Source organism: Scyliorhinus canicula, chromosome 9 (genome assembly GCF_902713615.1).
Source record: "Scyliorhinus canicula chromosome 9, sScyCan1.1, whole genome shotgun sequence".
In the NCBI taxonomy this organism is placed as follows: domain Eukaryota; kingdom Metazoa; phylum Chordata; class Chondrichthyes; order Carcharhiniformes; family Scyliorhinidae; genus Scyliorhinus; species Scyliorhinus canicula.
Genome location: NC_052154.1, coordinates 62196616 through 62268704, shown reverse-complemented (window position 1 = coordinate 62268704; position 72089 = coordinate 62196616). Strand labels below are relative to the sequence as shown.

The 72089-nt window shown below is 47.4% G+C and overlaps 2 protein-coding genes across 3 annotated transcripts; both read left to right on the top strand.

Annotated features, from left to right (window-relative positions):
* The first annotated feature begins 27957 nt into the window (after positions 1-27957).
* On the top strand, positions 27958-46195 carry LOC119971347 (leukotriene B4 receptor 1-like). Of its 2 annotated transcripts, XM_038806762.1 has the most exons (2): positions 27958-28369; positions 45279-46195. In XM_038806762.1, exons 1-2 carry the CDS (start codon positions 27963-27965, stop codon positions 45835-45837), a joined length of 966 nt encoding a protein of 321 aa, XP_038662690.1. In that variant the 5' UTR covers positions 27958-27962; the 3' UTR covers positions 45838-46195. The 2 variants fall into 2 exon arrangements, with proteins under 2 accessions (XP_038662690.1, XP_038662689.1); XM_038806761.1 differs by lacking the exon at positions 45279-46195 and having other exon boundaries at positions 27958-29285.
* An 18804-nt stretch (positions 46196-64999) lies between these two features.
* Positions 65000-66393, top strand: LOC119971346 (leukotriene B4 receptor 1-like). Its single transcript, XM_038806759.1, has one exon. The coding sequence runs from the start codon at positions 65083-65085 to the stop codon at positions 66064-66066; it is 984 nt and encodes a 327-aa protein (XP_038662687.1). The 5' UTR covers positions 65000-65082; the 3' UTR covers positions 66067-66393.
* The last annotated feature ends 5696 nt before the right edge of the window (positions 66394-72089 follow it).

Genomic DNA, 72089 nt, shown 5'->3' with positions numbered 1-72089 from the left:
TCCCAATGATGTCACCGACTGTGGAACAAACCATCAAAAAGCTCGATGAGATTTTCACCAGATTTGGGAAACCAGAACAAATTGTGAGTGATAATGATCCACAAGTCAGTGCTCAGGAGTTTGAGGACTATCTAAAGATGAGTGGTACCCAACACATAAAATCAGCACCTTAACACCCATCCACAAATGGTTCAGACAAAAGGGTTATCCAGTCCTTAAAACATGCACTGGAAGCCTCCAAGGTCCAAGGTTCATGAAATCGCTGTCTGAACAGTTTCCTGATATGGTATCACAACAGCACACACGTGACTACTCAGAGTTCCCCAACTTTACTACGACTGAAGAGGAAGCTGAGAACTACATTTGATCTACTTTTACAGCAAGAAACGTCTGCAATAACCTCCAACCATTACAACTCGACACCGTTGTCATAATATACACCAGTATATCATGGTGCAGACACACACTGATGGACATAAACTAGGACCAATCAACATGCACAAACACCGCAGCCAATCACCAGTTAGAACACACGCACTATAAAGACAGAGGGCATCACTTTTCCCGCTCATGCTGGATGCTGCCTCTCAGAAGTACAAGAGCTCATCAAGTATATTACAGACTCTCACCACGTGCTGAGTGATTCAACTGGTTCAGACAGGCACAGGTCTCTAGTTAAACTAGCATCGTGTAAACCCACAGTTATAGTATGTCTAGCATTTTATAAGTAGTTAATAAAATAGTGTTGAACCTTCTTCAGTGTTGGTGGCATATGTCTGCTTCACAAGTCCACAGTGCCCAACACTTCATGGTACCAGTAGTTGAGGGATGTTAGTAATTCTGAGACCTACCTACCAGTGATCAGCCTTCCACCAGTCTTCAGCCATCCTGCAGTATGGACAGCGCTCGCCTGCCGCCGCCTCTCCGCATTACCGGGAACCTGGGCTCCAATTGGAAGATTTTTAAACAGCGCTTCCAGCTATACTTCGAGGCCATGGGCCTGGAAGCTGCCTCGGACGCACGGAAGATTGCTCTCTTCCTCTCCACAGCCAGGTTCTATGCCCTCCACTTCTTTAACTCGTTCACCTTTGCTGACGGGGAGGATAAATCAAGGTTCAAGACGTCCTCCTAAAGTTCGACAGCCACTGCGAGGTTGAGGTAAACGAGAGCTTCAAATGATATGTATTTCAGCAGCGCCTACAGGGTAAGGACGAACCTTTCCAGTCCTTTATCACCCACCTCCGTGTCCTTGCGCAGTCCTGCAACTACAGGTCCGCCTCTGACTTCATGATACGTGACCAGATAGTTTCTGGTGCGCCAGCAGCTTCTTAAGGTCAAATAGCTCACCCTGTCCACTGCCATAGAGACCTGCGTGTTCCATGAGCATGCCTCCACGCGATATTCCCGCATCCAGGCCGCTGAAACGGCGCGGCAAGCTCCCCGCGAGGCAGAACGGGGCCAGGTTAGTAAGTCTCTCCAGGGCCTAAGTCTGGACGAAGGCGGCCATTTTGCATGCTTTTTGCAGGCTCCCGCGCTGGGACACAACGAACGTGGTGACGTCGAGGACCGTATTGCGCAGGCGCACACCTCGCTGGATCGCACTGCGCAAGCGCGTTTGCGCAACGAGCGTGCCGACGCAACGGCGTGCGGCAAATGTGGCTCCACCCACTTAAAGCGCCAATGTCCCACGAAGACCTGACGCTGTCTGCAGTGTGGCAAGCTTGGCCACTATGCTGCTTTTTGCAGGTCGACCCCGCCTGCTAGTTTCAGGAGATCCAGCCAGCCTCGCAGGGATGTCCGGGCCATTCAGCCCACAATCAATGAGCCTGTCCCAGACCTGTCCTCCAACTTTGACATCGATGATCTGCAAGCCCCCTTCCAAGTTGGCATTATAACCAAACACAGGATGTCTCCTAAGCGCAGCACCAAACCCATTCCCATACACAGCATTGATCCGGATGATGAGTGGTGTGCCACCCTTACGGTCAACCAGTCCCCAGTGAGGTTCCGCCTGGACACTGGCGCCTCCGCCAATCTCATTGCATCTTCTGACCTTCGCAGCCGCCGTGTCCAGCCTGCCATCCTGCCATCTGCATGCCACCTGCTTGACTACAACGGGAATGGCATCGCTGCCAGTAGATCCTGCCAACTCGAGGTGACACACCGTGCTCACACAGCTGTCCTATCTTTTGAGATTGTTGCCACCTCGAAAGCCTCCTTGCTTGGTGCGCAGGCATGTAAGCTGCTGAACTTGGTGCAGAGGGTTCACTCTCTCTCTCCCATCGATGTGTCTGCCTCTCCTGACACCGACTTCAGAGCGCAACTCGACTCCATCATCCAAAACTACCACAATGTCTTCGAGGGCATGGGCACGCTCCCGTATACATACAAAATTTACTTAAGCCCAACACCACGCCTGAGGTACACGCACCTCGCAGAGTCCCAGCGCCCCTTAAGGACCACCTCAAGCAACAGCTCCAGGGGTCAAATCCAGAGTCACGGAACCGACCGACTGGGTGAGTTCCATGGTCTGTGTGAAGAAACCGTCCGGTGAGCTAAGGATCTGCATAGATCCTAAAGATCTTAATAGGAATATCATGCGGGAGCACTACCCGATTCCCAAACGTGAGGAATTCACGTGTGAAATGGCTCACGCCAAGCTCTTCACAAAACTCGATGCCTCAAAAGGCTTCTGGCAAATCCAGTTCGATGAATCAAGCAGAAAGCTGTGTACATTCAACACGCCCTTTGGCAGATACTGCTACAACTGAATGCCATTTGGCATCATCTCGACGTCCGAAGTATTCCACAGAATAATGGAACAGATGATGGAGGGAATCGACGGAGTCCGTGTCTACGTTGACGACATAATAATCTGGTCCACCACCTCGCAGGAACACATCAGCCGCCTCAAACGCGTCTTCAAGTGCATTCACGAGCATGGCCTCCGCCTCAATAGGGCCAAATGCTCTTTCGGCCAGTCGGACATTAAATTCCTGGGTGATCATATCTCCCATTTGGGTGTGCGGCCGGATGAGGACAAGATTGCTGCCATCACATCCATGAAAACACCCGAGGACAAGAAAGCAGTCCTCTGGTTCCTGGGCATCTTAAACTTCCTGGGAAAGTTTATTCCCAATCTCGCCTCACATACCGTGGCCCTCAGAAACCTGGTTCGTAAGACAATGGACTTCCAGTGGCTCCTTGCCCACGAGCTCAAGTGGAGGGAACTGAGGGCCAAGCTATCCACGGCCACATTGCTGGCCTTTTTCAATCCGAACAAGGAGACTAATATCTCTATGGACGCCAGTCAGTCTGGAATTGGAACCGTGCTTCTGCAGCGAGATGAGGCCTTGTCATGGGCCCCCCCATTGCGTATGCGTCACGGGCAATGACCTCCACGGACAAGACACCGCAGCCAATCACCAGTTAGAACACACGCACTATAAAGGCAGAGGGCATCACTTTTTCCGCTGCTTCTGGATGCTGCCTCTCAGAAGCACAAGAGCTCATCAAGTATATTACAGACTCTCACCACGTGCTGAGTGATTCAACTGGTTCGGACAGGCACAGGTCTCTAGTTAAACTAGCGTCGTGTAAACCCACAGTTATCGTATGTCTATTATTTTATAAGTAGTTAATAAAATAGTGTTGAACCTTCTTCAGTGTTGGTGGCATATGTCTGCTTCACAAGTCCACAGTGCCCAACACTTCAACCATCTGTAATCTTGCAACGGTACCGGTTCAACCCTGCTGTGCAGACTCCGGGGGAGTCAGTTACGCATTTCTTGAATCGATTCCAAAGACTGGCTGAGCATTGCAAGTTTGGCTCACCCCTTTCCAAGATGTTGAGGGATCGTCTGGAGTACGAAATGAACAACCTGGCCACACAGAGGAAGCTGATGGTGGAGCGTAGGCAGAATTTGAAGAGAGCTATTGAACTGTCGCTGCCCTGCCAAGAATGCAGAAAAAGGGGTTCAGGAACTTCAAGGTCTCATGGACTGCAGTGTCCAGTGTTGCTCGACCTTCATACTGGACTCCAACGCCACCCCAGGGCAGTGCTTGAATGGCAAGGTCACCGCCGAAATACTGACCCCAGTAACCCACGAGCAAAAAGCAGTCAGGCTACCTTTGCTAGCGGTGCAAGGACCGTGATTGGCTGCAAATTCTCTGCTTCGATTGACACCACCGCCCCAGTGTCGAGCTCCATGCTGATTGGGTGTTCATTAATTTATAAGGAGATCCAGATGGATGTCACTCTTGGTGTAACCATGCAGTGTAACTACTGGTAGGTATTCTCATTGTGTTCCACGTAGTAAGCCCTGTTACGTGGAGGGCGGTCACGCCTGGCTGGCTGGTGGGTGGGTTTATTACAATACATTTAGGGGAGTGGAGGACGCAACTCCTCTACGCTCCTCAGGATCTCCTTCCCTAGCCTCCCCCCAGGCCGGGGTTTTTATACAGCTGGGGCTATCCTTGTTAAGGGGAAGTCCTGCCCCCTTAAAGTGGAAGTTCATATTGTAGGGAGGTCATGGGAAACTGTATGGTCCTGATCCCAGGACCTCCAGTGGGGTTATAACAAAATGGTAACATTCTATTAGCTCTCCTAATTAATTGCTGCATCTGTATACTGCCCTTTTTGATTCATGCACTAGGACACACAGATCCCTTTACCCCTCAGAGCTCTGCAATCTCTCACCATTCAGATAATAAGCTTTATTTTATTCTTCCTGCCAAAATGGACAACTTCACATTTGCCCACATTATAAGCCATTCTCCAGATCTTTGCTCATTCACTTAACCTATGTATATCCATTTGTAGCCTCCTTATGTCCTCTTCACAACTTACTTTCCTACCTATTTTTGTGTTGTCAGCAAACTTAGCAATCTGCAGTCCCTTCATCCAAGTCACTTGTATATATTGTAAAATGTTGAGGTCCCAGCACTGATCCCTGTGACATACCAGCTGTCATGTCCTGCCAACCAGGATGCCAATCCTCATTGCATCCTGTCCTAATCTTGCTGCTGCTGCTCGCTCCCCCTGTGATTTGTTGTATGTGAAAAACAATTTAGCATTACTGAACATTATAATTCATGGTTTAGTTTTAAGCGGTAACTGGTGCCTCCTCAATATCAGTGCACTGCTGAGAGAATGCTGCAAAGGCTTTGAGCACATACCCAGGATTTGGGCAAGGTGAGGAACGAGGCCTCGGCCCAGCAGAGGGCTAGTACTATCCACCTCTGTTCCATTATTCGTCCCTCAGTCACTCAAGTCCTGTCGCATCCGCATACACTGAAACCACAAGAGTCAGCATTATGTGAAGCTTTTTTGCAAGCAATGTTTTAGCAGTAAGAATCTGTCCTGACAATCAATCTGAGCTGAGAAGATGCTACTGCTCCACAGTGGCAGAGAGTGGAACTGCAGGCCGTTATTTTTAATAGAAAATACCCAGTTGGGTTTTAACATTAAATGAAGTTGGTTAATACTGAACTTTGGAGAGGCTGATTATATTAGTACTAACACTTGAATGGAATGTGCTGCTCCCTGTGCTAATTTTAAAATATTGTAGAAATGCTGGACTGGATTTTAATATGATGGTGTGGTTCACAGTGTGGGTGCCGTTTTTGTTATTGAAATAAATGGCCAATTAAGGAGCCGACTCCCCTGTCACGAACCTGATAGGTATACACTTGGCTTTCTGCATCAAGAGACTGGTGACCATGATGCAGTCAGATCCAGCAGACCACTTAGTGGTAGCTGGAGATTGCACAGACCTGCAAACCATCGCCTTGGTATGTGAGCTCAACGCAGCAGTAGCAAGGCGAGTAGGGGAATGAGGGTGTCTGTGTACTCAGCCAGGTCCATGTCCTTCCCAGGGCAGCAGGGAGGTACAAATGTGCGTTGGAAAGGAGGAAGGACAGCTTTTAACTCTGGGTCTCTGCTCAGGTTGCTGCTGATGTGGGAAGCAGCTCTTCAACCCCTCTCCCATTTACTCCATCACCTCTAATAGCTGCAATGGTGGAGAAGGGTCCTGCATGTACGTGGTCCCAGGCAGCAAGATGGCCACCAGGGTTAGGCAGCCCGATCGGCTGCATGCCTCTATCTTAGCTGCAAGCACAGGAGTGGCACCTAGTAGAAGCTCCCAGAATCACCCAATTGTTACGGTGCAGAAGGAGGCCATTTGGCCCATTGTGTCTGTACTGGTCCTCCAAGTAAGCATGATTAGTGCCAATCTCCTGCCCCCCCCCCCCCCCCCCCCGCATACCCCTACATATTGCCTCTATTTAGGTAATCACCACTATGTACCGTATAATTCACCCACTGTCTATGTTTATATATTTTCTTTATGTATTCATCATATATTCTATGTTATCATGTATGGAGCGATCTGTCTGGACTGTACGCAGAACAATACTTTTCACTGTACCTCGGTACACATGACAATGGATATAAATTTAAATCTAATGCCCTTTTGAATGTCTCGATGGAACTTTCCTCCATCACACTTCCAGGCAGCGCACACCGGACCTGAATTACTTGTTGTGTGAAAATGTTTTCTCACCTCACGTTTCCTGTCAGGAAGTTAAGAAGACCTCGCAATATCATGATTTAAATGCTAAATCTTCTTTGCATTGGTGCCTCAATAGATCTTTCATTTGTGCTTCTCATTCCAATTCTAAAAGCCCTGTAAGATCAGGAGCACGATTCAGCGATTGCGTTGCGCCTGGCATGGATCAACGCGCAGCAGGTGAATAGCGGGAGAGAAAGAAATTGAAATTTGCGCCGGGTGCGACTCATTTTGCGATACCGTCAACCTGCTCCCGGTGGCGAGTTCCAGATCTGGTGAGAATGTCATGAAGCCTAATTTGCATTCATTTCAATCTCATTAGCCAGACTGAAGTCGAATGCAGCGGCCTCCCGGAAATTACTCGACTCCCCAGCGGGAGGTGACACAGGCGTTGTTTCGTACTCCTTTTCAAAAATGGGAAGCTGGAGCAATGGCTCCACGGAGGAGAAGTGAAGAGGTGAGTATCACTTTCCATTTTCCGGCTTGCAGCTCAAGAGCACTGGAACTGCTGGCCTAGTGCTTGGGGGGGAGGGGGGGGGGGGGCGGAATGGGGAGGGGGGCGGAGAGAAAGAGAGAGAGGGGGTGGCATTAGGAGGGTTTGGGGTTGGGCTTGTTCAGGGGGCTGGAATGTTACAGGTTGGGGGTCCCCATAACAAGAGCAACCACTGCTGCAGCCTGCCTGTCCTACCAAACTCAGCCCTGCTGCAGCTTCTCTCCCGAAAGTCACGCTCACCCACTTTGACAGTGAGCAGCCTCTAGCTTCACAGCTGTAGACCATTTCAAATAACGAATCGTCCTTGTTAGTTGTGCGAGCACTTCATAGCTTCAGGTTGTGTTGCTACTTGCTCCTTCTGGTGGCTGCAGCTGTCTGGAGGCTGCTGTTGCTGTTTCCTTCCTTTTCTGCAGCTGGAAATAAGGATAATTATTTTCTAAGATACCTGGGTCCTGGGACACCAGGCTGAGGGGGATGTATAAGTCCAGAAGGCAATCCGATTTGGGGAAAGAAAATGCTGAGGGACCTGGTGCTCGACATTGATCCAAATGGGCCACCTGATAACGCCATTGAAGAAATGCTGTCACAGATTACTGATGGTTTTGTTGCTGTTGTGGTGAGTGCTGCATGTAACTGGCTCGTCACCGTGGGTTAAACACACTGGAAGTCAAGAATTTTCAACTGCACCTTGAGCGCCGGTGGAATATGTGGGTTTGGTTCCACTGAGATTGGGCCATGTGGGAGAGCCGGCACAGCTGTGGCTCCTAGGCGGACAATGGCACTGATAGGTGAAACAAATAACACATTGATGGACAGATCATTTCTACTACAAAGTGCTGGACATGATAACACATTCTCAGGCATATCCTCCATTTTTGTTGAGGAACCTGTGAGGGGTGATTCCGTGCGTTTGTTTTTTTGTGAAATTCGATTGCTATAGTTTTGTATTGGTACCAATATGGAACACTAATGTTTCCTTGATGTTTAATGGTTACTGTGATACGTGGAATGTTACGTAGTTGATTTTCAAATCTCTTACTGTTGACCATTTGATAAAGAAAATATTCTCAAATCTAAAATACCTCCCCAAAGGCCCAGGTGCCATGTCTCAGAGGATGATTCGCACACTGTATGTCCAGCAACCTTTCATGCCTGAACAGTGTGCCTGAACTCTAGGAGCATCAGCACCATCGAGGCAACAATCAAACACTAAAGAGCAGGGTTTCACCACTGAGGATCCTCTCACGGCCAACGGGTAAGTGTGTGGATGAGCAGAGGGCAACTGAGCATGGCAGAGGTCTGGGGTGTGAGCAGGATGAGTGAAAAGCAAGGTTTTCCAGCACAATTGGTTCATTGGATGGCCCTCTGAGAGAAGGCAGGACAGTAATGGTAAGGGTCAGGGAGGCCTGGGGAATTTGAGGGTCCCTGGATGGAAGCTGTAACTGATTGTCGGTGTCTCTCCATCTCCAATTCCTTCCAGATGAAACAATGTTTGCTGGTGTGGATCCTGCGGAGGGTGACTTCCCTGTGCTTGTGGCAGCCGAGGCGGGCAGGCGCTATGATGAGACCATCAATTCACCCGACACGTGGTTAGAAGTGAACAGTTGTTTTAATCGTCTTACAACCCAGCCTGCCTGTGACAAGATGAACTCCAGATGAACTGGCAGGCAGGCTCTCAGCATCAACCTTTATACTTCCGGTTAGGGGGAGGAGCCGTGGGTGCAGCCAAGGGTGGAGCCCAGTACAAACTCCCGTACACGCCCAGTGCATCTCCCCCTAATGGCAGAGCAGCGCAACTGCTCGTGCGCCGAGCTTACAGAGACATAGTACAACATGTGTAATAGTGTGGATTACGCTACTGTGATTCACCACACGCTATAGAAAGCAGCAAGGCCAACAGAGGCTGGAGACGGCACCACATATGCAGGGGCAGCAAGGTAGCACAAGTGATTAGCACTGTGGCTTCACAGTGCCAGGGTCCCAGATTCGATTCCCCGCTGGGTCACTGTCTGTGCGGAGTTTGCACGTTCTCCCCGTGTCTGCGTGGGTTCCCTCCGGGTGCTCCGATTTCCTCCCACAGTCCAAAGACGTGCAGGTTAGGTGGATTGGCCATGATAAATTGCCCTTAGTGACCAAAAAAGGTTAGCAGGGGTTAGAGGGTTACGGGGATAGGGTGGAAGTGAGGGCTTAAATAGGTCGGTGCAGACTCGATGGGCCAAATGGCCTCCTTCTGCACTGTATGTTCTATGTTTCTATGCAGGGGGCTGCTGCACACCCTGACGACCCGGCCGCCCATCAGGCTGAGGAGGGAGCCAGTTGGGGAGGCTACTGACGTGCCAGGGTGTTCAGGCATCGTTGGTCCTTCCATGAGCTGATGGATAGCATATGCCACAGAAGACTGTATCTCAACCGAGAGACAGTGCAGCACCTGTGCCACGTCCTCGTAGACTTGGCACCCCGTGCAGGAGGAGGACACCCTGTGAAGGTCACTGCAGCTCTAAATGTCTCTGACATTGGGTCAATCCAGGGCTTGAGTGGGGGACTGTGCAGCAGTTCGCAGCCCACAGGTGCATCTGGGAGGTGACAGATGCTCTGTATGCCCAGACATTCCAACTATTTCACCCTTGACCTGGACGAGGTCCACCAAGATGCCTGGGCTGCAGGATTTGCCGCCATCGCCGAGATACCCCAGATCCAAAAGGCAATCGATGAGTTGCCGGTCGCCTTGCGTGCATTAGGAAGTGCCTTATATTAACAAGAAGGGGTTCCACTCCCTGAATGTTCAGATCATATGTGACCAACGTCTCAGAATCGTACACGTATGTGCCCACTACCCTGGGAGCATGCATGACAGCTACAACTTGTGACACTCGGAGATCCCCATTGTCTTCGAGGACCACCCCAGTATGACGGTTTGCCATGTGGGGGGCCTTTGCGAGTTGTCAAACATGAAGGCAACCGATCTTACTGGGTCGGCATTGCCAAAGCGAGGAGCAGGTCTGCACTCTGCCATGCTTGTGTGTTGACTGGGAGTGAGTGGTGAGGGAGTGTTTAAAAGCAGTTCCCCCTTGTTAGCAGCGAGCAGGTGAATCAGACAACGAGGCAGCCAGGAGTGGCAAAATTCACGTGGGGGCTAATTTTTGGCACTAAGTGCCATTGAATACAGGCTGCGATCTCACCAACATGGCCGACGCGAAACATTCCGCCACCCAAAAGCGGCCATTAACTTTTGTCCACTGAATCGTGCCCCACAGCTACACCTTTCCTATTGTTTTTAAATGTATTCATTACAAACATATATTAAAGCAGGTTACAGCCAATAAACGCCCCGGGAAACATACTTCCCACCAATCAACTATACAGTCTGTACAGGTTTGTACCCTTTTTCACCCTCCCCCCACCCCCCCTCCCCCACCCCACAACGAACAGCTCCTCAAACATCCCCCGCCTTTTCTCAAACCCTCCTGCTGTGCCCCTTAACTTGTACTTTATCTTCTCTAATCGCAGGAAGTCGTACAGGTCACCCAACCAAGCCACAACCCTCGGTGGCAATGCCGACCGCCACCACTGCACAATTCGCCGCTGTGCAATCAGAGAGGCGAAGGCCACAACATCGGCCTTCCTCCTCTCCATGAGCTCCGGCTTCTCTGACAGCCCAAATATCACCACCAACGGGTCCGGGTCCACCTCCTCCTCCACTATCCTGGATAAGACCGCAAACACTCCCGCCCAGAATCTTCCCAATTTTTCGCAACCCCCAAAAATGTGCGCGTGATTTGCTGCTCCCCCGCCCACACCTCTCACACTCATCTGCTACTTCCTGAAAGAACCCACTCATTCTCGCCCGAGTCATATGCACCCTGTGCACCACCTTAAACTGTATCAGGCTCATCCTTGCACAAGTGGAGGCCCCATTTACCCTTCGCAGTGCCTCATTCCATACTCTCCAATTGATCTCCCTTCCCAACTCCGCTTCCCTTTTCTCCTTGATCTTCACCACCCGCTTGCTTTCCTGCTCCCCCAGCCACTTGTGTATATCCCCAATTCTTCCCTCCCCTTCCACATCCGGAAGTAGCAGTCGCTCCAGCAGGGTGTATCCCACAAACCTGGGGAATCCCCTCCAGACCTTTCGCGCAAAGCCCCTAACCTGCAGATACCTGAACTCACTACTACTCGGCAGCTCTACCCTCTCTCTTAGCTCCTCCAGACTGGCGAACCCTTCCTCCAAATACAGATCTCTCACCGTGACCAGCCACACTTCCCTCCACCTCCTGTATACACTATCCATCCCCCCCCCCGGCTCAAACCCTTGATTCTCGCACAGCAGCGTTAGCACCGACATCCTTCCTTCCTAAAATGCCTCCTCAGCTAATTCCATATCTTCACCATGGACTGCACCACTGGGCTCCCTAAATACTTACTCTGAGCCATTGCCAGTGCTGCCGTCACCATAGCCCTCAAACTAGACCCCTTACAAGATTCCTCCTTCATCCTAACCCACTCTATCCCTCCTCCTTCCCTCCACCGCCGTACCTTGTCCACATCTGCCGCCCAATAATAATGAAGTAAGTTCGACAACACCAACCCCCCCTGCTGCCTCTGTAGCAGGGTCCTCCCCACCCTCAGCACCTTCCCCGCCCATACAAAATCCGAGATGATCGTGTCCACTTTCCGAAAGAAGGCCTTTGGTATAAAGATAGAGAAAGCCTGAAAGATAAATAAGAACCTCGGCAGAATATTCATTTTCACCACTTGGACCCTCCCCGCCAACGTTAAGTGCAGTGTATCCCACAACTAAGATCCTCCCTGGCCTCCTCCATCAGCTTTATTAAGTTCCACTTATGGAGCCCTGTTCATTCATCTACACCTCCCTTAACTGCGCTAAGGACAATGTCTTAAGGCCATTCATTCAACTCCTCAGCCTTGGCATCGAGTCCTGTGCACCTGAGCACTGGGCGGTGAAGCACAAAATGAAGGGAGGCTACATGACTAATTTTAGGTGATATCATGAGAATGTCACTTTAAGAAATGTTTGTCTGCTCAAGTTACTGCACTGATGTCAGAGTGTGGGTGGAGCTGAGCTCTGGCTCTGCTTTTTTAGTTTCACTTTGAGAAAAGCTTGTGTGTGTCTGTGTTTTTTTTGGTTTTGTTTCAGTGTTGGAGCAGCCAGAGAAGGTGTAATGTTGTTCTTTCTGCCATGTAAAGACTATCTCTTGATCATTTGGTGAATTCAGAGTGATAACTGTTCTCAGTAGTGAATTTAAACCTGATGTGCTTCTGTTAAAAGTTTTTTTTAATGGCTTATGGATGTTAAAAGAAAAGCTTACGGATTACTTAGTGTTGTATTCTTTGGTGGTTGTATTTGAATTGATGGTTGCTAAGATGTTCACTGTATGTATTAAAAAGGTTAACTTGAGTTCATAGAATAAACATTGTTTAGCTTTGAAAAATACTTTTCGATTTCTGCGGTACCACAACTGTAAAGTGGGCCGTGTGCTCCCCATACCACAATCTTGTAAATGTTGTGGGTCAGGTGAACTCCATGATACACTTTGTGGTTCTCTAAACCCTGGCCCATAACAGTGAGGCTTTATTCTCTACTGGAATCTTTCTGAAAGGGCACAAAGGTCACAGGAAATGGCTGGGAACAACCAAGCCTCGTTGGAACTCCTTGCCCATATCTGCCATTCAAGAGTCCCTCATCTTATATCACCTACTCAGCTGGCTCCTCCACATCGTTGTTGTCGGGGAGATAACATCATCAGCAATATTCTCATTGATTAATACCTTCCCCTCTGTAGCGTCAGGTTGTACAGTCCACAACAGACAGCCAGGATACGCGAGACCCTCTTTGGGGCATAATGAAGGGCATTGTTTGAGGCAGTCATTTTCAAAATCAGGGTCATGACCCCTGGATGGGTCACGGGCGGGTATCAGGAGAGTTGGGGGCTATCGGCCGCGGCGTTCCCGATCACGGGATGAAGTTCCCAACACACGACCAGCTTTAAACAAATGCTGGATGGGACTGGAGTTCAGAATGCCGGCCGTCCGTAGAATGAGTGCCCCCTCAGTAATGCGCAGGCCCGAAGCCCAGTGAGGCAGAGGCAGGCTGCCTCCTCCTGATATCAGCTCGCTGACTCAGGAGCAGATTATTTCACTAAAAACCGATGGACACTTCGGGAGAGCAGGTCACCTTCCCCGTACACTGACGTCACGTGTTCTGGGCGCGAGAGAGATTCCTCAATTTTGTAGCTGCCAGCAGCGGTGGTGTGAACGCCAGGGCCTCTGGATGCAGTGAGATCTTAAATCATCAGCTGAAGTCTTTTAGAAATGTAACATTGACTGACAAAGCAGCTGAGACCATGAGGACCAAGCAGGCTCACCTCTCACATTAAAGGTAAGCGGAAATGGTGGATCATGATGTTCGGGTGATGTGGGTCGCAAAGGTCGGCCAGCATGGGTCGCGAATGTTTGTTGGCGTGGGTCCTGGAGGATGCTGATTGGTAAAAATGGGTCCGGGGGAAATGAAGTTTGCAAACCACTGGTTTAAGACACCTGAGTCACATCTTCAGAAGTTCTCAGTGATCACCTGGGTGTGCCTGGCAGGTATTGTACCTCTCCTTTGCATATGTGTGTGGAATCCTCACAGGTGTGATTAGCCATATCTTTAGTGGGTAGCCCTTGTCTCCAAGTATCCATCCCTGAAGGCCCATGGGGACGGGAAAGATGTGACACCTGGGGACGCCGGTGTTGTGGCTGCTTCCTGTGAACTCACATCAGCAGGAGTTAATTAAAGTAACAAATGTCTGGAAGGAAAAAGTAGGGAAGTTAAGCAGCGCATGACAGGGAGAGGTAGATAGAATAAAGAATGAATGGCCGGGAGATGCAGTTAGAGCGAAAAGCGCCTGGCAAGGAGAAGTCGATAGGGTAAACAACGTACACCAGCAGAACATAGCAAAGCTGCAGGAGGAGATAACAAAACTAAAAAAGGAGGTAGCAAAATCAAAAGAGAGGCAGGAGGAGGTGAAGAAATTAAAAGAGGAACAGCAGACAGAGATAAAAAGATTACAAAAGGAGCAGCTGGAGAGATTTGATCAAATGAGAGCTGAAAATGACAGGACGGTTAGTGATCTAAAATGTTCAAATCAGGCTAGCCTGGTGCATTTAGGCAGCTTTCAATCTCAATGTGAAAAAGCTTACCAAAACACCCAACCAGCTGCCGTGGGAAGAGATCAAGCCGAGCAGAAGGTCACGGGCTTCGAAGTGAAGTGGACCAATCTTCAGGCAGCATTAAAAGTGCTCCATCAGACTAGTTGGGAGCAGCGACAAGCTACCGCTGACCATCAGGAAATCATTACTCTCGGTCCAAGATGGTTTTACGTGTACCTTCGGGACAGTTGATGGAGGAGAGGAAGAGAGGGCAGATTGGGCAGAGCTTCGTGAAAGGTCATGAAGACCAAGAGTTGGGACCCTCTGCTACAACCCCCAGAAATAACCAAACCGAACGTCCCACCACTAACCACAGAGAAAGTTGTACCCGTTATACCACCGGATTCACCCCCAGTGCCGATGCACCCAGTCACCACCGAGAGGAGGGTAGGGGATAGAACAAAGAACAAAGAAAATTACAGCACAGGAACAGGCCCTTCGGCCCTCCCATCCTTCGCCGATCCAGATCCTTTATCTAAACCTGTCTCCTATTTTCCAAGATCTACTTCCCTCTGTACCCGCCCATTCATATACCTGTCTAGATGCGTCTTAAATGATGCTATCGTGCCCGCCTCTACCACCTCCGCTGGTAAAGCGTTCCAGGCACCCACCACCCTCTGCGTAAAAAACTTTCCACACACATCTCTCTTAAACTTTCCGCCTCTCACCTTGAAATCGTGACCCCTTGTTACTGACACCCCCACTCTTGGGAAAAGCTTGTTGCTATCCACCCTGTCCATACCTCTCATAATTTTGTAGACCTCAATCAGGTCCCCCCTCAACCTCTGTCTTTCCAACGAAAACAATCCTAATCTACTCAACCTTTCTTCATAGCTAGCACCCTCCATACCAGGCAACATCCTGGTGAACCTCCTCTGCACCCTCTCCAAGGCATCCACATTCTTCTGGTAATGTGGCGACCAGAACTGCACGCAGTATTCCAAATGTGGCCGAACCAAAGTCCTATACAACTGTAACATGACCTGCCAACACTTGTACACAATACCCCGTCCGATGAAGGCAAGTATGCTGTATGCCTTCTTGACCACTCTATCAACCTGCGTTGCCACCTTCAGGGTACAATGGACCTGAACTCCCAGATCTCTCTGCACATCAATTTTTCCCAAGACCCTTCCATTGACCATATAGTCCGCTCTTGAATTTGATCTTCCAAAATGCATCACCTCGCATTTGCCTGGATTGAACTCCATCTGCCATTTCTCTGCCCAACTCTCCAATCTATCTATATTTTGTTGTATTCTCTGACAGTCCTCCTCGCTACCTGCAACTCCACCAATCTTAGTATCATCTGCAAACTTGCTAATCAGACCACCTATACCTTCCTCCAGGTCATTTATGTAGATCACAAACATCAGTGGTCCGAGCACGGATCCCTGTGGAACACCACTAGTCACCTTTCTCCATTTTGAGACACTCCCTTCCACCACTACTCTCTGTCTCCTGTTGCCCAGCCAGTTCTTTATCCATCTAGCTAGTACACCCTGAACACCATACTACTTCACTTTCTCCATCAACCTGCCATGGGAAACCTTATCAAACGCCTTACTAAAGTCCATGTATACGACATCTACAGCCCTTCCCTCATCAATTAACTTTGTCACTTCCTCAAAGAATTCCGTTAGGTTTGTAAGACATGACCTTCCCTGCACAAAACCATGCTGCCTATCACTGATAAGTCTATTTTCTTCCAGATGTGAATAGATCCTATCCCTCAGTATCTTCTCCAACAGTTTGCCTACCACTGACGTCAAGCTCACAGGTCTATAATTCCCTGGATTATCCCTGCTACCCTCCTTAAACAAAGGGATAACATTAGCAATTCTCCAGTCCTCCGGGACCTCACCCGTGCTCAAGGATGCTGCAAAGATATCTGTTAAGGCCCCAGCTATTTCGACTCTCACTTCCCTCAGTAACCTGGGATAGATCCCATCCGGTCCTGGGGACTTGTCCACCTTAATGTCTTTCAGAATACCCAAAACTTCCCCCTTCCGTATGACAGCTTGACTGAGAGTATTTAAACATCCATCCCTAGTCTCAACATCCATCTTGTCCCTCTCCTTTGTGAATACCGATGCAAAGTACTCATTAAGAATCTCACCCATTTCCTTTGAGTCCACGCATAAATTCCCTCTTTTGCCTTTAAGTGGGCCAATCCTTTCCCTAGTTACCCTCTTGCTCCTTACATACGAATAAAATGCTTTGGGATTTTCCTTAACCCTGTTAGCCAAAGATATTTCATGACCCCTTTTAGCCCTCTTTATTGCGCGTTTGAGATTCGTCCTACTTTCCCGATATTCCTCCAAAGCTTCATCAGTTTTGAGTTGCCTCGATCCTATGTATGCTTCCTTTTTCATTTTAGCTAGTCTCACAATTTCACCCGTCATCCATAGTTCCCTAATCTTGCCATTTCTATCTTTCATTTTCGCAGGAACATGTCTTCCTGCACTCTAATCAATCTTTCCTTAAAAGACTTCCACATTTCAAATGTGGATTTACCCTTAAACAGCTGCTTCCAATCCACATTCCCTAGGTCCTGCTGAATTTTGTTATACTCTGCCTTTCCCCAATTTAGTACTCTTTCTTTCGGACCCCTCTTGTCCTTGTCCATGAGTATTCTAAAACTTACGGAATTGTGATCACTATTCCCAAAGTAATCACCAACTGAAACATCAACCACCTGGCCGGGATCATTCCCCAATACCAGGTCCAGTATGGCCCCTTCCCGAGTTGGACTATTTACATACTGCTCTAAAAAACTCTCCTGGATGCTCCTTACAAACTCTGCTCCATCTACGCCTCCAACACTACACGAATCCCATTCAATGTTGGGGATGTTAAAATCTCCCATCACAACCACCCTATTGTTCCTACATTTTTCTATAATCTGTCTGCATATTTGTACCTCTACTTCATGCTCGCTTTTGGGAGGCCTGTAGTAAAGTCCCAACAATGTTACTGCACCCTTCCTATTTCTCAGCTCCACCCATATTGCCTCAGTGCTCGAATCCTCCATCGTGCCCTCCTTAATCATAGCTGTGATATCATCTCTGATGAGTAATGCAACTCCTCCACCTCTTCTACCTCCCTCTCTATCCCTCCTGAAGCATCTATACCCTGGGATATTCAGTTGCCAGTCCTGCCCTTCCCTCAACCAAGTCTCAGTAATACCAATAGCATCATATTCCCAGGTGCTGATCCAAGCCCTAAGTTCATCTGCCTTACCTGCTACACTTCTCGCATTAAAAAAAATGCACCTCAGACCACCTTTGCGTTCATCATCTCTTCCCTGTCTACTCTTCCCCTTAGTCACATTGAGTTTATTGTCTCGTACCTTACTGGCTTTAGTTGCTGCTTCTTTACTGACCTCTAACTTCCTAATCTGGTTCCCATCCCCCTGCCACATTAGTTTAAAACCTCCCCAACAGTGTTAGCAAAAGCACCCCCTAGGACATTGGTTCCAGTCCTGCCCAGGTGTAGACCATCCGGTTTGTAATGGTCCCACTGCCCCCAGAACCGGTTCCAATGTCCCAAAAATCTAAACCCTCCATCCTGCACCATCTCTCAAACCACGTATTCATTCTGACCATTCTTGAATTTCTACTCTGACTGTCCCGTGGCACTGGTAGCAATCCTGAGATTACTACCTTTGAGGTCCTACTTTTTAACTTATCTCCTAACTCCCTAAATTCTGATTGTAGGACCTCATCCCTTTTTTTGTACCTATATTGTTGGTGCCTATATGCACCACGACAACTGGCTGTTCATCCTCCCCCTTCAGTATGCCCGGCAGCCGATCGGAGACATCCCTGACCCGAGCACCCGGGAGGCAACGTACCATTTGGGAGTCTCGTTTTACAATTGAATCTCCTATGACTATAGCCCTGCCAGTCTTTTTCCCACCCTTCTTTGCAGCAGAGCTAGCCACGGTGCCATGAGCCTGGCTACTACTGCCTTCCCCTGGTGAGTCATCTCCCCCAACAGTATCCAAAACGGTATACCTGTTTTGGAGGGAGATGACCGCAGGGGACACCTGCACTGCCTTCCTGCTCTTTCTCTGCCTTTTGGTCACCCATTCCCTGTCTCCGTCACCAATCCTAATCTGCGGTGTGACCAACTCACTGAACGTGCTATCCACGACCTCCTCGGCATCACGGATGCTCCAAAGTGAGTCCATCCACAGCTCCAGAGCCGTCATGTGGTCTAACAGGAGCTGCAGCTGGACACACTTCCCACACATGAAGAAGTCAGGGGCATCGGCCGTGTCCCTGAACTCCCACATTGAGCACGAGGAGCATAACACGGGTCTGGGATCTCCGGCCATTTTTACCCTTTACCTTAACTGATTACAAATATAGTATCAAATAATTATTAAGTGAAATGAATAAAGATTTTACTTACCAATCACAATACTCACCAACACACGAAGAGTTAAATTTCTCCCAGCAACTGCTAATAGGAGCACTTTCCTTGCCAGCCAATCAGGTCACTGCTTTGCTGTGATGTCACCCTTCAAGGTAAGTTTTTAAAGAGATAAACTTATCTTCCCGACAACCACGGTTGTTTTTTTTTTGGTTAGAAGAGGGGGTAGGGAGGGAAACACTGGGGATAGCGCAAGCCCGGCAATTACGTACACAACTCCGCTTACAGTGACCCAATTGAGTGATATCTGGAATAAAATCACCACTTTTGAGCCTAATGCGGACCCACACTGCTTCTTTGAAGAGATTAGACAGCAAAATATAATGTATGTGCTAGACGAAAGGGAGGAAATAAAGCTCATAGTAATGTGCCTTAGTCCGCAGGCCAGTCAGCTTTACCATCACCCCAAAACGTGGGACAAGGAACTTTAGAGGACATGAAAGAGGCGATATTAACAGCAGTAGGCTATAATAAGGGGGATCCCATAGATAGTTTAAACAAATGTAGGCAAAGGAAAGGGGAACATCCGACTGCCTTCGTGGGTCGGCTCTGCATTCACTTTAAAGGGATGTTCGGAGACTTACATTAGATAACTTTGACTTCTCCAAATTGGCACGGACATTAGTATCCTGCTCTTCCGAGGCAGACAAAAAAGGTTTTATAAATTTTGACCCCGCTACCTCACGCACAATGAAGCATGGGTTCTTCAGCGCTTATCCAGAGTTTGGGAACAGTCAGTTGAGGAACACCCACCAGCAAGTGCCGATAAGGAGGCAACTGTGCATCCTATGAGGGCTAACAAGGTCCCTCATGGAGAAATGAGGGAAGAGAATCCCAGTACCCAAGGGATCCAGTCCTGCCATACACGTCCCAGGGAAGGGATAGGGGAGTATGTTTTAATTGTGGACAATCAGGCCATTTTGCTCGTGATTGCAGGAGTCCCCCAGCATCGTACACATGACCTCCGAGACCAATTGTCCCTTTGCCTAGACCAGCCCCCAGATATGAAAGAGAACACCACCCACAGCAGCTGGAAGGTCCCAGCTGGCCCATCCACACTGTGAGCGCTTACCCGCCACTCCTCATGGCAGGGACACCTCAGCAATGCCACTTCATGTTTTTCTCTCTTTCGTCCTCTCTTCTTTGGTCATACTACACTGACTCCATATGCTATTTACACCCCAGGCCAAATGTGATTGCGGCTGACAGATATATAAAACAGGCGCCCTCATTTAAAAACAGATTGCACTCCAACAACTCTAAGCCTGAACGGCAATTGGTTGTGTTTAAAGAGACAATGAGTGCCTTGTCTCCTTTGGTTTATTAAAAGATTAAGCATGTGATAACAACAGAAACTATGCTTCATTTCCTCAGGATACCACTGGAACCAGAACCACGAGATGGATCCTTACGCCTACATCGGTCTACTTTTCATCGGATTTACTGGACTCAGCACTCAGTTTCAGTGCTTCGACGACACGATGACATCGATAAGTTCCATCCCATCATCAGACTCACCATGGACTCTCTCCAGAATTGGTTGCACTCTTGGACACACTCATCTCCATCAAGGACGGTCACCTCAGCACTTCACTTTACCGCAAGCCCATGGATAACCTCACAATGCTCCACTTCTCCAGCTTCCACCCTAAACACATTAAAGAAGCCATCCCCTATGGACAAGCCCTCCGTATACACAGAATCTGCTCAGACGAGGAGGAGCGTAATAGACATCTACAGACGCTGAAAGATGCCCTCGTCCGAACGTGATATGGCGCTCGGCGCATCGACCTCCTCAGAAGACTAACACGGGACACAACCGACAGAGTACCCTTTGTCGTCCAGTACTTCCCCAGAGCGGAGGAACTAGGCCATCTTGTTTGCAGCCTTCATAACTTAATTGATGAAGACGAACATCTTGCCAACGTCATCCCTAAACCCTCACTTCTTGCCTTCAAACAACCGCGCAACCTCAAACAGACCATTGCTTGCAGCAAACTACCCAGCCTTCAGAACAGCGACCACGACACCACACAACCCTGCCATGGCAATCTCTGCAAGATGTGCCAGATCATCGACATGGGTACCACCATTACACATGATAATACCACCCACCAGGTATGTGGTACATACTCGTGCGACTCGGCCAACGTTGTCTACCTCATACGCTGCAGGAAAGGATGTCCTGAAGCGTGGTACATTGGCAAGACCATGCAGATGCTGTGACAACGAATGAACAGACATCGCGCGACAATCGCCAGGCCAGAAATGTTTCCTTCCAGTCAGGGAACACTTCAGCAGTCAAGGGCATTCAGCCTCTGATCTTCGGGTAAGCGTTCTCCAATACAGCCTTCAAGATGCGCGACAACGGAGAATCGCCGAGCAGGAACCTATCGACAAGTTCTGCACACATGAGTACGGCCTCAACCGGGACCTTGGATTCATGTCGCATTACATTCACCCCCCACCATCTGGCCTGGGCTTTCGAAATCCTACCAACTGTTCTGGCTTGCAACAATTCAGACCTCTTTAACCTGTGATTATCCCTCTCTCCAGTTGCTCCATCTGGACCTGTAAAGACTTAATTATCTGCAAAGACTTGCATTCAAAGTATCATCTTGCATCATTGACTTTGACTATATATATGTTTGTAAACCCACCTCTTCATTCACATGAGGAAGGATCAGTGCTCTGAAAGCTAATGTTTGAAACAAACATTAAAAAAAATAAATTTAGAGTACCCAATTCATTTTTTCCAATTAAGGGGCAATTTACCATGGCCAATTCACCTACCCTGCACATCTTTGGGTTGTGGAGGCAAAACCCACACAAACACAGGGAGAATGTGCAAACTCCACACGGACAGTGACCCAGAGCCGGGATGGAACCTGGGACCTCGGCGCCGTGAGACTGCAGTGCTACCGCTGCACCATCGTGCTGTCCTTGTGTTTGAAACAAACCTGTTGGACTTTAACCTGGTGCTGTAAGACTTCTTACTGTGCTCACGCTGGCATCTCCACATCATGGCTTTTATATCCAGGTTATTTATGGTTTGCCCCACCTGACGTGGGGGAATGTGAGGATGGTGTATTATGGATACACCCCAATAAATGTATCACGTTTGGGTGTAATAATCAGAGGCTATTTTACAAAAGCCAAACGGAAGCTCAGTCGAATGCTACCTGAGCCTCACCATAAAAGGGGATTGGTGGGGTTTTTCAAATAATGGGTGTCCCGCAATTTGATGTTTCGCTAATAGAACATAGAACAGTACAGCACAGAACAGGCCCTTCGGCCCTCGATGTTGTGCCGAGCAATGATCACCCTACTCAAACCCCAAGTATCCACCCTTTACCCATAACCCAACAACCCCCCCCCCCTCTTAACCTTACCCTTTTTAGGACACTACGGGCAATTTAGCATGGCCAATCCACCTAACCCGCACATCTTTGGACTGTGGGAGGAAACCGGAGCACCCGGAGGAAACCCATGCACACACGGGGAGGACGTGCAGACTCCGCACAGACAGTGACCCAGCCGGGAACCGAACCTGGGACCCTGGAGCTGTGAAGCATTTATGCTAACCACCATGCTACCGTGCTGCCCTGAGAATAACCCTGAGAAAGGATTGGAACTTTGGCAGAGGTGCCCTGGGACATAGATAGAGGGTAATTTTGCCCAATACGAGATCAGGACCAAAGCCAAAGCCAGCACCAGAGACACCACACTCTGGTTGTCCTGAAGCCACTCCCAGACCACAAAATGGATTAGTCCTGAAACGCACAGGGAAAATCCTGTATGATAACATCCACCACAAATTGGTACCTGTGGTGGTGGACAGAGCTGGAACCCAACTGCCATAGTGGCGCTCTCCCCAACGTAAAAGACTTTGGGCGGGATTCTGCGGTAACTGGTGGGGTGGGCAACTTTGGCGCGAAGGAGTGGCGTGAACCACTTAGGCGTCGGGTCGCCCCGAAGGTGCGGAATCTTCTGCACCTTCAGGGGCTAGGCTGGCACCAGAGTGGTTTGTGCCAAGCTGGCTGGCACGGAAGGGGCTTAGCGCCATGCCAAACGGTGCCGAAGGGCCTCCGCCGTGAGTTTCCACATGCACGGGAGCACCAGCATGAGCTGGCATCATCCCAGCGCATGCGCAGGGGAGGTTCATCTCCGCGACAGCCATCACGGAGATCCACAGCAGCAGACGCGGAGGAATAAAGTGCCCCAGGACAGATATCTGCCTGCGGGTTGGTGGGCTCCAATTGAGGGCCAGACCACCGTGGGGGCAACCCCTAGGGCCAGATCCCCCCACGCCCCTCCGAGGATCCCGGACGCCGCCCGCAGAGCCAGGTCCCGCTGGTAAGTACCTGCTCTAATCTATGCCGGAGGGACTGGCAGTAAACGATGACCTCCATTGGGCTGATAATTGTGTTCCTGTACAGTAATTCTGCATAATGTGTCTACGGGGTGATTGATGTGCTTTGAGACCATCAGATGATGTGACAATGCCCCCCCCCCCCCCCCCCCGCACACCATTTGTTGATTAGGTTATCCTGTACACTGTTTGTGTGTTTCCCCTTTCTTAATTGCAACTGTCTCAATATTTTTTATCCTGTACACAATATCCTGTACACAACGGCATTTCTGAAGTGCAGTCACTGTCGCAGTGCAGGAAATGCAGCAACCCATGGCACAGCAAGCAGGGTGCCCTGTCCAAGGGCCGGTGCAGACTCGGTGGGCTGAATGGCCTCTTCAGCTCTGTAGGGATTCTATGATGATCCCACTAACACCAATAAGATAATCCACCTTGAAGGTTAATCATCAGCCGAGATGCCAGGAGAGAACTGCTTTTTTCTTCTTTGAAGTGGTGCCCTCGAGTCTTTTACATCCCCCTGAGAGGGCAGAACAGGACTTCAATTCAATACCGCAGCCAAAACGATGGCACCTCCAGCAGCGCAGCTCTCCCTCAGCACTGAGGTGCTAATGTCGGTTTTGTGCTTACTAAAATAAAACTTAAAACTGCATCCTTTTAGCCTGAGGTGAGAATGTCAACAACAAAGCCACAGAAACTTTGATGATTTCCCCCCTCAGTGCGACACGCTATGTAAATTGTTCTGGTCGACTTAACGTTGACGCACACAAACATTTTGTAAGCTACCTGTAGGGACAGAATTTCTATAATGGGCAGATCAAATGCCCATTATAGAAGCAATTTTCTTCTCATATCTTGGACCTTGGCTTGAAAATTGACCGCGTGCTGTAAATATAGAACCATGGTAAAGCACAATGTTAATAGGATTTTTATTTGAGATTATGGCCACCTTGAACAGAACCATTTCACATCTCAACAAGCAAATATGGCTCCCAGAACTTTGGAACGGAGTAGTTATCAGCTCAGGTGTTGCTCCCATCTCGACGTGACCTTGATACGCTTCTGTTGGCAGCTCATAATCCACATTTACTGAATGCTTTGGCAGTGAGCTGCAAGCACAGATGTTGTTTTGAAGGAGGCCTGCCTGACAGGCATTCCAAGAACCCACAAAGTTGTTTAAAGTGGGGGCAATGACTGCAAAAGGCTTTTTCAATACTTGCTGAGAACTGTTGAGCGTGAGGACAGATCACTGGATTCTCTGAACATCAAGATCTCCTGATGCTATCAGAAGTGAAGCATCATGGACTTTGTCCTGTTGGGTACTGCCAAAGCTGAGATGACCCTCATGTCTCGGAGATGCGGAAGTCCAAATTTTGAAGAACCTGTCGGAATCTAACAGAAAATGTTTGCATTTGACACTTACTATGACGAACAAATGGGCACGTAATATGGATTGAGTGGTATTTAATGGAGGTGACAGAGGGGTTGCCCTGGAAGAACTGCTAAATTAAATGCCAATGAGGCACTTATCTGGGCAGTGATGGGCCTTACCTGAGATCAAGTATCCTGGACACTGAAATGCTGTCCTTCTATCCCACTGGGCAGTGATGGACCTTACCTGGGATCAAGTATCCTGAACACTGAAATGCTGTCCTTCTACCCCCCTCCCCCCCCAACTCCCCGACAACTGCTGGTCAATCAGAGACTAACAGCTGTGCATTGCGCAATGCTGTATTGGGTTTTGCCGGAAATGTGTTTAACAGGGCTTGTTTTGGGGTTTAACATTTAGTCAGCATTGTTAGCGCATTTCAGAGCCCCAACTGACAGTGGGCAGAAAAGCTGAACACAATCTTCCCTGCCCAAGACTTATCGGGACAGAGATGGGAAGGGGGAGAAGTTTGTCACTTGTCATTCTCCTGCCCGATTACATATCTCTCTGCCACCAAACGCAGCATTAAATGCTGCACATTTTAGAATTTCCAACTTAAATAATAAATGATTGTTATTCATCACCATTCTCCCTGAATAGCACCGGCAACTTTTCCTGCAATGGTTAAAACCTTGGCACACTGGAATCTTAAAATCACTTCACACATGAAGGTTCCTGCTTCTCTGGCAAATGGTGCAGTTGGAGCATTTAGGGTAATGTGATTGAGGAGAGAACATTAGGAAAGGTGCATAACATCAGTGAGCAAGAGAAGATGGGAAGTGTAACGTCTTCCTTTCCAGAGGGCCAGTTGTTACCCTTCACAGCTACCTAGCACATCTCATAGGCCTGAATACAAAAGAGTGCTGTTAACTGACCTTTAAGATTTTAGACAGTTACCTGAGAGTGAGTAAAGTACCCTGCAAGGTCTGGTGATCACTGCATGAATAATTTGTTATGATTTATCTTTATAAATAATTCTATTTATTATACAATTAATCATATATGATTGCTTCAAAGAATGCAGTCTACCATTAAATGTGTGGCAACTCCAGATAACTATTAGGAGAGAGAAGCACTGCACAATGGCTGTCACCATCCAATCCCCAACATGTTAACAGTGGACAAAGCAGACTGTAGTAGAAGGAGCAACAGCCTGTGTTGGGAAGGAAGAGAGACACCCATGATACCTGGAGTCCACACAGATCACCAGGCATACGAAGCAGGAGCAGGGACATGGCTGGAGTAGGAATGGGTGAATAGGTGAAACTGCTGCCTCCCTAGTCAGGGGTGCATTTAGCTGACCCAGACAGTATGAAAATGACAAAGGATGTGCCAAAGGTTGGGCAAAGTCAGCTATTCAAATCACTCGGCAGTACCGTTGACCCAGCTTGATATAGTACAGTCACTTCAATAAAATTTCTTTGCTGATACCAAGCAGTCCAGGCACCTCACTTAGTCCTGCTACATGTAAAGAAATTACAAAGCAGCACAAGATTTTGGCACAGAGCACACAGAAGTAACAGGCTCAGATTTTCCTGTTCAATGCCCTGGTACAAGAGTGCTGAGTGCCATTTCACCTTGAGCATTGGTGGTCCACAATTGCTCATCCACTAGCTTTGATAGGTGGAAGATCATGAGCGGGAGTGGTCAAATTATTTAAAGCCAGGCATTGAAGAGAATAACCTGCCCCGTGTTACCGTTGAAATAATGGGAAGATTGAAATAAAAGCACTATACACAGCTTAACTGTGAAATACGTTTGGGTCATTATTAATTGATAATCTTTATTGGTAATCTTTATTGTCACAAGTAGGCTTACATTAACACTGTAATGAAGTTACTGTGAAAATCCCCTAGTCACCACATTCCGACGCCTGTTCAGGTGCACGGAGGGAGTATTCAGAATGTCCAAGTTACCTAACAGCATATCTTTTGGGACTGTGGGAGGAAACTGGAGAACCCGGAGGAAACCCACGCTGACACAGGGAGAACCTGCAGACTCCTCACAGACAGTGACCCAAGTCGGGAATCGAACCTGGGGCCCCGGCGCTGTGAAGAAACAGTGCCAACCACTGTGCTACTGTGCCAGGTATTACCGCTTTGTTCGGAGAGTGTCTTTCTGCAAGTGCAGAATAAGATAACAACAAATGCCTTTTTTCAACTTGTGCCATAAATTATTTCAATTGAGAATTGCTGTTTCTTTTCTCATACATACCTTGTGGTGCAAAAGGCAAACTTTCACTCATTATCATAGTGAGATTTTCCTGGAATAGGTCACTTGCAGTCACCAGGGGCACCAATCTGCATCGAGCATGACTTTCCAGGAGTCTCTCCCGCTCTTACCGCCTGCCAGCTTGGATTTAGCAACCCAATCTGTTGTCCGCATTATAAACGCTCCTTCCTTGGCCATTGTGGTGATATACATCACTGTAAATACACAAGGGGTTAATGTAGATACACTAGAATTAAATAAACACTAGAGGGAGCACCAGAGACATCATGACACACAGACATCAACCAATAGGCCAGTAAGATAGGACATGACCAACGGGCAGTCAAGACATACCCAGAGGTGACACCACCACAAGGGGGCTACCCATATAAAAGGACAGGGCACCCATGATCTTTCTCTTTCCACAGGCGACACTTGGAGCGACAGGGGCAGATCAGGAAGCATCACACACACCGCATGGATTAGAGCAGACTGTTTAGTTAGATTGAGTTTCTATAATAAGACTGGCAGGAGAGTTGAACTCAAGTAGAATTGTCAACTGTTCAATAACTGTGTTAAACCTATCTCCAAGTCTGAACCTTCCTTTGTCAGAGTGTACATCAACCTTCCTTTGTCAGAGTATACATCAACAAAGCAGCTTATGCTACATGAAGAAGCATAACAAAACAGCCATCAAGTCTCAGAGTGAAACTTGAACCCAGAGTTTCTGGCGTAGAACCAGGGACACTACCTCCATTTTAACTAATATACTACCAATGTAATTCCTGGCATTAACCAGTAATTGGGTTGTAAATGGCACTGGGTTGTCCAGCTTACAGTGAGTTGGCTTGGCAACTCTGATTGTGGTTCAAAGGTTATTATTGGCGTCATTCTTTTCTTTTTAAAGGACTCTCATGTTCTGCTGAAATCTTGGAAATATTTTAGTTTCAGGCACTGTGATACTGAAAGCAATGCTGTCTTGTGACTGAAATATTTCTGTCATGTTCTCATCCAAAAATGCCAGACAACCAAGTTGTCCAATGTCCCACTTCCCAATCCCCAGATCACTGAATCCAGCCATTGGCAGAAAAAAAGGAAGTGCATTTGGTGTGTTTAGTGCTGACATTTTATAATTGCAGGGGAAATAGCAACTCACATCTGCCACCTCCTTTAGTGACTCATTACAGAACCGAATTCACACAAAACCCCCCTGAAGTGTTGCTGGCTGGGTTCATACCAAGGATGGAATCAGCAGACAATGGGACAAGGACAGCAGTTCAGACGGTGGGCAGCTTGGTCCTGGGGTTAGCCTGCTTTGTTGGAATCCCAGGCAATTCATTTGTCATCTGGGTGATACTGTTGAGGATGAAACAGAGATCCCTCACTGTTGTCCTGATCCTCAACCTGGCGGTCGCTGACTTGCTTGCCCTGATCACGTTGCCTCTGTGGATCTATTCCATCAGCAACAGTTGGGTGTTCGGAGCAGCTTCGTGTAAGATCCTGACCTCCCTTATTTATTGCAATTTCTACGGCAGTGTGTTCTTCATCACGCTGTTGAGCATAGACCGCTACTTGGCGGTAATATACCCATTTGCTTCACTGCAGTGGCGCAGGAAAGAGTATGGTTGCAAAGCGGTAGTTATTGCCTGGTTACTGGCTTTCCTCTTCGCTGTTCCCATTCTTTTGGTCAGAGATGTGGAGATTTTCAATGGCATTCCTCACTGTTCAGGTCGTCAATATGCTTCCAAAGCCCAACAAATTGCATGCCTGGTACTGGAAACCCTGGTAGGATTTGTCGTTCCGTTTTCAGTGCTGGTTATCTGTTACGGTTGCGTGGCAAAAAGAGTGGGCCAAATGAATTTTCAGAAGAAAAACAGATCCGAGATGATAATTGCAAGCACTGTGATAGCGTTTGTAATCTGTTGGTTGCCTTACCATGTGTTTAATGTGGTGCAACTTGCTTCCCTGATGGTCGAGCCGGGCTCGGATGCAGCGGAGACTCTGGCAGACGTTTCTGGGCTGGGATCGTTCATTACTGGCACGTTAGCTTTCATCAATAGCTGCATTAACCCTGTACTTTACGCATTTGCTGGTCGGAACTTGCGGGATGCTTTCCGCTCTTCAGTCATGTCCAAGGTATTTGAGCAGATGGCTCAGTCCACGAGAGACGAGAGTCCCCCAACATCAGACAATACAACAAGAATGGAAATTGTGGACAGCCTGTAAACATTTGGTGCATTGTCAATGTCGGGTTGTGTTCACATCCTGCACGATTATCCACCGCCGAATAAAAGTTATTATGTGTAATATAAATAATGTAGAAAAAGCTTGAGCACTGATCCTGCAACACAACAGATTTCATGTTGCAAGCTACAGGAAAGTATGTTGCATTATTAATCATCTACTATATTACAATCATTTTATTCTGCATTATATTATACTCATTTCTTACTGACAAATTGTGCAGATTGACGACTGTGCGTCGTGAGAATTTAAAAACAACACCTAGATTATTAAAAATGTTTAATTCAAGCAATTATTAAAGTTCGTCATCTTAAAATATTATGAAACTTTTTTTGGCTTTGATTCCCATGTTTTCCTCAATCACCTTTCTGTCTATCCCAGGCGATTTTGGTGCCATAAAGTTCCACAGGTTTTGGTCCCCCCCCCCCCCCCCCCCCCCTTCTAAACATCGTGTGAGTGGCATTCACTGTGAACGCAAAGCGCTAATCCGCTGTCATCAGATTGAAGATGTGGTCAGAGGAATGAATGGGTCAGAGTGAGAGGGCTGCAGGGTGGCTCAGATTGCTGAGCGCCACAGCGGCAACTATTTAATGTCAGTGGGGATATTCAGTCTGTGACACTGGCAAAGGAGTCACAGCCAAACCACAACTTGCTCTCACCTGTCAGCAGCACATGTGCGTTCCAGGAGCCGTACCGAAACAGCAATTTGGCGCGTGAACATCCTCCAGCCCAACACAGACCATTAGCAACACTCCTCAGCTGAGATTGACAGCAGGTCATTCCAGACAGTTTCAGACTGGGGTGGGGTTGCTGAAGATTGCTGTTAATGTATTACACAAGAAAATTGAGGCTTTCGCATCGAAATTCAACGCAGGCAGTAGTACAAAGCAACAGGATTGGATTGGCTGTCCATTATACACCCTGCCTGATGTTAATTTCCATCACAATTCATGGAATTAAATATCAGATGCTGTTTTTAAAGGTTGGTCAATCCTGTTCTATGTTACCACCCAAGACAAGTTTCGGCACCGTGCCACTGCACCAGACACCCCGGTTTGATTCTGACTGTGTGGCGTTTGCATTTTTCCCATGTCCTGAGGATTTCCTCCGACTGTTCCGGTTTCCTCCCACAGTTCAAAGATGAGCAGGTTAGGTGAATTGACCATGCTAAAATTGCCCAAAGGTTAGGTGGGGTTTTAGGGGCCAGGGATTGAGCCTACATAGAGTGATCTCATGGAGAAAGGGCCGCTGCAGACTCGATGGGCTGAATGGCCTCCTGTACTGTAGGGATTCAATTGTTCTAGTTCTCGTGCTCTCGCTATGACGGTAAAGGAATCTAGGAGTGCCAGACTTTTCTCAACTTGGAGCTAAACTGGAGATGTAACTTCCAAAGCAAATTGCCATCAACATTCACATCAACCTTGTATTGAGGACAGGAGGGATTTAAAGAGGTTTAAACAATACTGATTTGGCCTTCCACCACTCATCCATAAACAGAAAGGAGTTTGTGATTTGTTTCCTGTTCAATATTGGTGTGATCCAATTGTCTATTAATAACTCCCCATCAAACACAAGGTACAGTGAACTCAAAGGGTTAGTTTATTTGCATCCACTCAAAATGCGGAGGACGTGGTGGCACAGTGGTGTTGTCACTGTATTGGTGATCCAGAGGACGTGGTGGCACAGTGGTGTTGTCACTGTATTGATGATCCAGAGGACATGGTGGCGCAGTGGTGTTGTCACTGTATTGGTGATCCAGAGGACGTGGTGGCGCAGTGGTGTTGTCACTGTATTGGTGATCCAGAGGACATGGTGGCGCAGTGGTGTTGTCACTGTATTGGTGATCCAGATGCTCAGGGTAATATTTTGGTGACCTGGACTTGAATCCTGCTGATGGTGGAAAGTGAATCCATTAAAATATCTGGAATTCATAGTCTGATAATGTCGTTTAGGGAAGGAATGCTACAGTTCTCATCTGACCTGGTCTACATGTGACTCCAGATCCACAGCAATGTGGTTGACTCTCAAAAGACCAGCCTAGAAAGCCACTACGTTGTATCAAACCAAAGTCAATAAAACGGAAAGAAGCCGGACGGACAACCGGGCATCAATCTAGGCTCTGGAGATGTCAATGGCAAATCCAGCTCTATCGACCCTGCTTAGTCCCCCTTATAACATCTGGGGCCTGTGCCAAATTTGGGAGAGCTGTCTCACCTAGTCAAGCAACAACCTGATATAGTCATGCTCACAGAATCATTCCTTACCAATATGTCCCAGGCACCATTATCACCATCCCTTGGAGTCTTCAACATTTTCTCCAGATCGAAGAACAAAGAACAATAGCACAGGAACAAGCCCTTCGGCCCTACAAGCCTGCACAGATCATGTGTCCTATCTAGACCAACCGCCTATATCCTTCTGTACCCCGTCTGTTCATGTGTCTATCCAGTTAAGTCTTAAAGGTCGCTAACGTATCTGCCCCAAACACATCACTTGCCAGTGCATTCCAGGCCACCACCACCCTCTGTGTAAAAAGCCTCCCCCGCATATCTCCGCTGAACCATTCCCCCCTCACCTTGAACTTGTGCCCCCTTGTAATTGTCATTTCCGCCCTGGGAAAATGCCTCGAACTGTTCACCCTATCTGTACCACATATACTTTTATAAACCTCTATCAGGTCAACCCTCAGCCTCCGGCTCTCTAGGGAGAACAATCCCAGTTTATTCAATCTCTCCTCCTAGCTAATATCCTCCATTAAAGGCAACATCCTGGTAAACCTTTTCTGTACTTTCTCCAAAGCCTCCATGTCCTTCTGGTAGTGTGGTGACCAGAATTGGACACATGTGGCCTCACCAAAGTTGTATATAATTGTAACGATAATTTTCTTGCTTTTATACTCGATACCCCACTCTATGAAGGCAAGCATGCCAGATGCTTTCTTTACCACCATTTCCACCTGTGCTGCCACTTTTAAGGATCTGTGGACCTGCATGCCCAGATCTCTCTGTGTCTCTATGCTCCTGGTGGTTCTGACATTTACATTATAGCTCCCACCTGAATTGGATCTACCAAAATGCATCACCTTGCATTTGTCCAGTTAAATTCCATCTGGCATTTCTCTGCCCAATTTTGCAGCCTATCTATATCCTGTTGTATTCTCTGACAATCCTCATCACTATCCGCAACTCCTGCAATCTTAGTATCATTTGCTAACGTGCTAATCAGACATGCTACGTTTACTGCCAAGTCATTTATATATATATTACAAAGAGCAGAGGACCCAGTACTGATCCCTGCGGAACACCATTAGTTACAGATCTCTATTCCTTCCGCTGCTTCCCTCTTTCTTCTATGGCCAAACCAGTTCTGGATCCATCCAGCAGTTCACCCCTGACCCCATGTGATCTAATATTTTGCACCAGGCTGCCATGAAAGACCTTATCAAATGCTTTACCAAAATCCATGTAGACAACATCCACAGTCCTTCCCTCTTCAATCATTTTTGTCACCTCTTCAAAAAATTCATTTAAATTAGTGAGACATGATCTCCCTAGTATAAAAGAATGCCTGTCGCTAATAAGACCATTCACTTCCAAATGTGAATAGATCCTATCTCTGAGAATCTTTTCCAACAATTTCACTATTACTGGCGTCATGCTCACAGGTCTATAATTACCTGGATTTTCCTTGCAACCCTTTTTAAATAATGGCGCAACATTGGCTATCCTCCAATCCTCTGGGATCTCACTGTTGGCGAATGAGGACACAAAGGTTTCTGTCAGAGGCCCAGCAATTTCATCTCTTGCCTCCCTCAGAAATCTGGGATAGATGCCATCTGACCCTGGGGATTTGTCTACCTTATTTATGTTCTTATTCCACTGGTGGGTGAAAGCAGGTCTAGGGGGCATAGCCTTTAAATAAGGGGAAGTAGATTTAGGACTGAGTTTAGGAGGAACTTGTTCACCCAAAGGGTTGTGAATCTATGGAATTCCTTGCCCAGTGAAGCAGTTGAGGCTCCTTCATTAAATGTTTTTAAGATAAAGATAGATAGTTTTTTGAAGAATAAAGGGATTAAGGGTTATGGTGCTCGGGACGGAAAGTGGAGCTGAGTCCGCAAAAGATCAGCCATGATCTCATTGAATGGCCGAGCAGGCCCGGGGGCCAGATGGCCTACTCCTGCTCCTAGTTCTTATGTTCTTATGTTCTTAATGCTTTTTAACACACTGTTGCTTGTTCCGGGTGAGTGTGCTTCACAATCAATTTAGGTCTGTTTCTTCCTTAGCTCTAGAGTCGCCAGGTATCGTTAAGATACCGCCATAAGTTTCAAGTTCAAGTTCAAAGCAATAAATCCATACACTAGTTAGTAAGTTCAAACAAGACATGTTTATTATATTACAGTAATCTACTAATCATGCATTTAAAACTATAAGACTAGGCTAATCCTACCACTAATAGGCCAAATACTTATTGGGATAAGGGGACTGCCGGATCAGGGAACAACGGCCTCTAGCTTTGTCCTGGGTCCGCAGGCTTCCAGTAGTTATGGACTAAAGGGGGTCAGGAGTGTCTACTCTCGTAGTGTGCGTTGTAGGACACTTACGTGTTGGCGACTGCTGTCCAGATCTCTCCTCCTAAAGGTTCTTCTACTGCAACGGTGTTCTGCTGATAGGGCTAGCTGGTCAAGGGAGAGGCTGGCAGACAGAGAGAGCTGGGGTCGGGGTCTCTGTTTTATACCTCTCTCAGGGTCTGGGTGGACCCTCTATTCACTCGCAATCGATTGGGTCTCTTCTCAATCGATTGATTTGAATTCCCCAATAACGGGGCAGTATCTCGATCACTGGGCAGTTCTTGGGACTTATTGTTTTGGACTTCCTTTGGCGCCTAGAAATCTGGCCTTCTATTAAATGTATCAATTAGCGTTAACTTGTTTCCATTGTACCTGGGAATCGCCCGGTATCACCTCATTAGTATGCTAACTTGTTCTTTTCACAGTGGTGTCTGCTTTCTGCAGCAGTCAGAACTGGTTTCTGCAGTAGTCAGAATACACAAGCGCTTTGCAAGCTGCTTGCTTTTGCAACATGTCCATTTTCCCTGCATTCCTTGCAATCTTCCATTTTGTGTTGGGCAGTGGTCACCCCAGGTGGCTACACTCCCTCCTTGTGATCCTCATGAGAAATCATGAAGGATCACCCAAGTTCGGTGTCTTTGTGTTCCCTGATCTCAGGGAGTCCCATGGCCTCTACACTTTCCTCAATTATGGCACAAAATTATTATCTAACAGTCTCTGGTTGGCGCTATGTCAAAGGGGAAATGCATTACTAGGAAACCTCTAACTATCCTTTGTAAACTACACTCCCTTACACATTTAAACATTCTAACTTCTTATCCTTAAAACATTATCATTATTACATTTCATTTCTGGCTTGGCAGGCGAGCTCAGAACATTACAAAACATCAGAAAAGGTCTTTCTTTACAACATCAAATTAAATTAAATCCTTCATTACACATTAAGGGGTTGGGTGGATTGGTGGAACCCGAAAATAGGGGATTGTACTCTGTATATGGTCGAGGCGCAAGAGCGGGAGGCTCTCCTTCTCCATTTTCTTAACCTAAGTGTCTGCACTACGATGCAGAGAGCTGCTATCACCAAAAGTGATTCAATAACATACGAAAGGGAGTACTAACTCATAAACTTTGTGCACCAGGTCTGGTCATCGCTGTTCATTACTGGGCTTTGAGTAGTTGGTGTTTGGGAAACATTAACGGCGGGGTTCATAGGGGGAAAAGGGTTTGCGTCCGCGCGCAAAGATATAAAAACAATAACTAAAAACATATATTTCTTCATCTCGGTCTTCTTTCTTCTCTTCCTTCTGTCCTTTTGTATTGCTGATCTTGCTCTGATCCCTCCTTTGAACGTCCAAAAGCTAAGGGATCAAGCATAGTATCTGTCAATGATTTGTTTAATACCTTTAATGTTAGTGTATCTGTCCTCTCATTCCAATTGTCCCTTAAATGAATGGCCAAGTCACACCCTGTGACTCCCCTCATTTTTTTTTCAAAAGCGAATTTAGGACCTGGCAAACACCTTGCAACTGTGCTACTGCGAGCCGTCTCGCAGGTTTTGTGATTTACCATCCCAATGTTCCTGGATGTAAATAGCATAAGGAATGGCAACCGAATGGCTACCTCAAACAAAACAAATGAAACCAAACTTTAGAAATGAGATATCTGAATGAGTTGCGTATGGGCCGCGACGGGTAAGATTTGAATGGAATCCCCGGGTAGGGCGTGTTGTGCTGTACCCAAGCTTAGCTGACCAGAGGGGGGGGGGAGGCGTCCTCAGACAGGGTGGGTCCTCAATGCCGTTTCTCCACTGCCTGAGCGACCTGGAATGAACGGGCATGAATGTGTTCATTGTGGATTTGCAGCCTCTATTCCCAGAATAGAGGGGCACCTAAAAAAGGGGGAGCCAAGATGCTCCTAGTGGAGTGAAGGGTGAAGCCTTAAGTTGGGCTCCAGACATTGCAGCTGAGTCAAGTTCTCAGAGTTATCTGCGGACAAACTTAACGTGCATGTGAGTGGTCACAAGCTTTTCAGCTGAAAACCGAGTGGCCAATCTCCAAAAAAACAAACATTTAACAAACAAACATACAAACATCACCAACATGCGTGCAGGTTCCATCAGAAAGGACACCGTTTATCTCTCAAGCGGTTCCTCTTTTTACATCATCTGGACACCTCAATTCTCTTCATTCTCTGCGAACAGGGTCGCAAAGGGGTTGCCGTGTCGGGAGTCAGATTCAGAGTCATCCTCTTCTCCCGGATCCCATACCCTTGATTGGATCAGGCATGCAATTTTAGCGTTATGTGACCGGGGGTCACTTTCGTCATTATGGACAAGTCTCCAAGAATTGTCCTTGTGCCAAATTATGGGGTCTAAATTTGTATGAACGTCTTCGGGGGTCGTCATAGTTGGGCGGAGGGGTTGGGTGTGGGTCTGGAGTTTTAATATAAGTGATATCTAAATCACTGTAGTCGGGGTCGTAGCTGGTGTGTGTGGGGTCTGTGGTATCAGAGCAGTAGAGAGGCGTGCTGTGGCTGTCATCAAAGTCACAGTCGCTGTCTCTGCTGTGGCAGCCTGTGGCCGTTTCGGGGCGTGGTCTGAAGTCAATGGGCGGAGTCGAGGTCGAGTCCGATGAGGAACTAGTCTGTGAGGGGGAGGGTGGAAATGTGTCTCTTGTGGGCGGGGCTTGGTGTTCTGCTGCGTCTAGCAGGACATGGTGTGAGTGGTTGGGCTGTGTTCCATATGCCTTTAACTGGTTAATATGGAACCACGCAGTCTTCCCATTGGGGTACTTTATCTTGTATACTGACGGGCTGATTTTGTCCGAAATTGAGTACGAGCCGGAAAATTTTCGGGCCAAAAACGTGCTGGGGTTATGAACAGATAGCATAACCTGTTGTCCAACCTGAAATTCTGTGGTATGGACAGTCCTGTTGAAACAAGCCTTGCTGTTTCCGTTTCTTACCCAATTTTACTGTGGCTGCTAACTGAGCCGACCTTACAGTTTCAACTAATTGTTTTACTGCTGTCTCGTACGTGAGGGCCGTCACTTCTGGGCTGGTCATGTCGAGTCCTAAAAGGAATTCAGATCCTTTCATAGGTAGTCCGGTCATGAGTGTGTGTGGGGTGAAACCTGTTGATGCTGAAACAGTATTTCTTATAAACATAAGTGCGAATGGAAGCACTGAATCCCAAGTTAAATAGTTCTCCTGTACCATCTTTCTAAGGGTCAATTTTAGAGTCCGATTCGTGCGTTCCATTATTCCGCTTGACTGGGGATGGTACGCAATGTGGAAATTTTGTTTAATGCCGAATATGGTGAGGACGTACTTCATGATCCGTCCTGTAAAGTGAGATCCCTGGTCTGATTCAATACTTCTGGGGAGTCCCCATCTAGTAAAAATGTGGTGGGTTAGGATCTTTGCGGCTGTCTTTGCTGTGTTTGTACGAGATGGGAACGCCTGTACCCATTTCCTAAACGTGTCTATGACCACCAGAACATATTAATAGCCATTCCTGCAAGGGGGCAATGGACCTATAAAATTGATCTTGAGGTTAGTCCAGGGGACATTAACGTGTCGAGTGTGGCTGAGTTGTGCCTTCTTTGAATACATTTCCGGGTTATTTTGTGCACAAATCAAACAGTTCTCCATGTAGTGAGTTACATCGTCTCTTAAATTGGGCCACCAACAGAGCTGCCTAAGATGGGCTGTGGTAGGGTCGAACCCTTGGTGTCCATGACCATCATGGAATAAGGCAATCATTTGATTCCTGTCTTTCTCAGGAACCACATGGCAGCACGGTAGCATTGTGGATAGCACAATGGCTTCACAGCTCCAGGGTCCCAGGTTCGATTCCGGCTTTGGTCACTGTCTGTGCGGAGTCTGCACATCCTCCCCGTGTGTGCGTGGGTTTCCTCCGGGTGCTCCGGTTTCCTCCCACAGTCCAAAGATGTGCAGGTTAGGTGGATTGGCCATGATAAATTGCCCTTAGTGTCTAAAATTGCCCTTAGTGTTGGGTGGGTTACTGGGTTATTGGGATAGGGTGGAGGTGTTGAACTTGGGTAGGGTGCTCTTTCCAAGAGCCGGTGCAGACTCGATGGGCCGAATGGCCTCCTTCTGCACTGTAAATTCTATGATCTATGATCACATACAACTTGTCTTTGATAATCACACCCTCATGTGTGGTCAAAGCGTGTTTGAATTTGTCGTACTGGCCACAAAGTTTCCTTTTAAAACCTCCCGGAGATTTTCGTCCTACCTATGTGCCTGTACTAAATCCTCTATGTCTGTCTGTGAGACCTGAACTGAACTCACAGGGGCGTTAGCTGGTGCGCTAGCTGGGGGTGTCCAAAAATGACCTCGCCTGGAACCTGCTTTAACCAGTGCGTCGGCTTTCACATTTCCAGGGGGGGGATGATCGATGGTGGCTTCCAACCTTAATAATGCCATAGGGCCTATCCTTTGCCTTCTCTAGGATATGGCGGAGTAATGGGGCTGATGGAAGGGGCTTCCCGTCCGCGGAGACAAAACCTCTTGTCCTCCACAGTTGGTAGAAAATCTGTTAAACTGCTACAGACATATAGACTGTCCGAAAAATGTCTGCTGGGCTGGGGAACGAATCTGGGTGGTCCACTATGTATGCTATGGCCGCGAGCTCTGCTGCCTGCGCGCCTACGTGACCGGGTAATTTTAATGCTATCTCCTCTAGTGCTCGTCCCTGCGCATCTTCCACATAAATACCGCATCCTGTAATGCGTTCGCCATCTAAAACTGTGGATGAACCGTCCACATATATCTTCAAGGGGGCACACGTGTCTGTGTACTGGGGGCTCTGGATTGAATTCCCTATCTTCCTGGGGGGCGTCTTAGTAATGAAGGTTCCTGTGTTGTGTAGGGGTGCTACTATTTCGCATTCATGGGGTAGTCCTGGGTACTGGAGGTTGTCTGCTAAAAATGTGTGTGTCCTGGTCCGTTTGACTGTTATGTCCCGTCCTTGTAACAGAAGTGTCCACCTAGCTGCTCTTATCTGGCTCACTGAATCGTCCTTCAGTCGTCCGTCTAAAAGTAACTGTGTGGGGGTGTGTTCGGTCAAAATGGTGATGGGGTTGAGTCCGGTAATGTAAGAAAAGTATTGTACTGCCCAGAATACCGCGAGCAGGTACCTTTCGCAGGCTGAAAATCCTTGCTCTACTGGGCCTAACAGTCTGGAGGCATAAGCCACTGGTCGTAGCTGCTCGTGCCGTTCCTGAAGGAGCACGGCCGAGAGGGTCAGATCTGTGCTAGCTACCTCAATTGCATAGGGGGAGAGCGGGTCTGGAACCTGTAGTGCAGGTGCTGCGCTAAGGGCTTTTGTTAACTCTTCCACAGCCTCTGTATGCTGCGGAAGCCATTCCCAAGGGGCTCCTTTCTTAAGGAGGTCTGATAGTGGGGCTGCCTTGGTCGCAAAACCATCGATATGGTTCTGACAATACCCAACCAGTCCTAAAAATGACCGGAGGGCTGAAACATTTTGGGGAAGGGGCAATTTGACGATCGAGTCAATTCTTTTGAACTCGATCTCACGTTTGCCGTGTATGATGACTGTACCCAAATACATCACTTGATTCTCCAATAGTTGGGCCTTTCTGGGGTTAACCTTACATCCGATTGAGTTCAGAAGTTCCAGGAGTTCAGACAGAAGCGTGATGTGCTCTGCCTTGGTGTCTGTCTGCAGTAATAGGTCTGGACCTGTAAAGACTTAATTGCCTGCAAACACTCGCATTCAAAGTATCATCTTGCATCATTGACTTTGACTATATATATGTTTGTAAACCCACCTCTTCATTCACATGAGGAAGGATCAGTGCTCTGAAAGCTAATGTTTGAAACAAACATTAAAAAAAATAAATTTAGAGTACCCAATTCATTTTTTTCAATAAAGGGGCAGTTTACCATGGCCAATCCACCTACCCTGTGGACAGTGACCCAGAGCCGGGATGGAACCTGGGACCTCGGCGCCGTGAGACTGCAGTGCTACCACTGTTGGACTTTAACCTGGTGCTGTAAGACTTCTTACTGTGCTCACGCCGGCATCTCCACATCATGGCTTTTATATCCAGGTTATTTATTGTTTGCTCCACCTGATGTGGGGGAATGTGAGGATGGTGTATTATGGATACACCCCAATAAAAGTATAATGTTTGGGTGTAATAATCAGAGGCTATTTTATAAAAAGCCAAACGGAAGCTCAGTCGAATGCTACCTGAGCCTCACCATAAAAGGGGATTGGTGGGGTTTTTCAAATAATGGGTGTCCCACAATTTGATGTTTCGCTAATAGCCCTGAGAAAGGATTGGAACTTTGGCAGAGGTGCCCTGGGACATAGATAGAGGGTAATTTTGCCCAATACGAGATCAGGACCAAAGCCAAAGCCAGCACCAGAGACACCACACTCTGGTTGTCCTGACGCCACTCCCAAACCACAAAATGGATTAGTCCTGAAACGCACAGGGAAAATCCTGTATGATAACATCCACCACAAATTGGTACCTGCGGTGGTGGACAGAGCTGGAACCCAACTGCCATAGTGGTGCTCTCCCCAACTTAAAAGACTTTGGGCGGGATTCTGCGGTAATCGGCGGGGTGGGCAACTTCGGCGCGAAGGAGTGGCGTGAATCACTTAGGCGTCGGGTCGCCCCGAAGGTGCGGAATCCTCTGCACCATCAGGGGCTAGGCCGGCGCCAGAGTGGTTTGCGCCAAGCTGGCTGGCACGGAAGGGGCTTGGCGCCATGCCAAACGGCGCCGAAGGGCCTCCACCGTGAGTTGCCACATGCGCGGGAGCACCAGCATGGGCTGGCATCATCCCAGCGCATGCGCAGGGGGGGGTTCATCTCCGCGACAGCCATCGCGGAGATCCACAGCAGCCGACCTAGAGGAATAAATTGTCCCAGGACAGATATATGCCTGCGGATTGGTGGGCTCCAATTGAGGGCCAGACCACCGTGGGGGCAACCCCTAGGGCCAGATCCCCCCCACTCCCCTCCAAGGATCCCGGACGCCGCCCGCAGGTCCAGGTCCCGCTGCTAAGTACCTGCTCTAATCTGTGCCGGAGGGACTGGCAGTAAAAGGGCGGGAGGTCGGAGAATCCGCCCTTTATCTCTACCTGACCCGTTGACTGTTAGGAAGGAAGGTAGGAATGGACGAGAGGCAGGACCGAGTTAAAAGGAGATTAGTGATTGATGCAGCAACAGTATATGGAGCAGGAGTATCTACTATTAATTCCCTTGATTTGGCTATTTTGGACAATAAACTTAGTCTACTGACTACAGACCGAAATGGAAGGACGAACTGGGGACAGAAGTGGGGTGGGGACTCTGGAGCGAAGCACTGAGCAGGGCCAACTCCACCTCCTCCTGCGTAAGGCTCAGCCTCATGCAGTTCAAAGTGGTGCACAGAGCACACCTGACCAGAACCCAAATGAGCAGGTTCTTCCCGGAGGTGGAGGATAAATGTGAACGGTGCCAGATGGGCCCGGCCAACCACACCCACATGTTCTGGGCATGCCCCAAACTAGCTGGGTTCTGGACAGCCTTCTCTGAGGGAATGTCTAAGGTTGAGGGGGTGAGGGTGAAGCCATGCCCAATAGTGGCAATCTTCAAGGTATCAGAGCAACCAGAGCTACACATGGGGAAGGGGGCCGACCCCCTCGCTTTTGCTTCCCTAATCGCATGCCGGAGAATCCTGCTCGGCTGGTGACCGGCAACACAACCCACAGCTGCAGACTGGCTCGCTGACGTCTTGGAATTTCTCCACCTGGAAAAGATTATGGACTTTGTCCTGTTGGGTACTGCCAAAGCCGAGATGACCCTCATGCCTAGGAGATGCGGAAGTCCAAATTTTGCCAAATGACTAAAGAACCTGTCGGAATCGAATAGAAAATGTTTGCATTTGACACTTGCTATGACGAACAAATGGGCACGTAATATGGATTGAGTGGTATTTAATGGAGGTGACAGAAGGGTTGCCCTCTGGCTGGAGAACTAGAGGGAGCCCCACGGTGCCTCCTTTATGGAAGTACTGCTAAATTAAATGCCAATGAGGCACTCATCTGGGCAGTGATGGGCCTTACCTGGGATCAAGTATCCTGGACACTGAAATGCTGTCCTTCTATCCCACTGGGCAGTGATGGACCTTACCTGGGATCAAGTATCCTGGACACTGAAATGCTGTCCTTCTACCCCCCTCCCCCCCCAACTCCCCGACAACTGCTGGTCAATCAGAGACTAACAGCTGTGCATTGCGCAATGCTGTATTGGGTTTTGCCGGAAATGTGTTTAACAGGGCTTGTTTTGGGGTTTAACATTTAGTCAGCATTGTTAGCTCATTTCAGAGCCCCAACTGACAGTGGGCAGAAAAGCTGAACACAATCCTCCCTGCCCAAGACTTATCGGGACAGAGATGGGAAGGGGGAGAAGTTTGTCACTTGTCATCCTCCTGCCCGATTACATATCTCTCTGCCACCAAACGCAGCATTAAATGCTGCACATTGTCCAATTTCCAACTTAAATAATAAATGATTGTTATTCATCACCATTCTCCCTGAATAGCACTGGCAACTTTTCCTGCAATGGTTAAAACCTTAGCACACTGGGATCTTAAAATCACTTCACACATGAAGGTTCCTGCTTCTCTGGCAAATGGTGCAGTTGGAGCATTTAGGGTAATGTGATTGAGGAGAGAACATTAGGAAAGGTGCATAACATCAGTGAGCAAGAGAAGATGGGAAGTGTAACATCTTCCTTTCCAGAGGGCTAGTTGTTACCCTTCACAGCTACCTAGCACATCTCATAGGCCTGAATACAAAAGAGTGCTGTTAACTGACCTTTAAGATTTTAGACAGTTACCTGAGAGTGAGTAAAGTACCCTGCAAGGCCCGGTGATCACTGCATGAATAATTTGTTATGATTTATCTTTATAAATAATTCTATTTATTATACAATTAATCATATATGATCGCTTCAAAGAATGCAGTCTACCATTAAATGTGTGGCAACTCCAGATAACTATTAGGAGAGAGAAGCACTGCACAATGGCTGTCACCATCCAATCCCCAACATGTTAACAGTGGATAAAGCAGACTGTAGTAGAAGGAGCAACAGCCTGTGTTGGGAAGGGAGAGAGACACCCATGATACCTGGAGTCCACACACATCACCGGGCATACTAAGCAGGAGCAGAGATATGGCTGGAGTAAGAATGGGTGAATAGGTGAAGCTGCTGCCTCCCTAACCAGGGGTACATTTAGCTGACTCAGCCAGTCTGAAAATGACAAATGATGTGCCAAAGGTTGGGCAAAGTCAGCTATTCAAATCATTTGGCAGGACCTTTGGCCCAGCTTGATATAGTACAGTCACTTCAATAAAATGTCTTTGCTGAAATGTCCAGGCACCTCACTTAGTCCTGCTACATGTAAAGCAATTACAAAGCAGCACAAGATTTTGGCACAGAACACACAGAAGTAACAGGCTCAGATTTTCCTGTTCAATGCCCTGGTACAAGAGTGCTGAGTGCCATTTCACCTTGAGCATTGGTGGTCCACAATTGCTCATCCACTAGCTTTGATAGGTGGAAGATCATGAGCGGGTGTGGTCAAATTATTTGAAGCCAGGCATTGAAGAGAATAACCTGCCCCATGTTACCATCAATGGGAAGATTGAAATAAAAGCACTATACACAGCTTGAAAATCGCTTATTGTCACGAGTAGGCTTCAATGAAGTTACTGTGAAAAGCCCCTAGTCGCCACATTCCAGCGCCTGTTCGGGTGCACAGAGGGAGAATTCAGAATGTCAAAGTTACCTAACAGCATGTCTTTTGGGACTTGTGGGAGGAAACCGGAGCACCCGGAGGAAACCTACGCTGACACAGGGAGAACCTGCAGACAGTGACCCAAGTCGGGAATCGAACCCGGGACCCTGGCGCTGTGAAGAAACAGTGCCAACTACTGTGCTACCGTGCCAGGTATTACCGCTTTGTTCGGAGAGTGTCTTTCTGCAAGTGCAGAATAAGATAACAACAAATGCCTTTTTTCAACTTGTGCCATAAATTATTTCAATTGAGAATTGCTGTTTCTTTTCCCATACCTACCTTGTGGTGCACGAGGCAAACTTTCACTCATTATCATAGCGAGGTTTTCCTGCAGTCACCAGGGGCACCAATCTGCATCGAGCATGACTTTCCAGGAGTCTCTCCCGCTCTTACCGCCTGCCAGCTTGTATTTAGCAACCCAATCTGTTATCCGTATTATAAACGCTCCTTCCTTGGCCATTGTGGTGATATGCATCACTGTAAATACACAAGGGGTTAATGTAGATACACTAGAACTAAATAAACACTAGAGGGAGCAACAGGGACATCATGACACACAGACATTCAACCAATAGGCCAGTAAGATAGGACATGACCAACGGGCAGTCAAGACATACCCAGAGGTGACACCACCACAAGGGGGCTACCCATATAAAAGGACAGGGCACACATGATCTTTCTCTTTTCCACCGGCGACACTCAGAGAGACAGGGGCAGATCAGGGAAGCATCACACCCACCGCATGGATTAGAGCAGATTAGTTAGACTGAGTTACTATAATAAGATTAGCAGGAGAGTCGAACTCAAGTAGGAGAATTGTCAACTGTTCAATAAATGTGTTAAAAATATCTGCAAGTCTGAACCTTCCTTTGTCAGAGTATACATCAACCTTCCTTTGTCAGAGTATACATCAACAAAGCAGCTTATGCTACATGAAGAAGCATAACAAAACAGCCATCAAGTCCCAGAGTGAAACTTGAACCCAGAGTTTCTGGCGTAGAACCAGGGACACTACCTCCATTTTAACTAATATACTACCAATGTAATTCCTGGCATTAACCAGTAATTGGGTTGTAAATGGCACTGGGTTGTCCAGCTTACAGTGAGTTGGCTTGGTAACTCTGATTGTGGTTCAAAGGTTATTATTGGCGTCATTGTTTTCTTTTTAAAGGACTCTCATATTCCGTTGAAATCTTGGAAATATTTTAGTTTCAGGCACTGTGATACTGAAAGCAATGCTGTCTTGTGACTGAAATATTTCTGTCATGTTCTCATCCAAAAATGCCAGACAACCAAGTTGTCCAATGTCCCACTTCCCAATCCCCAGATCACTGAATCCAGCCATTGGCAGAAAAAAAGGAAGTGCATTTGGTGTGTTTAGTGCTGACATTTTATAATTGCAGGGGAAATAGCAACTCACATCTGCCACCTCCTTTAGTGACTCATTACAGAACCGAATTCACACAAAACCCCCCTGAACTGTTGCTGGCTGGGTTCATACCAAGGATGGAGTCAGCAGACAATGGGACAAGCACAGCAGTTCAGACGGTGGGCAGCTTGGTCCTGGGGTTAGCCTGCTTTGTTGGAATCCCAGGCAATTCATTTGTCATCTGGGTGATACTGTTGAGGATGAAACAGAGATCCCTCACTGTTGTCCTGATCCTCAACCTGGCGGTCGCTGACTTGGTTGTCCTGATCACGTTGCCTCTGTGGATCTATTCCATCAGCAACAGTTGGGTGTTCGGAGCAGCTTCGTGTAAGATCCTGACCTACCTTATTTATTGCAATTTCTACGGCAGTGTGTTCTTCATCACGCTGATGAGCTACTTGGCGGTAATATACCCATTTGCTTCACTGCAGTGGCGCAGGAAAGAGTATGTTTGCAAAGCGGTAGTTATTGCCTGGTTACTGGCTTTCCTCTTCGCTGTTCCCATTCTTTTGGTCAGAGATGTGGAGAATTTCAATGGCATTCTTCACTGTTCAGGTCGTCAATATGCTTCCAAAGCCCAACAAATTGCATGCCTGGTACTGGAAACCCTGGTAGGATTTGTCGTTCCGTTTTCAGTGCTGGCTATCTGTTACGGTTGCGTGGCAAGAAGAGTGGGCCAAATGAATTTTCAGAAGAAAAACAGATCCGAGATGATAATTGCAAGCATCGTGATAGCGTTTGTAATCTGTTGGTTGCCTTACCATGTGTTTAACGTGGTGGAACTTGCTTCCGTGATGGTCGAGACGGGCTCGGATGCAGCGGAGACTCTGGCAGACGTTTCTGGGCTGGGATCGTTCATTACTGGCACGTTAGCTTTCATCAATAGCTGCATTAACCCTGTACTTTACGCATTTGCTGGTCGGAACTTGCGGGATGCTTTCCGCTCTTCAGTCATGTCCAAGGTATTTGAGCAGATGGCTCAGTCCACGAGAGACGAGAGTACCCCAACATCAGACAATACAACAAGAATGTAAATTGTGGACAGCCTGTAAACATTTGGTGCATTGTCAATGTCGGGTTGTGTTCACATCCTGCACGATTATCCACCGCCGAATAAAAGTTATTATGTGTAATATAAATAATGTAGAAAAAGCTTGAGCACTGATCCTGCAACACAACAGATTTCATGTTGCACGCTACAGGAAAGCATGTTGCATTATTAATCATCTACTATATTACAATCATTTTATTCTGTATTATATCATATTCTCATTTCTTACTGACAAATTGTGCAGATTGACGACTGTGCGTCGCGAGATTTAAAAACAACACTTAGATTATTAAAAATGTTTAATTCAAGCAATTATTAAAGTTTGTCATCTTAAAATATTATGAAACTTTTTTTTGGCTTTGATTCCCATGTTTTCCTCAATCACTTTTCTGTCTATCCCAGGCGATTTTGGTGCCATAAAGTTCCACAGATTTTGGTTCCCCCCCCCCCCCCCCCCCCCTTCTAAACATCGTGTGAGTGGCATTCACTGTGAACGCAAAGGGCTAATCCGCTGTCATCAGATTGAAGATGTGGTCAGAGGAATGAATGGGTCAGAGTGAGAGGGCTGCAGGGTAGCTCAGATTGCTGAGCGCCACAGCGGCAACTATTTAATGTCAGTGGGGATATTCAGTCTGTGACACTGGCAAAGGAGTCACAGCCAAACCACAACTTGCTCTCACCTGTCAGCAGCACATGTGCGTTCCAGGAGCCGTACCGAAACAGCAATTTGGCGCGTGAACATCCTCCAGCCCAACACAGACCATTAGCAACACTCCTCAGCTGAGATTGACAGCAGGTCATTCCAGACAGTTTCAGACTGGGGTGGGGTTGCTGAAGATTGCTGTTAATGTATTACACAAGAAAATTGAGGCTTTCGCATCGAAATTCAACGCAGGCAGTAGTACAAAGCAACAGGATTGGATTGGCTGTCCATTATACACCGTGCCTGATGTTAATTTCCATCACAATTCATGGAATTAAATATCAGATGCTGTGTTTAAAGGTTGGTCAATCCTGTTCTATGTTACCACCCAAGACAAGTTTCGGCACCGTGCCACTGCACCAGACACCCCGGTTTGATTCTGACTGTGTGGCGTTTGCATTTTCCCCATGTCCTGAGGATTTCCTCCGACTGTTCCGGTTTCCTCCCACAGTTCAAAGATGTGCAGGTTAGGTGAATTGACCATGCTAAAATTGCCCAAAGGTTAGGTGGGGTTTTAGGGGCCAGGGATTGAGCCTACATAGAGTGATCTCATGGAGAAAGGGCCGCTGCAGACTCGATGGGCTGAATGGCCTCCTGTACTGTAGGGATTCTATGATTCTAGTTCTCGTGCTCTCGCTATGACGGTAAAGGAATCTAGGAGTGCCAGAATTTTCTCAACTTGAAGCTAAACTGGAGATGTAACTTCCAAAGCAAATTGCCATCAACATTCACATCAACATTGTATTGAGGACAGGAGGGATTTAAAGAGGTTTAAACAATACTGATTTGGCCTTCCACCACTCATCCATAAACAGAAAGGAGTTTGTGATTTGTTTCCTGTTCAATATTGGTGTGATCCAATTGTCTATTAATAACTCCACATCAAACACAAGGTACAGTGAACTCAAAGGGTTAGTTTATTTGCATCCACTCAAAATGCGGAGGACGTGGTGGCGCAGTGGTGTTGTCACTGTATTGGTGATCCAGAGGACATGGTGGCGCAGTGGTGTTGTCACTGTATTGGTGATCCAGAGGACGTGGTGGCGCAGTGGTGCTGTCACTGTATTGGTGATCCAGAGGACGTGGTGGCGCAGTGGTGTTGTCACTGTATTGGTGATCCAGAGGACGTGGTGGCGCAGTGGTGTTGTCACTGTATTGGTGATCCAGAGGACGTGGTGGCGCAGTGGTGTTGTCACTGTATTGGTGATCCAGAGGACGTGGTGGCGCAGTGGTGTTGTCACTGTATTGGTGATCCAGAGGACGTGGTGGCGCAGTGGTGTTGTCACTGTATTGGTGATCCAGAGGACGTGGTGGCGCAGTGGTGTTGTCACTGTATTGGTGATCCAGAGGACGTGGTGGCGCAGTGGTGTTGTGACTGTATTGGTTATCCAGAGGACGTGGTGGCGCAGTGGTGTTGTCACTGTATTGGTGATCCAGAGGACGTGGTGGCGCAGTGGTGTTGTCACTGTATTGGTGATCCAGATGCTCAGGGTAATATTTTGGTGACCCGGGCTTGAATCCTGTAGATGGTGGAAAGTGAATCCATTAAAATATCTGGAACTCATAGTCTGATAATGCCGTTTAGGGAAGGAAAGCTACAGTTCTCATCTGACCTGGTCTACATGTGACTCCAGATCCACAGCAATGTGGTTGACTCTCAAAAGACCAGCCTAGAAAGCCACTACGTTGTATCAAACCAAAGTCAATAAAAAGGAAAGAAACCGGACGGACAACCCGGCATCAATCTAGGCTCTGGAGATGTCAATGGCAAATCCAGCCCTATCGACCCTGCTTAGTCCCCCTTATAACATCTGGGGCCTGTGCCAAATTTGGGAGAGCTGTCTCACCTAGTCAAGCAACAGCCTGATATAGTCATGCTCACAGAATTATTCCTTACCAATATGTCCCAGGCACCATTATCACCATCCCTTGGAGTCTTCAACATTTTCTCCAGATCGAAGAACAAAGAACAATAGCACAGGAACAAGCCCCTCGGCCTTACAAGCCTGCACAGATCACGTGTCCTATCTAGACCAACTGCCTATATCCTTCTGTACCCCGTCTGTTCATGTGTCTATCCAGTTAAGTCTTAAAGGTCGCTAACGTATCTGCCCCAAACACACCACTTGCCAGTGCATTCCAGGCCACCACCACCCTCTGTGTAAAAAGCCACCCCCGCATATCTCCGCTGAACCGTTCCCCCCTCACCTTGAACTTGTGCCCCCTTGTAATTGTCATTTCCGCCCTGGGAAAATGCCTCGAACTGTTCACCCTATCTGTACCACAAATACTTTTATAAACCTCTATCAGGTCAACCCTCAGCCTCCGGCTCTCTAGGGAGAACAATCCCAGTTTATTCAATCTCTCCTCCTAGCTAATATCCTCCATTAAAGGCAACATCCTGGTAAACCTTTTCTGTACTTTCTGCAAAGCCTCCATGTCCTTCTGGTAGTGTGGTGACCAGAATTGGACACATGTGGCCTCACCAAAGTTGTATATAATTGTAACGATAATTTTCTTGCTTTTATACTCGATACCCCACTCTATGAAGGCAAGCATGCCAGATGCTTTCTTTACCACCATTTCCACCTGTGCTGCCACTTTTAAGGATCTGTGGACCTGCATGCCCAGATCTCTCTGTGTCTCTATGCTCCTGGTGGTTCTGACATTTATTTTATAGCTCCCACCTGAATTGGATCTACCAAAATGCATCACCTTGCATTTGTCCAGTTAAATTCCATCTGGCATTTCTCTGCCCAATTTTGCAGCCTATCTGTATCCTGTTGTATTCTCTGACAATCCTCATCACTATCCGCAACTCCTGCAATCTTAGTATCATTTGCTAACGTGCTAATCAGACATGCTACGTTTACTGCCAAGTCATTTATATATATATTACAAAGAGCAGAGAACTCAGTACTGATCCCTGCGGAACACCACTAGTTACAGATCTCTATTCCTTCCACTGCTACCTTCTGTCTTCTTTGGCCAAACCAGTTCTGGATCCATCCAGCCAGTTCACCCCTGACTCCACGTGATCTAATCTTTTGCACCAGCCTGCCATGAGAGACCTTATCAAATGCTTTACCAAAATCCATGTAGACAACATCCACAGTCCTTCCCTCTTCAATCATTTTTGTCACCTCTTCAAAAAATTCAATTAAATTAGTGCGACATGATCTCCCTAGTACAAAACCATGCCTGTCACTAATAAGACCATTCACTTCCAAATGTGAATAGATCCTATCTCTGAGAAACTTTTCCAACAATTTCACTATTACTGGCGTCACGCTCACAGGCCTATAATTACCTGGATTTTTTGCAACCCTTCTTAAATAATGGGGCAACATTGGCTATCCTCCAATCCTCTGGGATCTCACCGGTGGCCAATGAGGACACAAAGGTTTCTGTCAGAGGCCCAGCAATTTCATCTCTTGCCTCCCTCAGAAATCTGGGATAGATGCCATCTGACCCTGGGGATTTGTCTACCTTATTTATGTTCTTATTCCACTGGTGGGTGAAAGCAGACCTAGGGGGCATAGCCTCAAAGTAAGGGGAAGTAGATTTAGGACTGAGTTTAGGAGGAACTTGTTCACCCAAAGGGTTGTGAATCTATGGAATTCCTTGCCCAGTGAAGTAGTTGAGGCTCCTTCATTAAATGTTTTTAAGATAAAGATAGATAGTTTTTTGAAGAATAAAGGGATTAAGGGTTATGGTGTTCGGGCCGGAAAGTGGAGCTGAGTCCACAAAAGATCAGCCATGATCTCATTGAATGGCCGAGCAGGCCCGGGGGGCCAGATGGCCTACTCCTGCTCCTAGTTCTTATGTTCTTAATGCTTTTTTACACACTGTTGCTTGTTCCGGGTGAGTGTGCTTAACATCAATTTGGCTCTGTTTCGTTCCTTAGCTCTAGAGTCGCCAGGTATCGTTAAGATACCGCCATAAGTTTCAAGTTCAAGTTCAAAGCAATAAATCCATACACTAGTTAGTAAGTTCAAACAAGACACATTATATTACAGTAATCTACTAATCATGCATTTAAAACTATAAGACTAGGCTAATCCTACCACTAATAGGCCAAATACTTATTGGGATAAGGGGACTGCCGGATCAGGGAACAACGGCCTCTAGCTTTGTCCTGGGTCCGCAGGCTTCCAGTAGTTATGGACTAAAGGGGGTCAGGAATGTCTACTCTCATAGCATGCGTTGTAGGACACTTACGTGTTGGCGGCTGCTGTCCAGATCTCTCCTCCTCAAGGTTCTTCTACTGCAACGGTGTTCTGCTGAGAGGGCTGGCTGGTCAAGGAGAGGCTGGCAGACAGAGAGAGCTGGGGTCGGGGTCTCTGTTTTAAACCTCTCTCATGGTCTAGGTGGACCCTCTATTCACTCGCAATCGATTGGGTCTCTTCTCAATCGATTGATTTGAATTCCCCAATAACGGGGCAGTACCTCGATCACTGGGCGGTTCTTGGGACTTATTGTTTTGGACTTCCTTTGGCGCCTAGAAGTCTGGCCTTCTATTAAATGTATCAATTAGCGTTAACTTGTTTCCATTGTACCTGGGAATCGCCCGGTATCACCTCATTAGTATGCTAACTTGTTCTTTTCACAGTGGTGTCTGGTTTCTGCAGCAGTCAGAACTGGTTTCTGCAGTAGTCAGAATACACAAGCGCTTTGCAAGCTGCTTGCTTTTGCAACATGTACATTTTACCTGCATTCCTTGCAATCTTCCATTTTGTGTTGGGCAGTGGTCACCCCAGGTGAGAAATCATGAAGGATCACCCAAGTTCGGTGTCTTTGTGTTCCCTGATCTCAGCGAGTTCCATGGCCTCTACACTTTCCTCAATTATGGCACAAAATTATTATCACTGTATTGGTGATCCAGAGGACGTGGTGGCACAGTGGTGTTGTCACTGTATTGGTGATCCAGAGGACGTGGTGGCGCAGTGGTGTTGTCACTGTATTGGTGATCCAGAGGACATGGTGGCGCAGTGGTGTTGTCACTGTATTGGTGATCCAGATGCTCAGGGTAATATTTTGTTGATCCGGGCTTGAATCCTGCTGATGGTGGAAAGTGAATCCATTAAAATATCTGGAATTCATAGTCTGATAATGTCGTTTAGGGAAGGAAAGCTACAGTTCTCATCTGACCTGCTCTACATGTGACTCCAGATCCACAGCAATGTGGTTGACTCTCAAAAGACCAGCCTAGAAAGCCACTACGTTGTATCAAACCTAAGTCAATAAAAAGGAAAAAAACGGACGGACAACCCGGCATCAATCTAGGCTCTGGAGATGTCAATGGCAAATCCAGCGCTATCGATCCTGCAAAGTCCCCCTTATAACATCTGGGGGCCTGTGCCAAATTTGGGAAAGCTGTCTCACAGACTAGTCAAGCAACAGCCTGACATAGTCATGCTCACAGAATCATTCCTTACCAATATGTCCCAGGCACCATTATCACCATCCCTTGGAGTCTTCAACATTTTCTCCAGATCGAAGAACAAAGAACAATAGCACAGGGACAAGCCCTTCAGCCCTAAAAGCCTGCACAGATCACGTGTCCTATCTAGACCAACCGCCTGTATCATTCTATACCCCATCAGTTCATGTGCCTATCCAAGGATAAGTCTTAAAGGTCGCTAACGTATCTGCCCCAAACACATCACTTGGCAGTGCATTCCAGGCCACCACCACCCTCTGTGTAAAAAGTCTCCCCCGCATATCTCCGCTGAACCGTTCCCCCCTCACCTTGAACTTGTGCCCCCTTGTAATTGTCATTTCCGCCCTGGGAAAAGGCCTCGAAATGTTCCAATATTGTTCCAAACTTTGTGTTCCCATATCTCAGCGAGTCCCATGGCCTCTACACTTTCCTCAATTATGGCACAAAATTATTATCTAACAGTCTCTGGTTGGCGCTATGTCAAAGGGGACATGCATTACTAGGAAACCTCTAACTATCCTTTGTAAACTACACTCCCTTACACATTTAAACATTCTAACTTCTTATCCTTAAAATATTATCATTATTACATTTCATTTCTGGCTTGGCAGTCGACCTCAGAACATTACAAAACATCAGAAAAGGTCTTTCTTTACAACATCAAATCAAATTAAATCCTTCATTACACATTAAGGGGTTGGGGGGATTGGTGGAACCCGAAAATAGGGGATTGTACTCTGTATATGGTCGAGGCACAAGAGCGGGAGGCTCTCCTTCTCCATTTTCTTAACCTAAGTGTCTGCACTACGATGCAGAGAGCTGCTATCACCAAAAGTGATTCAATAACATACGAAAGGGAGTACCAACTCATAAACTTTGTGCACCAGGTCTGGTCATCGCTGTTCATTACTGGGCTTTGAGTAGTTGGTCTTTGGGAAACATTAACGGCGGGGGTCATAGGGGGAAAAGGGTTTGCGTCCGCGCGCAAAGATATAAAAACAATAACTAAAAACATATATCTCTTCACCTCGGTCTTCTTTCTTCTCTTCCTTCTGTCCTTTGGTATTGCTGATCTTGCTCTGATCCCTCCTTTGAACGTCCAAAAGCTATGGGATCAAGCATAGTATCTGTCAATGATTCGTTTAATACCTTTAATGTTAGTGTATCTGTCCTCTCATTCCAATTGTCCCTTAAATGAATGGCCAAGTCACACCCTGTGACTCCGCTCATTTTTTTTTTTCAAAATTTTTTTTCAATTATTTAGGACCAGGCATACACTTAGCAACTGTGCTACTGCGTGCCGTCTCGCAGGTTTTGTGATTTACCATCCCAATGTTCCTGGATGTAAATAGCATAAGGAATGGCAACCGAAGGGCTACCTCAAACAAAACAAATGAAACCAAACTTTAGAAATGAGATATCCGAATGAGTTGCGTATGGGCCGCGACGGGTAAGATTTGAATGGAATCCCTGGGTAGGGCGTGCTGTGCTGTACCCGAGCTTAGCTAACCAGGGGGGGGGGGGGGTCCTCAGACAGGGTGGGTCCTCAATGCCATTTCTCCACTGCCTGAGCGACCTGGAATGAACGAGCATGAATGTATTCATTGTGGATTTGCAACCTCTATTCCCAGAAGAGGGGCACCCAAAAAAAAGGGGGAGCCAAGATGCTCCTAGTGGAGTGAAGGGTGAAGCCTTAAGTTGGGCTCCAGACATTGCAGCTGAGTCAAGTTCTCAGAGTTATCTGCGGACAAACTTAACGTGCATGTGAGGTGGTCACAAGCTTTTCAGCTGAAAACCGAGTGGCCAATCTAAAAAAAAACAAACATTTAACAAACAAACATACAAACATCACCAACATGCGTGCAGGTTCCATCAGAAAGGACACCGTTTATCTCTCAAGCGGTTCCTCTTTTTACATCATCTGGACACCTCAATTCTCTTCATTCTCTGCGAACAGGGTCGCAAAGGGGTTGCCGTGTCGGGAGTCAGACTCAGAGTCATCCTCTTCTCCCGGACTCCATACCCTTGATTGGATCAGGCATGCGATTTTAGCGTTATGTGACCGGGGGTCACTTTCGTCATTATGGACAAGTCACCAAGAATTGGCCTTGTGCCAAACCGTGGGGTCTAAATTTGTATGAACGTCTTCGGGGTCGTCATAGTTGGGCGGAGGGGTTGGGTGTGGGTCTGGAGTTTTAATATAAGTGATATCTAAATCACTGTAGTCGGGGTCGTAGCTGGTGTGTGTGGGGTCTGTGGTATCAGGGCAGTAGAGAGGCGTGCTGTGGCTGTCATCAAAGTCACAGTCGCTGTCTCTGCTTTGGCAGCTTGTGGCCGTTTCGGGGCGTGGTCTGAAGTCAATGGGCGGAGTCGAGGTCGAGTCTGATGAGGAACTAGTCTGTGAGGGGGAGGGTGGAAATGTGTCTCTTGTGGGCGGGGCTTGGTGTTCTGCTGCGTCTAGCAGGACATGGTGCGAGTGGTTGGGCTGTGTTCCATATGCCTTTAACTGGTTAATATGGAACCACGCAGTCTTCCCGTTGGGGTACTTTATCTTGTATACTGACGGACTGATTTTGTCCGAAATTGAGTACGGGACGGAAAATTTTGGGGCCAAAAACGTGCTGGGGTTATGAACAGATAGCATAACCTGTTGCCCAACCTGAAATTCTGTGGTATGGACAGTCCTGTTGAAACAAGCCTTGCTGTTTCCGTTTCTTACCCAATTTTACTGTGGCTGCTAACTGAGCCGACCTTACAGTTTCAACTAATTGTTTTACTGCTGTCTCGTATGTGAGGGCCGTCACTTCTGGGCTGGTCATGTCGAGTCCTAAAAGGAATTCAGATCCTTTCATAGGTAGTCCGGTCATGAGTGTGTGTGGGGTGAAACCTGTTGATGATGAAACAGTATTTCTTATAAACATAAGTGCGAATGGAAGCACTGAATCCCAAGTTGAATTGTTCTCCTGTACCATCTTTCTAAGGGTCAATTTTAGAGTCCGATTCATGCGTTCCATTATTCCGCTTGACTGGGGATGGTACGCAATGTGGAAATTTTGTTTAATGCCGAATATGGTGAGGACGTACTTCATGATCCGTCCTGTAAAATGAGATCCCTGGTCTGATTCGATACTTCTGGGGAGTCCCCATCTAGTAAAAATGTGGTGGGTTAGGATCTTTGCGGCTGTCTTTGCTGTGTTTGTACGAGATGGGAACGCCTGTACCCATTTCCTAAACGTGTCTATGACCACCAGAACATATTTATAGCCATTCCTGCAAGGGGGCAATGGACCTATAAAATTGATCTTGAGGTTAGTCCAGGGGACATTAACGTGTCGAGTGTGGCTGAGTTGTGCCTTCTTTGAATACATTTCCGGGTTATTTTGTGCACAAATCAAACAGTTCTCTATGTAGTGCGTTACAACGTCTCTTAAATTGGGCCACCAACAGAGCTGCCTAAGGTGGGCTGTGATAGGGTCGAACCCTTGGTGTCCATGACCATCATGGAATAAGGCAATCATTTGATTCCTGTCTTTCTCAGGAATCACATGGCAGCAGGGTAGCATTGTGGATAGCACAATGGCTTCACAGCTCCAGGGTCCCAGGTTCAATTCCGGCTTTGGTCACTGTCTGTGCGGAGTCTGCACATCCTCTCCGTGTGTGCGTGGGTTTCCTCCGGGTGCTCCGGTTTCCTCCCACAGTCCAAAGATGTGCAGGTTAGGTGGATTGGCCATGATAAATTGCCCTTAGTGTCCAAAATTGCCCTTAGTGTTGGGTGGGGTTACTGGGTTATTGGGATAGGGTAGAGGTGTTGAACTTGGGTAGGGTGCTCTTTCCAAGAGCCGGTGCAGACTCGATGGGCCAAATGGCCTCCTTCTGCACTGTAAATTCTATGATCTATGATCACATACAACTTGTCTTTGATGTGTGGTCCTCATGTGTGGTCAAAGCGTGTTTGAATTTGCTGTACTGTGCCACAAAGTTTCCTTTTAAAATCTCCCGGAGATTTTCGTCCTGCCTCTGTGCCTGTACTAAATCCTCTATGTCTGTCTGTGAGACCAGAACTGAACTCACAGGCGCGTTAGCTGGTGCGCTAGCTGGGGGTGTCCAAAAACGACCTCGCCTGGAACCTGCTTTAAACAGTGCGTCGGCTTTCACATTTCCAGGGGGGGGGTGATCGATGGTGGCTTCTAATCTTGATAATGCCATACGTCCTGATGGGCCTCACGGTAGCATGGTGGTTAGCATCAATGCTTCACAGCTCCAGGGTCCCAGGTTCGATTCCCGGCTGGGTCACTGTCTGTGTGGAGTCTGCACGTCCTCCCCGTGTGTGCGTGGGTTTCCTCCGGGTGCTCCGGTTTCCTCCCACAGTCCAAAGATGTGCGGGTTAGGTGGATTGGCCATGCTAAATTGCCCGTAGTATAAGGTTAATGGGGGGATTGTTGGGTTACGGGTTACGTGGGTTTAAGTAGGGTGATCATTGCTCGGCACAACATTGAGGGCCGAAGGGCCTGTTCTGTGCTGTACTGTTCTATGTTCTATGTCCTATCCTTTGCCTTCTCTTGGATATGGCGGAGTAATGGGGCTGATGGAAGGGGCTTCCCGTCCGCAGAGACAAAACCTCTTGTCCTCCACAGTTGGTAGAAAATCTGTTAAACTGCTACAAACATATAGACTGTCCGAAAATATGTCTGCTGGGCTGGGGAACAAATCTGGGTGGTCCACTATGTATGCTATGGCCGCGAGCTCTGCTGCCTGCGCGCCTAAGTGACCGGGTAACTTTAATGCTATCTCCTCTAGTGCGCGTCCCTGCGCATCTTCCACATAAATACCGCATCCTGTAATGCGTTCGCCATCTAAAACTGTGGATGAACCGTCCACATATATCTTCAAGGGGGCACACGTGTCTGTGTGCTGGGGGCTCTGGATTGAATTCCCTATCTTCCTGGGGGGCGTCTTAGCAATGAAGGTTCCTGTGTTGTGTAGAGGTGCTACTATTTCGCATTCATGGGGTTGTCCTGGGTACTGGAGGTTGTCTGCTAAAAATGTGTGTGTCCTGGTCCGTTTAACTGTTATGTCCCGTCCTTGTAACAGAAGTGTCCACCTAGCTGCTCTTATCTGGCTCACTGAACCGTCCTTCAGTCGTCCGTCTAAAAGTAACTGTGTGGGGGTGTGTTCGGTCAAAATGGTGATGGGGTTGAGTCCGGTAATGTAAGAAAAGTATTGTACAGCCCAGAATACCGCGAGCAGGTACCTTTCGCAGGCTGAAAATCCTTGCTCTACTGGGCCTAACAGTCTGGAGGCATAAGCCACTGGTCGTAGCTGCTCGTGCCGTTCCTGAAGGAGCACGGCCGAGAGGGTCAGATCTGTGCTAGCTACCTCAATTGCATAGGGGGAGAGCGGGTCTGGAACTTGTAGTGCAAGTGCTGCGCTAAGGGCTTTCGTTAACTCTTCCACAGCCTCTGTATGCTGCGGAAGCCTTTCCCAAGGGGCTCCTTTCTTAAGGAGGTCTGATAGTGGGGCTGCCTTGGTCGCAAAACCATCGATATGGTTCCGACAATACTCAACCAGTCCTAAAAATGACCGGAGGGCTGAAACATTTTGGGGAAGGGGCAATTCGACGATCGAGTCAATTCTTTTGAACTCGATCTCACGTTTGCCGTGTGTGATGACTGTACCCAGGTACATCACTTGATTCTCCAATAGTTGCGCCTTTCTGGGGTTAACCTCACATCCGATTGAGTTCAGAAGTTCCAGGAGTTCAGACAGAAGCGTGATGTGCTCTGCCTTGGTGTCTGTCTGCAGTAATAGGTCTGGACCTGTAAAGACTTAATTGCCTGCAAACACTCACATTCAAAGTATCATCTTGCATCATTGACTTTGACTATATATGTTTGTAAACCCACCTCTTCATTCACATGAGGAAGGATCAGTGCTCTGAAAGCTAATGTTTGAAACAAACATTTTAAAAATAAATTTTGAGTACCCAATTCATTTTTCCAATAAAGGGGCAATTTACCATGGCCAATCCACCTACCCTGCACATCTTTGGGTTGTGGGGCAAAACCCACGCAAACACGGGGAGAATGTGCAAACTCCACACGGACTGTGACCCAGAGACGGGATGGAACCTGGGACCTCGGCGCCATGAGACTGCAGTGCTACCACTGTACCATTGTGCTGTCCTTGTGTTTGAAACAAACCTGTTGGACTTTAACCTGGTGCTGTAAGACTTCTTACTGTGCTCACGCCGGCATCTCCATTTCATGGCTTTTATATCCAGGTTATTTATGGTTTGCTCCACCTGACGTGGGGGAATGTGAGGATGGTGTATGATACACCCCAATAAAAGTATAATGTTTGGGTGTAATAATCAGAGGCTATTTTATAAAAAGCCAAACGGAAGCTCAGTCGAATGCTACCTGAGCCTCACCATAAAAGGGGATTGGTGGGGTTTTTCAAATAATGGGTGTCCCACAATTTGATGTTTCGCTAATAGCCCTGAGAAAGGATTGGAACTTTGGCAGAAGTGCCCTGGGACATAGATAGAGGGTAATTTTGCCCAATACGAGATCAGGACCAAAGCCAAAGCCAGCACCAGAGACACCACATTCTGGTTGTCCTGAAGCCACTCCCAGACCACAAAATGGATTAGTCCTGAAACGCACAGGGAAAATCCTGTATGATAACATCCACCACAAATTGGTACCTGTGGTGGTGGACAGAGCTGGAACCCAACTGCCATAGTGGCGCTCTCCCCAACTTAAAAGACTTTGGGCGGGATTCTGCGGTAATCGGCGGGATGGGCAATTTCGGCACGAAGGAGTGGCGTGAACCACTTAGGCGTCGGGTCGCCCCGAAGGTGCGGAATCCTCTGCACCATCAGGGGCTAGGCCGGCACCAGAGTGGTTTGTGCCAAGCTAGCGGCATGGAAGGGGCTTAGCGCCACGCCAAACGGCACCAAAGGGCCTCCGCCGTGAGTTGCCACATGCACGGGAGCACCAGCATGAGCTGGCATCATCCCAGCGCATACGCAGGCGGGGTTCATCTCCGCGTCAGCCATCGCGGAGATCCACAGCAGCCGACGTGGAGGAATAAAGTGCCCGAGGACAGATATCTGCCTGCGGGTTGGTGGGCTCCAATTGAGGGCCAGACCACTGTGGGGGCAACCCCTAGGGCCAGATCCCCCCACGCCCCTCCGAGGATCCCAGACGCCGCCCGCAGAGCCAGGTCCCGCTGGTAAGTACCTGCTCTAATCTATGCCGGAGGGACTGGCAGTAAAAGGGCGGGAGGTCGGAGAATCCGCCCTTTATCTCTACTTGACCCGTTGACTGTTAGGAAGGAAGGTAGGAATGGACGAGAGGCAGGACCGAGTTAAAAGGGGATTAGTGATTGATGCAGCAACAGTATATGGAGCAGGAGTATCTACTATTAATTCCCTTGATTTGGCTATTTTGGACAATAAACTTAGACTACTGACTACAGACCAAAATGGAAGAACGAACTGGGGACAGAAGTGGGGTGGGGACTCTGGAGCGAAGCACTGAGCAGGGCCAACTCCACCTCCTCCTGCGCAAGGCTCAGCCTCATGCACTTCAAAGTGGTGCACAAAGCACACCTGACCAGAACCCGAATGAGCAGGTTCTTCCCGGAGGTGGAGGATAAATGTGAACGGTGCCAGATGGGCCCGGCCAACCACACCCACATGTTCTGGGCATGCCCCAAACTAGCTGGGTTCTGGACAGCCTTCTCTGAGGGAATGTTTAAGGTTGTGGGGGTGAGGGTGAAGCCATGCCCAATAGTGGCAGTCTTCAAGGTATCAGAGCAACCAGAGCTACACATGGGGAAGAGGGCCGACGCCCGAGCTTTTGCTTCCCTAATCGCATGCCGGAGAATTCTGCTCGGCTGGCGATCGGCAACACAACCCACAGCTGCAGACTGGCTCGCTGACCTCTTGGAATTTCTCTACCTGGAGAAGATTAAATATGCCATCCAAGGGTCGGAGGCAGGCTTTCTAAATACATGGGGTCAGTTTGTTGGTCTGTTCCAGAACCTGTTCGAGGCCAGCAACACTGAGTAGGCAGGGAAACTGGAAAGTTAAAGTGAAAAGAGAGAGGAAAAAGAAAAGAAAGACAAGGAGGAACCACCAGAACATGTAACCTGGGGGGGGGGGGGGGGGGGGGGGGGGCATGTGGGGGGAGCGTAGAAAGGGCTGGAGAGGCACAAAAGAGGCAATGTGGGAGGGAGGGGGTAATGCTGGACATCCAGGCAGCCCTCCACTGAGGTTCAAATGAGTATAGTTGAAATGTGGTTTCATTATCAGTCACAATGTAATGGTATTAAATAGACAAAGACCACAGCACAATGACCTCCATTGGGCTGATAATTGTGTTCCTGTACAGTAATTCTGCATAATGTGTCTACGGGGTGATTGATGTGCTTTGAGACCATCAGATGATGTGACAATGCACCCCCCCCCCCCCCCCCCCCCCACACACACACACCATTTGTTGATTAGGTTATCCTGTACACTGTTTGTGTGTTTCCCCTTTCTTAATTGCAACTGTCTCAATATTTTCTATCCTGTACACAATATCCTGCACACAACGGCATTTCTGAAGTGCAGTCACTGTCGCAGTGCAGGAAATGCAGCAACCCATGGCACAGCACGCAGGGTGCTCTTTCCAAGGGCCGGTGCAGACTCGATGGGCTGAATGGCCTCTTCAGCTCTGTAGGGATTCTATGATGATCCCACTTACACCAATAAGATAATCCACCTTGAAGGTTAATCATCAGCCGAGATGCCAGGAGAGAAATGCTTTTTTCATCTTTGAAGTGGTGCCCTTGAGTCTTTTACATCCCCCTGAGAGGGCAGAACAGGACTTCAATTCAATACCGCAGCCAAAATGATGGCACCTCCAGCAGCGCAGCTCTCCCTCAGTAATGCACTGAGGTGCTAATGTCGGTTTTGTGCTTACTAAAATAAAACTTAAAACCGCATCCTTTTAGCCTGAGGTGAGAATGTCAACAACAAAGGCACAGAAACTTTGATGATTTCCCCCCTCAGTGCGACACGCTATGTAAATTGTTCTGGTCGACTTAACGTTGACGCACACAAACATTTTGTAAGCTGCCTGCAGGGACAGAATTTCTATAATGGGCAGATCAAATGCCCATTATAGAAGCAATTTTCTTCTCATATCTTGGACCCTGGCTTGAAAATTGACCGCGTGCTGTAAATATAGAACTATGGTAAAGCACAATGTTAATAGGATTTTTATTTGAGATTATGGCCACCTTGAACAGAACCATTTCACATCTCAACAAGCAAATATGGCTCCCAGAACTTTGGAACGGAGTAGTTATCAGCTCAGGTGTAGCTCCCATCTCGACGGGACCTTGATACGCTTCTGTTGGCAGCTCATAATCCACATTTACTGAATGCTTTGGCAGTGAGCTGCAAGTACAGATGTTGTTATGAAGGAGGCCTGCCTGACAGGCATTCCAAGAACCCACAAAGTTGTTTAAAGTGGGGGCAATGACTGCAAAAGGCTTTTTCAATACTTGCTGAGAACTGTTGAGCGTGAGGACAGATCATTGGATTCTCTGAACATCAAGATCTCCTGATGCTATCAGAAGTGAAGCATCATGGACTTTGTCCTGTTGGGTACTCCCAAAGCCGAGATGACCCTCATGCCTCGGAGATGCGGAAGTCCAAATTTTGCCGAATGACTAAAGAACCTGTCGGAATCTAACAGAAAATGTTTGCATTTGACACTTGCTATGACGAACAAATGGGCACGTAATATGGATTGAGTGGTATTTAATGGAGGTGACAGAGGGGTTGCCCTGGAAGAACTGCTAAATTAAATGCCAATGAGGCACTTATCTGGGCAGTGATGGGCCTTACCTGGGATCAAGTATCCTAGACACTGAAATGCTGTCCTTCTACCCCCCTCCCCCCCCAACTCCCCGACAGCTGCTGGTCAATCAGAGACTAACAGCTGTGCATTGCGCAATGCTGTATTGGGTTTTGCCGGAAATGTGTTTAACAGGGCTTGTTTTGGGGTTTAACATTTAGTCAGCATTGTTAGCTCATTTCAGAGCCCCAACTGACAGTGGGCAGAAAAGCTGAACACAATCCTCCCTGCCCAAGACTTATCGGGACAGAGATGGGAAGGGGGAGAAGTTTGTCACTTGCCATTCTCCTGCCCGATTACATATCTCTCTGCCACCAAACGCAGCATTGTATGCTGCACATTGTCCAATTTCCAACTTAAATAATAAATGATTGTTATTCATCACCATTCTCCCTGAATAGCACCGGCAACTTTTCCTGCAGTGGTTAAAACCTTGGCACACTGGGATCTTAAAATCACTTCACACATGTTAACAGTGGATAAAGCAGACTGTAGTAGAAGGAGCAACAGCCTGTGTTGGGAAGGGAGAGAGACACCCATGATACCTGGAGTCCACACAGATCACCAGGCATACTAAGCAGGAGCAGGGACATGGCTGGAGTAGGAATGGGTGAATAGGTGAAACTGCTGCCTCCCTAGTCAGGGGTACATTTAGCTGACCCAGCCAGTATGAAAATGACAAAGGATGTGCCAAAGGTTGGGCAAAATCAGCTATTCAAATCACTCGGCAGTACCGTTGGCCCAGCTTGATATAGTACAGTCACTTCAATAAAATTTCTTTGCTGATACCAAGCAGTCCAGGCACCTCACTTAGTCCTGCTACATGTAAAGCAATTACAAAGCAGCACAAGATTTTGGCACAGAACACACAGAAGTAACAGGCTCAGATTTTCCTGTTCAATGCCCTGGTACAAGAGTGCTGAGTGCCATTTCACCTTGAGCATTGGTGGTCCATAATTGCTCATCCACGAGCTTTGATAGGCGGAAGATCATGAGCGGGTGTGGTCAAATTATTTGAAGCCAGGCATTGAAGAGAATAACCTGCCCCATGTTACCATTGAAATAATGGGAAGATTGAAATAAAAGCACGATACACAGCCTAACTGTGAAATACGTTTGGGTCATTATTAATTGATAATCTTTATTCATGATCTTTATTGTCACAAGTAGGCTTACATTAACACTGTAATGAAGTTACTGTGAAAATCCCCTAGTCACCACATTCCGACGTCTGTTCAGGTGCATGGAGGGAGAATTCAGAATGTCCAAGTTACCCTACCAGCATGTCTTTTGGGACTGTGGGAGGAAACTGGAGAACCCGGAGGAAACTCACGCTGACACAGGGAGTACTTGCAGACTCCCCACAGACAGTGACCCAAGTCGGGAATCGAACCTGGGACCCCGGCGCTGTGAAGAAACAGTGCCAACCACTGTGCTACTGTGCCAGGTATTACCGCTTTGTTCGGAGAGTGTCTTTCTGCAAGTGCAGAATAAGATAACAACAAATGCCTTTTTTCAACTTGTGCCATAAATTATTTCAATTGAGAATTGCTGTTTCTTTTCCCACACATACCTTGTGCTGCAAAAGGCAAACTTTCACTCATTATCATAGCGAGGTTTTCCTGGAATCGGTCACTTGCAGTCACCAGGGGCACCAATCTGCATCGAGCATGACTTTCCAGGAGTCTCTCCCGCTCTTACCGCCTGCCAGCTTGGATTTAGCAACCCAATCTGTTGTCCGCATTATAAACGCTCCTTCCTTGGCCATTGTGGTGATATACATCACTGTAAATACACAAGGGGTTAATGTAGATACACTAGAATTAAATAAACACTAGAGGGAGCACCAGAGACATCATGACACACAGACATTCAACCAATAGGCCAGTAAGATAGGACATGACCAACGGGCAGTCAAGACATACCCAGAGGTGACACCACCACAAGGGGGCTACCCATATAAAAGGACAGGGCACACATGATCTTTCTCTTTCCACAGGTGACACTCGGAGCGACAGGGGCAGATCAGGAAGCATCACACACACCGCATGGATTAGAGCAGACTGGTTAGTTAGATTGAGTTTCTATAATAAGACTGGCAGGAGAGTCGAACTCAAGTAGAATTGTCAACTGTTCAATAACTGTGTTAAACCTATCTCCAAGTCTGAACCTTCCTTTGTCAGAGTATACATCAACCTTCCTTTGTCAGAGTATACATCAACAAAGCAGCTTATGCTACATGAAGAAGCATAACAAAACAGCCATCAAGTCTCAGAGTGAAACTTGAACCCAGAGTTTCTGGCGTAGAACCAGGGACGCTACCCCCATTTTAACTAATATACTACCAATGTAATTCCTGGCATTAACCAGTAATTGGGTTGTAAATGGCACTGGGTTGTCCAGCTTACAGTGAGTTGGCTTGGCAACTCTGATTGTGGTTCAAAGGTTATTATTGGGGCAGCAGGGTAGCATGGTGGTTAGCATAAATGCTTCACAGCTCCAGGGTCCCAGGTTCGATTCCCGGCTGGGTCACTGTCTGTGTGGAGTCTGCACGTCCTCCCCCTGTGTGCGTGGGTTTCCTCCGGGTGCTCCGGTTTCCTCCCACAGCCCAAAGATGTGCGGGTTAGGTGGATTGGCCATGCTAAATTGCCCGTAGTGTCCTAATAAAAGTAAGGTTAAAGGGAGGGGTGGGGTTGTTGGGTTGCGGGTATGGGGTGGATGTGTGGGTTTGATAGGGTGATCATGGCTCGGCACAACATTGAGGGCCGAAGGGCCTGTTCTGTGCTGTACTGTTCTATGTTCTATTGGCGTCATTCTTTTCTTTTTAAAGGACTCTCATATTCTGTTGAAATCTTGGAAATATTTTAGTTTCAGGCACTGTGATACTGAAAGCAATGCTGTCTTTTGACTGAAATATTTCTGTCATGTTCTCATCCAAAAATGCCAGACAACCAAGTTGTCCAATGTCCCACTTCCCAATCCCCAGATCACTGAATCCAGCCATTGGCAGAAATAAAGGAAGCGTATTTTGTGTGTTTAGTGCTGACATTTCATAATTGCAGGGGAAATAGCAACTCACATCTGCCACCTCCTTTAGTGACTCATTACAGAACCGAATTCACACAAAACCCCCCTGAAGTGTTGCTGGCTGGGTTCATACCAAGGATGGAATCAGCAGACAATGGGACAAGGACAGCAGTTCAGACGGTGGGCAGCTTGGTCCTGGGGTTAACCTGCTTTGTTGGAATCCCAGGCAATTCATTTGTCATCTGGGTGATACTGTTGAGGATGAAACAGAGATCCCTCACTGTTGTCCTGATCCTCAACCTGGCGGTCGCTGACTTGGTTGTCCTGATCACGTTGCCTCTGTGGATCTATTCCATCAGCAACAGTTGGGTGTTCGGAGCAGCTTCGTGTAAGATCCTGACCTCCCTTATTTATTGCAATTTGTACGGCAGTGTGTTCTTCATCACGCTGATGAGCATAGACCGCTACTTGGCGGTAATATACCCATTTGCTTCACTGCAGTGGCGCAGGAAAGAGTATGTTTGCAAAGCGGTAGTTATTGCCTGGTTACTGGCTTTCCTCTTCGCTGTTCCCATCCTTTTGGTCAGAGATGTGGAGATTTTCAATGGCATTCTTCACTGTTCAGGTCGTCAATATGCTTCCAAAGCCCAACAAATTGCATGCCTGGTACTGGAAACCCTGGTAGGATTTGTCGTTCCGTTTTCAGTGCTGGTTATCTGTTACGGTTGCGTGGCAAAAAGAGTGGGCCAAATGAATTTTCAGAAGAAAAACAGATCCGAGATGATAATTGCAAGCATCGTGATAGCGTTTGTAATCTGTTGGTTGCCTTACCATGTGTTTAATGTGGTGGAACTTGCTTCCGTGATGGTCGAGCCGGGCTCGGATGCAGCGGAGACTCTGGAAGACGTTTCTGTGCTGGGATCGTTCATTACTGGCACGTTAGCTTTCATCAATAGCTGCATTAACCCTGTACTTTACGCATTTGCTGGTCGGAACTTGCGGGATGCTTTCCGCTCTTCAGTCATGTCCAAGGTATTTGAGCAGATGGCTCAGTCCACGAGAGACGAGAGTCCCCCAACATCAGACAATACAACAAGAATGGAAATTGTGGACAGCCTGTAAACATTTGGTGCATTGTCAATGTCGGGTTGTGTTCACATCCTGCACGATTATCCACCACCAAATAAAAGTTATTATGTGTAATATAAATAATGTAGAAAAAGCTTGCAACACAACAGATTTCATGTTGCAAGCTACAGGAAAGTATGTTGCATTATTATTCATCTACTATATTACAATCATTTTATTCTGTATTATATTATATTCTCATTTCTTACTGACAAATTGTGCAGATTGACGACTGTGCGTCGCGAGATTTAAAAACAACACTTAGATTATTAAAAATGTTTAACTCAAGCAATTATTAAAGTTTGTTATCTTAAAATATTATGAAACTTTTTTTTGGCTTTGATTCCCATGTTTTCCTCAATCACTTTTCTGTCTATCCCTGGCGATTTTGGTGCCATAAAGTTCCACAGATTTTGGTCGCCCCCCCCCCCCCCCCCGCTTCTAAACATCGCGTGAGTGGCATTCACTGTGAACGCAAAGGGCTAATCCGCTGTCATCAGATTGAAGATGTGGTCAGAGGAATGAATGGGTCAGAGTGAGAGGGCTGTAGGGTAGCTCAGATTGCTGAGCGCCACAGCGGCAACTATTTAATGTCAGTGGGGATATTCAGTCTGTGACACTGGCAAAGGAGTCACAGCCAAACCACAACTTGCTCTCACCTGTCAGCAGCACATGTGCGTTCCAGGAGCCGTACCGAAACAGCAATTTGGCGCGTGAACATCCTCCAGCCCAACACAGACCATTAGCAACACTGCTCAGCTGAGATTGACAGCAGGTCATTCCAGACAGTTTCAGACTGGGGTGGGGTTGCTGAAGATTGCTGTTAATGTATTACACAAGAAAATTGAGGCTTTCGCATCGAAATTCAACGCAGGCAATAGTACAAAGCAACAGGATTGGATTGGCTGTCCATTACACACCGTGCCTGATGTTAATTTCCATCACAATTCATGGAATTAAATATCAGATGCTGTGTTTAAAGGTTGGTCAATCCTGTTCTATGTTACCACCCAAGACAAGTTTCGGCACCGTGCCACTGCACCAGACACCCCGGTTTGATTCTGACTGTGTGGCGTTTGCATTTTTCCCATGTCCTGAGGATTTCCTCCGACTGTTCCGGTTTCCTCCCACAGTTCAAAGATGAGCAGGTTAGGTGAATTGACCATGCTAAAATTGCCCAAAGGTTAGGTGGGGTTTTAGGGGCCAGGGATTGAGCCTACATAGAGTGATCTCATGGAGAAAGGGCCGCTGCAGACTCGATGGGCTGAATGGCCTCCTGTACTGTAGGGATTCTATGATTCGAGTTCTTGTGCTCTCGCTATGACGGTAAAGGAATCTAGGAGTGCCAGACTTTTCTCAACTTGGAGCTAAACTGGAGATGTAACTTCCAAAGCAAATTGCCATCAACATTGTATTGAGGACAGGAGGGATTTAAAGAGGTTTAAACAATACTGATTTGGCCTTCCACCACTCATCCATAAACAGAAAGGAGTTTGTGATTTGTTTCCTGTTCAATATTGGTGTGATCCAATTGTCTATTAATAACTCCACATCAAACACAAGGTACAGTGAACTCAAAGGGTTAGTTTATTTGCATCCACTCAAAATGCGGAGGACGTGGTGGCGCAGTGGTGTTGTCACTGTATTGGTGATCCAGAGGACGTGGTGGCGCAGTGGTGTTGTCACTGTATTGGTGATCCAGAGGACGTGGTGGTGCAGTGGTGTTGTCACTGTATTGGTGATCCAGAGGACGTGGTGGTGCAGTGGTGTTGTCACTGTATTGGTGATCCAGAGGACGTGGTGGCGCAGTGGTGTTGTCACTGTATTGGTGATCCAGAGGACGTGGTGGCGCAGTGGTGTTGTCACTGTATTGGTGATCCAGAGGACGTGGTGGCGCAGTGGTGTTGTCACTGTATTGGTGATCCAGAGGACGTGGTGGCGCAGTGGTGTTGTCACTTTATTGGTGATCCAGATGCTCAGGGTAATATTTTGGTGACCTGGACTTGAATCCTGTAGATGGTGGAAAGTGAATCCATTAAAATATCTGGAATTCATAGTCTGATAATGCCGTTTAGGGAAGGAAAGCTACAGTTCTCATCTGACCTGCTCTACATGTGACTCCAGATCCACAGCAATGTGGTTGACTCTCAAAAGACCAGCCTAGAAAGCCACTACGTTGTATCAAACCAAAGTCAATAAAAAGGAAAGATGGACAACCCGGCATTAATCTAGGCTCTGGAGATGTCAATGGGAAATCCAGCCATATCGACCCTGCAAAGTCCCCCTTATAACATCTGTGGCCTGTGCCAAATTTGGGAGAGCTGTCTCACCTAGTCAAGCAACAGCCTGATATAGTCATGCTCACAGAATCATTCCTTACCAATAACGTCCCAGGCACCATTATCAGCATCCCTTGGAGTCTTCAACATTGTCTCTAGATTAAAGAACAAAGAACAATAGCACAGGAACAGGCCCTTCGGCCCTACAAGCCTGCACTGATCACGTGTCCTATCTAGACCAACCGCCTGTATCTTTCTATACCCCGTCTGTTCATGTGCCTATCCAGGGATAAGTCTTAAAGATCGCTAACGTAGCTGCCTCAAACACATCACTTGCCAGTGCATTCCAGGCCACCACCACCCTCTGTGTAAAAAACTTCCCCCCCACATCTCCGCTGAACCTTTCCCCCCTCACCTTGAACTTGTGCCCCCTTGTTATTGTCATTTCCGCCCTGGGAAAATGCCTCGAACTGTTCACCCTATCTATACCGCAAATACTTCTTTAAACTTCTATCCGGTCAACCCTCAGGCTCCGGCTCTCTAGGGAGAACAATCCCAGTTTATTCAATCTCTCCTCCTAGCTAATATCCTCCATTAAAGGCAACATCCTGGTAACTCTTTTCTGTACTTTCTCCAAAGCCTCCATGTCCTTCAGGTAGTGTGGTGACCAGAATTGGACACAGTCTTCCAAATGTGGCCTGACCAAAGTTCTATATAACTGTAAAAATAGTTTTCGAGCTTTTATACTCGATACCCCACTCTATGAAGGCAAGCATGCCGGATGCTATCTTTACCACCATTTCCACCTGTGCTGCCACTTTTAAGGATCTGTGGACCTGCACGCCCAGATCTCTCTGTGTCTCTATGCTCCTATTTGTTCTGACATTTATTTTATAGCTCCCACCTGAATTGGATCTACCAAAATGCACCACCTTGTATTTGTCCAATTAAATTCCATCTGACATTTCTCTGCCCAATTTTGCAGCCTATCTGTATCCTGTTGTATTCTCTGACAATCTTCAGCACTATCCGCAACTCCTGCAATCTTAGTATCATTTGCAAAGGTGCTAATCAGACCCACTACGTTTACTTCCAAGTCATTCATATATATTACAAAGAGCAGAGGACCCAGTACTGATCCGTACAGAACACCACTAGTTACAGATCTCTATTCCTTCCACTGCTACCCTCTGTCTTCTATGGCCAAGCCAGTTATTGATCCATCCAGCCAGTTAACCCCTGACCCCATATGATCTAATCTTTTGCACCAGCCTGCCATGAGGGACTTTATCAAATGCTTTACCAAAATCTATGTAGACAACATCCACAGCCCTTCCCTCGTCAATCATTTTTGTCACCTCTTCAAAAAATTCAATTAAATTAGTGAGACATGATCTCCCTAGTACAAAACCATGCTGTCTGTCGCTAATAGTTCACTTCCAAATGTGCATAGATCCTACCTCTGAGAATCTTTTCCAACAATTTCACTATTACTGACGTCAAGCTCACTGGCCTATAATTACCCGGATTATCCTTGCAACCCTTCTTAAATAACGGTACAACATTGGCTATCCTCCAATCCTCTGGGACCTCACCTGTGGCCAATGAAGACACACAAATTGCTGTCAGAGGCCCAGTGATTTCATCTTGTCTCCCTCAGAAACCTGGGATAGATGCCATCTGGCCCTGGGGATTTGTCTACCTTAATGCTTTTTAACACACCTAACACTTCCTTCCCCGTAATAATGACCTGTTCTAAAGTGTTTACACATCCCTCTGAGACACCACCAATCAACGTATCCCTCTCCTTTGTGAATAACGATACAAAATACTCATTAAATACCTCACCTACTTCCTCTGGTTCTATACATAATTTCCCTCCTTTGTCCTCGAGTGGGCCAACTCTTTCTCTAGCCATCCTCTTGTTCCTAATATACGTATACAATGCCTTGGGATTCTCTTTAATCCTCTCTGCCAAGGACATTTCATGATCCTTTTTGCCCTCCTGCCTCCCTGCTTGAGCTCTTTTCTGCTTTCTTTGTACTCCTCAAGTGCGTCATCTGTTTTTAGTTGCCTGTACCTCACGTATGCAACTTTTGTCTTTTTGACAAGATACTCAATTTCCCTGGTCATCCATGGCTCCCAAATCCTGCCTTTCCTGTCCTTCCTTTTTACCAGCACATGAAGCTACATCACAGAACTACTTGCCTGTCAAACAACATAAACAGCAAGTAACGGACAGAACTAAATAATCCCATAACCAATGGATCAGACCTAAGCTCTGCAGTCCTGCCACATTCAGCCGTGAACGGTGGTGGACTGCAAGAGGAAGCTGCACAAATATCCCCATCCTCAATGATGGCGGAGCTCCAGCACATCAGTGCAAAAGATAAAGCTGATGCATTTGTTGCAATCTTCAGCCAGAAGTGCCGAGTGAATGATCCATCTCTGCATCCTTCGAGCTCCCCAACATCACAGATTTCAGTCTCCAACCAATTCGATTCACTCCATGGGATATCAAGAAATGGTTGAAGGCCCTGGATACTGCAGTGCATACTGGGATACTGATAACCTTCCAGCAGTAGTACTGAAGGCTGTCTCCAGAATCTACCAAGCCCATAGCCAAGCTGATATAAACTTCAAAAACAGCTAAGGAATGAAGAAAACATAAACAACTTGCTGAGCAAAATAAAATCAACGTAAGAGCAATAAATTGATCATTTAAAAAAATAGTAATTCATAAAAATGAACCTGAAAAAGTGGCAAGCAGAAGAGCTAACTAATAAAATATTCTCGGCTTTTCATCTTAGAAGCAGAGCTAGAATGAGACAGACTAGAACCGAGTGGGACATGGGCCGAGCTAAGGAGTTGGGTTTAACTAACACTGATCTTGCCTCTGGCCACACTGTGAGCTGGCCTCAATCAAATTCATGTGAAAGAGCGGGTCAGAAGCCAGTTGCCTTTCAGCCTGAACATGTGTGTGTGAGTGTGGTTCTCACACACCTTTACTTACAGACGTACTCTCTCTCACGCTCATGCTGTCATTTCACTCTGTCATCTCACTTTAACTCTCTCACTCATGCACACACACATGCTCGCACTTGCACTAACCTTTGAGGGAGGACTGAAGCCGGGAGGGAACATAGAACCCTTAGAACTAGAGCCAGAAGCAGAGTCACCTACGGAGGTAGTAAAGCCTGAGCCTGTTTTGGAGGAGGGCGTTGTTGATAACCCCGTGCCAAAATCTCCATTGGCTCCACCTGCTGATCCAGCACCTGTTGTAGCTGAGGATTCCAGGATGGTTGCCTGGGCTTCAGGAACAAGCAAGAATCTGTCCACTGGTGACATTGTCCCTAGCACTGGAATCCCACCTCATCTTCTCAAAACTCCGACACCACAGCCTGACTGCAGATAAGATAAGAAATACAGATTCCAATCTCAAAGCCTCATGATCAGTGAATTAGGGGATGGCAGAGAGTGTCATCACTAGGCCCCAGGCCAGGTAGCAGTGAAAATGAGCATGCCAACCCCTGGATCATGTGTACCTGTTCCAGGGGCAACACACCCGCTGCCTGTCTGACCCAACGACCACCCATAACCCCCACTGATTGCCAAGGCCTTTGGCCGAGCGGCTGACGGCGATTGCTAAAATGGATTAGTAACCGTGGTTAAGTGAGCACTTCACACACCCCAAGTGGATTCCTGTGGGTGGGCGGACCATGTAGTATGTGGGGATCA

What these genes read in the sequence shown, in the direction of transcription:
- LOC119971347 (XM_038806761.1), top strand. Translation starts at nt 27,963, where the DNA reads ATGGAATCAGCAGACAATGGGACAAGGACAGCAGTTCAGACGGTGGGC.
- LOC119971346 (XM_038806759.1), top strand. Translation starts at nt 65,083, where the DNA reads ATGGAATCAGCAGACAATGGGACAAGGACAGCAGTTCAGACGGTGGGC.